General features: G+C 47.4%; 1 long non-coding RNA gene, 1 other non-coding gene and 2 pseudogenes across 2 annotated transcripts; 3 read left to right on the forward strand and 1 right to left on the reverse strand.

Moving 5' to 3' along the window:
* Positions 1-19,830: 19,830 nt before the first annotated feature.
* LOC144753854 (uncharacterized) lies at positions 19,831-51,916 on the reverse strand. Its single transcript, XR_013594567.1, has 4 exons — positions 50,150-51,916; positions 20,487-20,568; positions 20,348-20,393; positions 19,831-20,258 (listed from the first exon to the last, which is right to left on the reverse strand). It is a non-coding gene; the product is annotated as an uncharacterized LOC144753854 (long non-coding RNA).
* On the forward strand, positions 38,595-39,286 carry LOC144757169 (18S ribosomal RNA; annotated as a pseudogene).
* LOC144756855 (5.8S ribosomal RNA) lies at positions 40,180-40,333 on the forward strand. The gene has a single exon (XR_013595359.1). It is a non-coding gene; the product is annotated as a 5.8S ribosomal RNA (ribosomal RNA).
* On the forward strand, positions 45,814-46,898 carry LOC144756740 (28S ribosomal RNA; annotated as a pseudogene).
* Positions 51,917-72,089: the final 20,173 nt, after the last annotated feature.

Raw genomic sequence — 72,089 nt, forward strand, 5'->3', positions numbered from 1 at the left:
TTTCTAAGCCATAAGATGTTTTAAAATGAATAAAATATATTTACATACACATATACATTTGACTAAACGTACTCAACTGGTGTTTCTAAATACGCCTACCCCGTGTACCTGACCTAAGTCTAATACGTGGGCGGGAATAGAAAGTTACAGTTTAAGTTAAGTTTGTTTTTGCCAAGTGAATAACTAAAGAATTCTCTGTGAGGGGTTATTCAGTTCTGTACCTGGAAGTTAGGATGAATGAGGAATGGTATCTCTTTCTCTGGCCTCGATATTCCAGGCTGCCTGCGAGGGCTACCCAGAAACGCCGGGGCTGGATTCTCGGCAGGAGAAGTCAGCGCGTCTCTCAGCGCGTCAGGAAGGCGGGGCTGCTGCCAGCGGGGTCTGCTCTGCTCTCGGCTTCGGCAAGTATGGCTGCTCCGTCTCGTCACCACGCGTGTGTTTGCATATGGCAAGATCGGTAATATTTATACCTTTAAGGTGCCGAGATTGACGTAAGGATGGACATAGATACGTCAATAAAGATGTCATACGATTTGCTCGTTAGCACATTCTTTTACTAAAGTTCTCGGTGAAATCAAAACAATGGCCGCAGGGTTTTGCCCAGGTTGTCATAGGTTTGATTTGTTATGAGAACTCCGTATGCCTTATCAGGGGCTGGAGGAATATCGCTTGTCTAATTAGATCGCAAGCGTTATGACCTAATCAGATAACACGTTCCTGTGCCGTAGTGTGACTGCGTCAGATAACGGTATCTGCATCATGGGGGTTTTCTGCCTCATGGGCTGACTGCTAGTTAACTTGTTGGTTTGTTTAACTAGAATAGGGTCAGGAATAGGGGGATCGATTCAGAACCGATAGGAATACATGACAGCTCGACAACGGAGAAACAGCGGCCCTCATCCTCCTGGACCTCTCTGCGGCGTTCGACACTGTCTGCCACCGCACCCTAGTGCAGCGTCTCAGCAACGTCGGAATCCAGGAGAAGGCACTAGAATGGATCATCTCCCTCCTCGCCGGAAGAACACAGAGAGTCCGCCTACCACCGTTCAGATCAGAAGCCACCGAAGTCATCTGCGGCGTTCCTCAGGGCTCTTCGCTCAGTCCCACCCTCTTCAATGTCTACATGAGCCCCCTGGCGGCCATCGCACGCCAACACAACCTCAACATCATCTCCTACGCCGACGACACCCAGCTGATCCTCTCCCTCACCAACGACCCCGCCACCGCCAAAGCCAACCTACACGAAGGGATGAAAGACGTAGCCGAGTGGATGATGGACAGCCGTCTGAAACTGAACTCAGACAAGACGGAAGTTCTCATCCTGGGCTCCTCACCCTCCGCCTGGGACGACTCCTGGTGGCCCCCCGTCCTGGGCAGCGCACCCAAACCAACAGACCACGCACGCAACCTGGGCTTCATCTTGGACTCCTCCCTCTCCATGACCAGACAAGTCAACACCGTCTCCTCGTCATGCTTCAACATCCTGCGCATGCTACGTAAGATCTTCCGCTGGATCCCCACCGAGACCAGGAAGACGGTCACCCAGGCCCTGGTCACCAGCCGACTGGACTACGGCAACGCCCTCTACGCCGGAACCACCGCCAAGCTCCAGAAGAGACTCCAGCGGATCCAGAACGCTTCAGCAAGACTCATCCTCGACATCCCCCGTCACAGCCACATCTCCGGACACCTGAGAGACCTGCACTGGCTCCCGGTCAACAAGAGAATCACCTTCCGCCTCCTCACCCACGCACACAAAGCCCTACACAACCAAGGCCCAAGATACCTCAACAGCCGCCTCAACTTCTACACTCCCACTCGTCAGCTCCGATCGACCAGCAACGCCGTCGCCGTCCCCCGCATCCGAAGAGCCACCACAGGAGGAAGGTCCTTCTCCTACCTGGCCGCCAAGACTTGGAACTCCCTCCCGACTCACCTCCGCCTGACCCAGGACCACCTCGCCTTCAGGAAGCAGCTCAAGACCTGGCTGTTCGAGCAGTAGCGCCCCCCCCAAGCGCCTTGAGACCCTCCGGGTGAGTAGTGCGCTATATAAATGTTCTGATTGATTGATTGACTGTGATTTTACTGTTTTCTTGTTTGGCTTAAACCTACTCGTTCTTGGATACATAGCGTTGTTGACTGAAAAACCAGGGCCACCTGAAAGTCAACCCCTTGGCATGGGGATAGTTGATAACCCTGTCATTTAGCCAATTGAAGGAAAAAGGACCAGGTTATGCAAATAACTTCCATAGGATCCTAACTGTAGCATCATATGTACCCACTCTCTACAATACTCATTTCCAAGAACTGACAGGTCAAGACATTTGCCATTAGTGGACCTTACAGATGGAAGTTCACATTCTTATAGAATTGCATAGCCCCAAACACCAAACCCTACTAAAAAACTATGAGAATTTCAACCCATACTATGTTAAAAGAGAAACTGCAAGTCCCTGAATGTACTATTTTGTCTGCTAAAAAGCCAGGGCTGCCTCAAGGCGTCATCCGTTGCCCGGGGTTGATTGGCAGCTACGGATAAGGTCCAGTTAAATGGCACAGGTCATGTGCTATGTCAACTTCAACAATTGCGCATAGTTCCAATGTTTTCCTCTGATTCCTGCTACTCACGGTTAATGGTGTGTTTGCCAAAGCTGCGCCCTGCGTGCATTCGCGCGCCGTAAGCTGCTGACGTCAGCCGCGCGGCTCCTTAATTACTTCTCATTAGCAAAGAGGCGCTGCGGCTGTTCTCTGCCCTGGATTCCGCTTGCTCGGCGCGTGTGATTGTGCTGAGATATATTATCATTACCCTCCCAGCTGCGGCGCGCGCGCTGAGTATTCAACTCTTCCGGTTAAAGCTTGTGCAGAGCTAAGCACTGTTCCTCGGGGGAACTCTCTAGCAGGGCGCTGCCGTCTGTCGAGAAACCTGTTGTAGTGCATGCAGGGACCCCACTGGAGACCAGCGCTTGCTTTTCACCTCAGTGAAGGCTCGTGCTCTGGGCCCCATGGCCATGCCACCTCACACAGCGTCGCCTTCAACACTGCTTCCAGTCACCTGCAAATCACTGTCAGGTATGTTGGTGCACAACTACCCAATGCAAGAAAACCAAAACTACAACACCCAGAATGCAGTTTTGTGGATGCGATTTCATTGGAAACAAACTAAGGCTGCAATACGCACAATGCAGTTGTCATATTAATACTCAAGATGGGAAATTACGTCTGTAATGATGTGGCGTAGGTGACCAAAACCAACTACATCACTGATAGATGGAGAATAACCGAGAGCTAACTATGTCTCACTGGCTGTCTCAAATTAAATTGCTGCTCCATTGCCGCTGGCCAGTCTGTGCACAAGGAGCTCATGCGGTCCAGGATTTCTGCTCTGCCTTCTGGTACTCGTTGTTCTGTCAGTGCACCTGGATGAACATAACATTCTGGTGGCAGCCGGAGGAGTAAACCATTCCTTTCAGCCTTCTAGTATCCGAAAAAGCAAAGATGGCGGCCTTCTGAAGGAGACTCCATTGAAATCCGTGCAAATGAAAACAATCTTTGGAGGGTGAGGAAGGTTTTAGGGGTGGTGATCCCCTTGTTAGGACAGAGGATAAGTTCTAGTAGGGTGAATTTGTTCCTGTAAATCTGGAGGAGCTTATCCAGTGCCAGTTGGTGACTTTTGTAAGTGTGGGGTGTAATGTTGTTCATTACTTTGTCAGAGCGAGTGATTGAAGTAAGCTAATCCCTCTGACCCAAGGAGGGTTTGGCGGGGTAGAGGGGCAGGGTTTTTCTAGGAGAAATGTTTGATAAATAGAGGCCAAAATTAAGCATTTTACAGCTTATCTTAGTAACGAACTTGGATAATAAAACATAGGTTTAAATGGTGGATGCCATACAAAATCTTTAAGCATCAGCAACATGAAAACATGGTATTTGTAAAAGATGATCCATGGGGCTAAATAGATGCACACTTGTTTGGCACTGCTTTATTTGTTAATTTAACTTAAACAAATGGAGCAAACTGATTTCATGTTAAAGCTTGCATCCTTAAAAGCAAGTGTAGCAAAATCCATTTGTCCTGATACTTATTCCTTAAACAGGGCAACTTTTTTTGTTTTTTGTGCCGGAATAAAACCCTTCTGTGTGATATGGCACGTTCTAAGACTGGGGAGCCAAACCAGTGTGCTCTATTCCTTTTATGCAAAAATCCTCATAATTGGAGATTTTAATTTTTGGGATAATGATGTTAGGGAGAGTGCTAGCTCTGTTGAATTGGCAGATCTACTTTCTGGGATGAATTGTACCCAGCATGTGAATGCCTGAACTCCCATTAAAGGCCACATTCTTGACCAAGTCTGATTATCGAATCTGATGATTTCTAAGTTACTGATCTCTCCGTGCACTTGGTCAGACCACTATCTTATAACATTTACTCCTTCGACATCGCCACCTTCCCGGAGAGCTGGAAGCACGCCGAACTCAGCGCTCTACTCAAGAAACCATCAGCAGACCCTACCGACCTCAAGAACTACTGCCCCATCTCGCTGCTCCCGTTTCCGGCCAAAGTCATCGAGAAGACCGTCAACAAGCAACTGGCCACCTTCCTCGAGACGAACGGCTCCCTCGACCTCTCGCAGTCTGGCTTCCGGGCCAACCACAGCACCGAGACCGCCCTGATCGCAGCTACAGATGACATCCGAGCCCTGCTCGACAACGGAGATACAGCGGCCCTCATCCTCCTGGACCTCTCCGTGGCCTTCGACACGGTCTGCCACCGTACCCTAGTACAGCGCCTCAGCAACGTCGGAATCCAGGAGAAGGCACTGGAGTGGATCACCTCCTTCCTCGCCGGAAGGACACAGAGAGTCCGCCTCCCCCCGTTCAGATCGGAGGCCACCGAAGTCATCTGCGGCGTTCCTCAAGGCTCCTCGCTCAGCCCAACTCTCTTCAACGTCTACATGAGCCCCCTCGCAGCCATCGCACGCCAGCACAACCTGAACATCATCTCCTACGCCGACGACACCCAGCTGATCCTCTCCCTCACTAACGACCCCGCCACCGCCAGAGCCAACCTGCACGAAGGGATCACAGACGTAGCCAAATGGATGTCGAACAGCCGCCTGAAACTGAACTCGGACAAGACGGAAGTCCTCATCCTGGGATCCTCACCCTCCGCCTGGGACGACTCCTGGTGGGCAGCGCACCCAAACCAACTGACCACGCACGCAACCTGGGCTTCATCCTGGACTCCTCCCTCTCCATGACCAGACAAGTCAACGCCGTCTCCTCCTCGTGCTTCAACATCCTGCGAATGCTACGCAAGATCTTCCGATGGATCCCCACCGAGACCAGGAAGACGGTCACCCAGGCCCTCGTCACCAGCCGTCTGGACTACGGCAACTCCCTCTACGCCGGAACCACCGCCAAACTCCAGAAGAGACTCCAGCGGATCCTGAACACCTCAGCACGACTCATCCTGGACATCACCCGCCGCAGCCACTTCTCCGGACACCTGAGAGACCTGCACTGGCTCCCGGTCAACAAGAGAATCACCTTCTGGCTCCTCACCCACGCACACAAAGCCCTACACAACCAAGGACCAGGATACCTCAACAGCCGCCTCAACTTCTATGCTCCCATGCGCCAGCTTCGATCGACCAGCCACGCCCTCGCCGCCGTCCCCCGCATCCGAAGAGCCACCACAGGAGGAAGGTCCTTCTCCTACCTGGCCGCCAAGACTTGGAACTCCCTTCCGACCCACCTCCGCCTGACCCAGGACCACCTCGCCTTCAGGAAGCAGCTCAAGACCTGGCTGTTCGAGCAGTAGCGGACCCCCCCCCCCCCCAGCGCCTTGAGACCCTCCGGGTGAGTAGTGCGCTATACAAATGCTCTGATTGATTGATTGATTGATTGACTCTCTCCAGCGTTCACTTAACCAAGCCACCAGGTGATTGGGAGCCGTATGGCAAGAAACTGGAGACGCACTAACATAGGCGACCTCTGCACGCTGCTGGCTACCACAGCCCTATCAGAACAGGAGTCGCTAAACAACCAAGCAGAAAGTATTAAATCGTGGCTCAAATCTGCCAGTGACCACATAGCCCCCATCAAGAAAACCAAGATTATGAGACCTCATGATGCTCAACGCTGGTTTTCTGATGATCTAAAATTAAAGAAACTTGCCCTGCAACCCAGCTCAAGGAATATAAAAATAATATTTTACAAACTAAGGCGGACTATTTTTCCAACAAGACTTTAAACTCGGCTAATATGTATTTGCAAATCTTTGCTATAGTGGACAAACTAAGCCAGATCGGGTTTCAGCAAAACCTGCCCCTTCTCAAACTCTATGTGAGTCTCTTAACTCCTACTTTATTGAAAAAATTGTCAGTATTACATCTAGCATTCCTACTAATACTGCTCCTACAATTCCTCTGCCCATATGTAGAAACCCTCTTTTGTTTCTAGGGAAGTATTCTTTGGCTTGCTAAGGAAGGTCAGATCTGGCTCCCCTACTGACTGCTGTCCCCCACACATATTACGGGAAGCTTTTGTCACCTGCCCGGACCCCCTTCTTTCACTCCTGAATAACTCCCTTAAGAAGGGCATAGTACCAAACATATTTAAAGATGCGGAAATTGTTCCAGTCCTAAAGAAACCAGACTCAGACACCTAGCCCTAACTAACTATCGTCCCATCTCTCTGCTTCCCTATTTAGGCAAAATTCTAGAAGCTCATGTAGCTAGTTGCCTCAGTTCCTTTATTGAACATTCCCACAATCTTAACCCTCACCAGGCAGGCTTTTGACTGGCACACTCAACAGAGACGGTCAACCTCACGGTCATGGATGAACTTAAAAGGAGGGTTGATAAAGCCATTACTGGTACTCCTTGACCTCTCTGCGGCTTTTGACATGGTCAACTATGACCTTTTGATTGATTGTGTCAGTAGCTTTGGGATCCAGGGCGTGGCTCTTAAGTGGCTTTTATCCTTTCTTAGTAATCACTCTCAAGCGGTTCTCCTCGCCAATATCGCTTCCACCAAAATTAAATTGACCTGCGGAATACCCCAGGGTTCTTCTCTCTCACCACTTCTCTTTAATGTGTATATATTACCCCTGATCCGCTCTCCTAGAAAAAAGGATGGCACCTTCAATGCTGACGATCTCCAATTGATATTTGATATCGATCAATCGGCATCTTCTGTTCTAAACTTTCAATCCACCAAGAGATTTATCAGTGAATGGATTAACAGTAACCATCTAAAACTAAACCCTGATAAAACAGAGCTGATCCTAACGTGTGGGCCAGCTAACCCCTGGTACTCCAACTTCTGGTCACCCCAATTGGGAATCCCCCCACTCCCAGCATGCTCTATCAAAAGTCTGTGTATTATAATCAGCAATGACCTGTCTATGAAAGCCCATATTGGGACAGTGGTCTCCTCCTGTTTCTTCCAGTTGCGAAGTATCAGGAAGATCACAAGATTTCTGACAACAGAAGCCATGACGAGTCATCCTCGCTTTGTTACTCTGCCGCATTGATTATGCCAACTCACTTTATGCAGGTTTCCCGGCATAGCAATTAAAACCCCTACAGCTGGTGCAAAAGCAAGCAGCCAGATTAATTTGCCACCAATCCAAACGGCACCATGTTAGACCTCTAATGAAAAGCCTACACTGGCTCCCAGTGGCCAAGCGCTGTGCATTTAAGCTGGGGTGTATCACCTTTAAAGCTCTTCATGGCAATATTCCAGCCTTTATATCCTTTGGAATTCAGTGCTACATCCCTTCTCGGGACCTCGGGTCCTCTCATTTGAATCTGTTGGTCACCTCGTTCTTTAAACATAAGAAACATGGGGGACTAAGATGTGCGGTTTTACCCCCTCATTTCTGGAACTCTCTTCCTGTGGAGATTAGAACAGCGACCTATTAAGCGCAGTTTACAAAACAGTTGAAGACCTGGCTGTTCTTCCAGGCATATGACTAATTTAATCCTCTCACTGCTGCAGCATTCCCTGGACTCTATCGCCATGAAACCGTCTGGTTTACGTGCGCTTTACAAGTTCTTTTAAAATAACATAACAAGGAAGTAAAAATGCTGTATTTTTTTTCTCTCCGTTTTGTTTGCAGCAATGACAAAGTTCTCAAAAACATTGTAAAGTGTGGTAAATTAATTAGATAAAATTAATGAAACCTTCAGCATTCTCTGCTGTGTTGTGTTAAACATCATCCGGTAACAACTCACCAGAAACTAACATAATCAGACATAGAAGACATGTTTATTCTACATTTAATCCTAAGGGATTGCAACACAGTCACAAACGTCAATTCATTGTTTTTGCTGCAATCAGGGAGGCTTACTTTACCATGAGTTATGGGCCTAATTACGAAGTCGGTGGGCCCCCACTAACAGGCCGTTGGTGGCTGTCCCAGCGACATACAGGCCATCAGTCCAACGCCACAATTGTATGCAGGCGGTCTGACAGGAGAGGTTGGGGGAAAGACTGCTGCCTCCAACAGGATCGAAGATCCCGACAGGGCAGAGGTTGGAATCTTATCCCTTTAATGGAGGCGGTGCTGGCGCAGGCACCGCTGTAGGGATTAGGATGTATCTTTCCGACTGCCTTTTCATTGCAACCTGACCGATATGAAAAGACAGACTGAATGGACTTTGTGGGAGCCCCAAACAGGGCCACTATCCCCTGTGGACCACTAAGTGTCCCTGGGGGCACATGTAGTGTCCACCCACACATCCATTCATGGTGCCTGTCCTTGATGTGCACAAAGGGCATTTTTCTACAGCGGCTTGTGCTGCAGCCCTTTTCCTGGGCCGCAGCACAAGCTGCAGTAGGAAAAGCACTTTCTGACTGCCGTGCTGGTGGTCTCATCGTAATAGGGCAGGTGGGACCGCCAACTCATTGTCGGACGGTCTCCTGCCAGATGCGATGGCGGTTGATGGTCCGCTTAGGCCCCATTGCATAAGGGCCTAAGTTACAAACATCAAGACTACAGATCGTCCACAGGCCAACGAGTCGGCACCTAGGTCTGGGCGCCTTCTCAGCAAGTTCGGCGATGGATATTTATATCCCATGTTGACTAATTATTTTATTAGAGAGGTAAATGTATTTTGCACCTTGTTTTACAGAATCAGCTATTCAGCTCGCCATCACTGTTTATGGGACACGCTCATATTAAATATAAGTTAAAATACATAAAATCAAAATAAAACAAACTGTATTAAATTATGGTGCTACTGCCATTGCTGTTACTCTCTGTCACAATGTTAGTTGGCGGGCCAGTCATTACTGGCTGCTAGACAGGAGTGCTTTCTACTAAATTATTATAAAGATTATAGGGCTATAACAAGCTAATTCATCGATAAAATATAAATGGTACATTTTGTTGAACAATTACATTTGCTTTTAGGAACACAAAAAACGTGTGCTTATTGTGTGGCATGATAGCATGCTCATATAAAAAGATGTGAGTGCTTTTATCGGTGGAAAAGCCATTTAGACTTTCCAGAATCGAACACTGCTAAGAGCCACAGCAGGAGCACAGTGATTCTCCTTTGTAAATTCAAATATACGAGCATTTGTGTGTGACATTTAATGGGAGTATGGCCATAGACTGAGGCAGGCATGAACAGCAAAAACAATCAGACAAATAGACCCTTAGACTAGGTAGCACAGTCTGCAGTTCACATTAGCTGTATTGCTCCTTCACTAGAGGGGAGGACTATACATCTCTCTCCCACTGACATGTAGAGTGTCCTGGAACCGGCAGCGGGCATACTCTACCTAAAGAACAACCAGGGTCACTGAAGTAATGCAGCAGGTTGGCCCAAATTAGGCATCAGGGTTGACTAAATTATGTGGCAAGAAAAGGCAAACTATGCTGTATAATGCAACCCATTTTGTAATCTATTACTTCACTCTTTTGTCATTTTGACCCTTCACTATGGATAGCATGTTCTAAATTTAAAATGGAGAAACACAAAAAACAACATTTGAATGTTTGAACAGAGGCTTATACCAGCCACTTTAAGCCCAGAGCCACCCCGTCTTTAATAGAGCTCTCAACATTCCAATGTTCTAATATCACCTTATGGCCTGCTGCCGATGGCTATACCAGTTATAAAAGGCCCCGAACCTGACTAGCTCGGGCCTATTATGAGGGTGAGGTCCTTTAACAACTGGTGTATTCTGAGGCTGAAGGGCTATAAAGTGATTAGAACATTCCACCCACTAAGGGTTAGAATGTTCTAAATTAAAAAGGGAGAAACACATAGAATGTTCGGGCTTATACCAGCCATTATAAGCCTGGAGCTACTCCATTATTTTATTCAGTAGAGCGCTCAACATTCCAATGTTCTAATAAGAGATTGAGGTCTGTTGGATAGACAATCTGCTTTCAGGGTGCGATTCTCTGTATTGCGCTGCTTCAAGTAATTCAGAAGCAGCAACAATTTAAGAATTTATGAACTCCTTTATATATAGGAAAGCTTATGCTTAGGAGCAGTCTAGAGGAATGGTTTGTCGAATTAAAAATAATTTCAAAATGGCACAATAAATGCTTGGATATGGTTCAAAGAAACAAGAAAGGAAAGATAATTAGCATAAACACTGCCAGCATGGTGTAGAATGGAAAACAATATGATGGTTAAGCAATAAGCGTGAAGCAGTCTGTCATTAAAAATGTTTAAAATCATCAAAGTCCAGAGGAAGAAAGAAAAATTTGTATGAACAAAAAGCCGCTAAGAACACCTTCAGTTTGAGCTCAACACTTTTTTTTCTCCTCTGTCTTTCTTTTCTCGTACTGTCTTACCCTCCAGTTCATTGATTAAACCCAGCCTTCTTTCTTATTCACTAATCTCACCACTTTGCTGTAAACGGAGATTTTATTTTTAACCTGGATCTCCATGAGCAAATTGCAACCCTGACAAGACAGTGGCCTCATGCCTTGTCTGGGGCAACTCATTGTAAAACATCTTTGCAAATCATCAGAAGGATTTGCCACTGGCAGACCGCGCAGTCAGTGCTTTATTTTTAGAATAAGTGCTGGTGCCCAAAGCGCCATAAAATATCAGTGCGATACAAAAGGGGATGATGGACGGAGTGCTTGAGCAAATCAAACATTCACCCCAGTCAACTGATCTGGGTTTAATTGATCACCATTCTTTAGCTCACTCCGCCACCCCAGTTCAGACATGGCCATATGCAAATCAGTCTGACCCTGTGCCTCATGGGAACAGTCCAGCCCGAACTGCCAAGCCATGTCTTCCCTGGACCGGAAACCAGCATCCTGGGACCGGTTTCGGGTTCATAACCCTCATCAGCCAGGTTATCTTGAATCCAGTGGCAAAGTGAGCAAGGGACTCACGTCTGAGCATACTCTGCCAACTTAGGGCGAACAAAGCAATACAAAAGGGGATGATGGACGGAGCATTTGAGCAAATCAAATATTCACCCCCAGTCAACTGATCTGGGTTTAATCCTGTAGTGTAGTTCCTATATTCCCAATAGGCTCTGCGCATTGGAATAATATATACTATAGATTTGACGTAGGACTGAGGTCTACTAGGTCTCTATCAAATATTTTAGACTTAATTGTGAGTGCCAGCTAGCTCAGAGGTCACTAGAAACTTTCTCGAATAAACAAGAAGGGATTCGTTTCTGACAACCTCATAAACATGACAACTTTGTTTCCCAAGAATAAGAAATGTATCTCTAGAGTCGCGGAAACAATAGATAGTTATTTCACTCAGTCAATCGTGCTTCAGAGGTGCAGAGAAATAGAGAGACTGGCGTTTTCAATAAAAAGTATTATTGAACAGTCTTTTTTCTCATGCAGAGGAAATTAACTGCTACAATCGTAATACTGGTTGCAAAGTACAATGCGTACAGTACGAAGAGTATTATAAAATAATGATGTAAATGCATGATATGGTTTCTAAGCCATAAAATACATACATTAATAAACAAAGACTAAAAAGTACTCAACTGGTGTTTTAAAATATGCCTACCCCGGTGTACCTAACCGATGTCTAGTACAAGGGAAGAAGTAAGTGAGGTGTAGCTTAGTTTCAGTATTCTTTGCCAAGAATCAATCCAAGAATTCTCTAAGGGTCTAATCGGCTCCGTACCATGGTTTTAGAATGAAGGAGGTCTGGTATCTCTCTCTCAGGACTCGATTTCCCAACAACCCACAAGGGCAGCTTGGAAACACTGGAGCTGGATTTCTGGGCAAGAGAAAAGACAGTCTCTCTCAGCGCGTCTGCTGGAGGGTCGGCTTCCTTCGGCACTTGCTGCGGCGAGCTGTGTCGTGTAGGTAGATAGTCGAACTGCTCCAAACCACCGTGTGTTTGCCTGGGCAAGTGTGGGCATATTTATACCCTGAAGGTGCCGAGTTTGACGTGAGGTTGGACATAATAATGTCATCAAAGAATCAGTTCTTTGAAAACTCCATGAGTTCTTGGTTAAATCAATATTCAAGCAAGGGGAAGTCTCTGACTGCTGAAGGCAGGTTTTTCCAAGAAATCATTGTGGATTTTCAGAATTTGTTGAAGTAGCCATGCCCTATTTGGACTGCATAGGCTAAGTCTAAATATGGTTATGATTTCTATGCCTATATAATGATAGGGTGATTTATACCTATACATAGGTGGCCGTGGCCTCTGGATGATACTGTGTCCATGCGCATCGGTAGGCTGGGACTGACAGCTCCGCGCCTTCCCCCCCCTTTACCCTCCCTATCTCCCTCCCCCCCCCCTTGGCCCTTCTTCTGACCTCCCTGCCCCTCCTGCGCCCACTACTCTATCTGTCTACTACCTCAATACCAGGTCAGCAGTTAAGCACTGCCACGAACTCTTTATCTTATTGGACTTGCACAAACCGGATCTCCTATTTCTTACAGAGACTTGGTTCTGTGACAATTCTCTTCCTTCTCTGCTAGCTGCACTTCCTGCCCCATATTACGCCCTGCACGCCGATCGACCCCCCGGAAAATCAGGCGGTGGCGTCGCCCTAATCGCCCGCAGAGAAATCTCCTTTCAATCTTTAGCCTTCCCCTCCATTGGCTCATCGGACTTCTTAGTTGTCCGCTCATCTTCCTTTAGTATCCTGCTTACCTGCCTACTCATGTACCGCCCCCCCCCCAACCCTCTCAACTTTTTCTATCTGGCTTCCAAGATTTGGTGGCCACCTTAGCGGTTAACAACTTCTCCATCTTGGTTTTAGGAGACTTTAACTTTTGGCCCTTAGACCCCGCTGAATGCCCGACCTCCAAAGAATTCTCGGATACCCTTCGCTCCCTCAACTTTGACTCTCACGTTCACTCCCCCACTCACATCCATGGCCACATCCTTGACCAGATTTGGTCCCTCAATTGCCCAGTAGATTCCCTGTCCATCTCCCCCTGTACCTGGTCCGATCACTTTTTGATGTCCTTTTCCCTACACCCTAGCTCAGTTCCCAAGCCCTCTTTTCCCAAAAACACCTGGGCGTGCTCCTGGAATAAGGTGGATGTGGCCTCTCTGTCCGCCACACTCTCCGCATCCAGTCCGGACCTCCATGGTCTGTCGTCCTCCGCACAAGCCGACTCCATCAACTCCTGGCTCCAATCAGGCTGCGACTCTGTCGCTCCCCTTAGGCGGGTGTCCTCCAGGCGTGCGAACGACGCAAACCGTTGGTTCAATGAGGAATTGAAGGTCTTAAAACTCACTGTGCGTCGTGCTGAGCGGACTTGGAGGCGATATTATTGTCCCAATCTTAAAAATCAGTACATCACCCTCCTGTCTCTGTACAAAAAAACTATATTGGCGACCAAAAATGCTTATTTCTCTTCAAAAATCCTGGCCGCCGAAAATCAGCCTACTGAAATTTTCTCTATTGTGCACGATCTCGCCTACTCTGATAGAGCTACCCTCAAACCCTCCCCTTCCCAGGATTTATGTAATTCTCTCAATATTTTCTTTCTGGACAAAATTTCCAACATCAAGGCTAACATTCCTCCTCCCCCCCCCTCTTTTGTCGACCCCCAGTGTCCGTCAGTTGGGGCACGCCTTGACTCCTTCCCCCTTCTGACAGAAGAGTCCTTTCTTACCCTTCTGCCTATGGTCAAATCAGGCTCCCCTTTGGACCCCTGTACTGCCCACATTCTTAAGCACATCTATTCGGTGTGTGTGAAGCCCCCCCTCAATTTTCTCAATAGTTCACTGTCCCAGGGCATTGTTATTCCACCTCTCAAATTGGCCATCATCGTTCCTATCCTAAAAAAACCTGGCGCTGACCCCTCTGCTCCTGCTAACTACCGCCCCATCTCTTTATTGCCTTTTTTGGGGAAGGTTTTGGAGCGCCACGTGACCAGAGCACTCAGCACCTTTGTAGAGGAGAACAGGGTGTTAGCCCCCGTCAAGCTGGTTTCCGCCCCGCACACTCCACGGAGTCCATGGTGCTATCGGTCCTCGACAACCTCAGAGAGGGTATGGACACTAACCACCCCCAGGCCCTGATCCTCCTCGACCTCTCCGCCGCCTTTGACATGGTTGACCACTCCATCTTACTTTCCCGTGTCAGGGCGGCGGGGATTGGAGGCTCGGCCTTGGTTTGGCTGTCCTCCTTCCTGAGGGACCGCACCCAGGCAGTGCGCCTGGGCGACTTTTCGGCGGACTTCCGCAAAGTACAATGCGGGGTCCCCCAGGGCTCCTCCTTTTCCCCTCTTTTATTCAACCTGTACATTGCCCCTCTTATTTTTGCCCTCCAACAAATGGAGGTCTCCGTCTATAACTATGCGGATGACCTTCAGCTTATTTTTACCCTATCCCCATCCCCTGAGTCCATAATCAACTTCCAGTCTGTCATGACCTTCATTCGGGACTGGATGAATTACAACCACCTGAAGTTAAACCCAGACAAAACTGAGCTGGTTTTGACAGGTGGTTGCTCCAGTCCCTGGTCCTCTCTCTTCTGGCCCCCCTCCCTAGGCCCTCCCCCTTCTCCATCTTCCTCTGTAAAAACTCTTGGTATTAAACTGAATGACCAACTCACTTTGCACTCCCAAGTCAGCCAAGTGGTGTCCTCTTCTTTCCTCTCACTCCGTACCATCCGTAAAGTCTCTAGTTTTTTTCCACTCTCTGCCCTTAAGCTCATAGTCCTGGCGATGGTAATCTCCCGCCTAGACTATGGCAACGCTCTATACTGTGGCTTGCCCGCTTATAGTATGCGACGATTACAGCTGGTCCAAAACCAGGCTGCTCGCCTGGTTTACAACTTGGCCAAATCCCATCACGTCACTCCTCTCCTCAAGTCCTTGCACTGGCTCCCTGTCCGAGATCGAGCTCAGTTCAAGATGGGCTGCATCACTTTTCAGGCCCGGGCCGGTTCAGCTCCTGCCTTTATCTCCTTGGAAATCAAAACCTATGCCCCTGCTAGGGAACTACGTTCATCCTCCCAACAACTGTTGACAGTTCCCCGCTTCAAGCGCAAAAAGTGGGGAGGCACGAAATTCTCCACACTTGCCCCTGCCTTCTGGAACTCTCTCCCCGTCCACCTTAGATCTTCCACCCAATATTCACACTTCCGTAAAGCGCTAAAAACGCTTCTTTTCTCCCAAGCCTTCCTATCATAATGTTTTGATTCTTTTTTCCTTCTCGATCTTCTTGTCCTTTTGGGCTCAGTACTCTATAGCGCCATGGAACCGCTGGGTGAACGCGCGCTCTATAAATATTTTAAACTCAAACTCATGGGCATGAATCGGGAAAATTACACTAGTGTCCTAAATTCATATACAACAATCCATCACCATTCTTTAGCTCACTCCGCCACCCCAGTTCAGACATGGCCATATACAAATCAGTCTGACCCTGTGCCTCATGGGAACAGTCCAGCCCGAACTGCCAAGCCATGTCTTCCCTGGACCGGAAACAAGCATCCTGGGACCGGTTTCGGGTTCATCTGCCAGGCTATCGTGAATCCAGTGGCAAAGTGAGCAAGGGACTCACGTCTGATCATACCCTGCCAACTTAAGGTGAACAAAGCTATCCAAAAGGGGATGATAGACTGAGCGTTTGAGCAAATCAAACATTCACCACCAGTCAACTGATCTGGGTTTAATCCATCACCGTTCTTTAGCTCACACCACCACCCCAGTTCAGACATAGCCATATGAAAATCAGTCTAACTCTGTGCCTCATGGGAACAGTCCAGCCCAAACTGCCAAGCCATGTCTTCCCTGGACCGGAAACAGTTCGGGCTGGACTGTTAAGCTATCCTGGCTGATGACGGCTGATAGCCAGAAACCGGTCATAGGATGCTTGATTCCGGTCCAGGGAAGACATGGCTTGGCATTTCGGGCTCGACTGTTCCCATGAGGCACAGGGTCAAGGCTGATTTGCATATGGCCATGTCTGAACTAGGGTGGTGTGGTGAGCAAAACAACGATGGATTTAGGCCCAGATCTCGGTACTGGGGTGAATGTATGACATTGTTCTGCATTCTGTCCATCAACTGTGTTTTTTGCATTTGTCACCCCGAGTGGGATGGGTATGCTCAGACTTGAGTCCCGTGCTCTCCACGCCACTGGAGTCAAGCTATTCTGGCGGATGGCGGCTGATAGCCAGAAACCGGTTCTAGCATTCTTAATTCCGGTCCAGGGAAGACATGGCTTGGCAGTTCGGGCTGGACTGTTCCCATGAAGCACAGGGTCAAGGCTGATTTTCATATGGCCATGTCTGAACTGGCGTGGTGTGGTGAGCAAATAAAGGATGGATTTAGGCCCAGATCTCTGTACTGGGGTGACTGTATGAAATTGTTCTGCATTCTGTCCATGAACTGTTGTTTTTGCATAAAATATCAGTGTGCTGAATACCAAGGGTGCATTGCCCTGAATCCACCTGAGGCCTCTTTAATTGGCTGCCAGGCACTCCCTGCCCCATTATCTTACTCTTACAGGTTTATGATTTATCCCTTAGTGACAGATTTCCGTCTTTCCGTTGTGTGTGTTTTTCTCTCTTGCTCTCCCCTCCGGCTCAAACTAAGCACTGCATGCAGTACTGAAAAGTATTCCATTCCTGCTTGGTACTCAGGTTGATCTAAGTAGCCGGCCTAGGAGCCATGCCTCAGAGATCGATAGAAGCCTTATGGTCCACTGTAAACCCTGTTGATTGGCCAGTAAAAGTAGTCCCAGAGAAAGGCCTAGTGTTTAGGGCAAAAAAAAAACTAACACTGAATGCCATCCTATCCTAGTACAAGTCAGAAATTAAGTTTATAACCTTCACCGTGTGCATCAAAACTGCACACACCTTGGCAGGGGGATAGATTCAGGGGGGAAGAAGGTATCTGGTTTGTTACACCCCCTCCTAATAAATATATTCTGTAGTAAATAGTTGAGTACAGGTGCTTTAAGTCGGGTATGGTGAGGTGTTTGTCAGATTTCACTTGGAATTGTTGCGTACACACAAAGACAAAAACACACACACACACTCTTGACTGTTTTTAAATGTCTTAAAAATTGATCTTTAAAAAAATATTGTTATAAGAACCGTTCATAAATCCGCACTCCTCTCCCTTCCTGCTGCTCCTTAAGGCGCCCCTCCTGCCCGACTTCTCCTGTAATGTATTTTAACCAGCGTGATTGTTGGAAAATCTGAAGATCACTCCCCTCCCCTTCCCAATCTTACTGACCAAGCTACGCCCCTGCACCTTGGTCAGCATTTCCTATTAGTTTTCATGTCAAACTCTGGCTCAATGTACAGTGGTCCCTGACTGACATGCGTGCATGGAGGGGCATGGACTGATGAAGACATCCGCCCAAGAGCTGCCAAAGCGAGGATGGCTTGTCACGACCTTGCATTGTTTATGCATAACGTCTCGGCCTGCAGATGTGATTTAAAATTGCTGCTGCCGTCAATCAGTCAAACAAGGATGCATTGTTTCACCCAGAGATGCCCTTGAGTGGAGATTAGCTCTTCCCCAGGGATGGCCGAGCATGTTATGGGAAGGACAGATGACGTAAAGGTGCAGCACTTCAAGTACCGCCATTAGGAAAAAAATCACCAGCGGTCCCAGCAGATTTCGGTGTATTTAGCACATGTCCTGGTTTTCAGAGAGGGTTGACAATGAACTGAGAGATGCACCTTTTTCTGTGTTCCAAGACCGGGCTAGTTAGCATCAATTCCATTAACACACATGATGCTGGATTTAAAAGTTGCATTGAATGTGTTTTCTTAGTGCCTTGTCATCGTGTTTCTGTGTTGATGAGAGCTGTAGACTTACTGTTTTTGTGAAATGTCCTGTATTTTTTGGGGTGTTACAAATCTGGTCACCCTAAACAACATGGTCAGCAGTAATACTCCAATGTTCCAGGCTCCAGGGTTCCTCGCTGAGCCCCACACTTTTTAACATATATGTGGCCCCACTTGCGAGGTTGGTTAGATCTTTCGGGCTGGAAGTGCTGTCATACGCTGACGACACCCAGATTATGGTCTCCATCTCCCAGTCAGTCAGTATCTACACACTTAACTTCAGAAATTGTATGGAGGCAGTCTCTCAGTGGATGGTCCACAATTTTCTGAAGTTAAACGGTGAGAAAACCGAAGTCCTGATACTTGGGGGCAATCGGGACATTTGGTCAAGTGACTGGTGGCCTCTTTGTCTGTTCCCCGGGTCTTTAAAGCCAGGTGGGGTGGGAGGGCCTTTTCCTCCCTTGCTCCAGAACTCTGAAATGCTCTTCCTCCCGAATTAAAGGGACAATCTTCCATTCTGCTTTTTCGTAAAGCACTAAAAACATTACTCTTCACTGAGGCCTATACTACCTGTAATACCATCATTTAGGTGCCTTGATGCCCTTGGGCTAAGTTGCACGTTACAAGATGCCATTCATTCATTCAATGTAGGGCAGATGCACACACCCAGGGTGTCATCTAGTAGCACAAGAGGGGGGTAACTAGTTATTCCCCCTCTTTTTCTTTTTGCTATCAAATCCTTTGTGTGTAAGCATGAAAACTGTACGTGCGAGGATTTTCATCTCTGTGCGACCACACAAAACAAGCATTGGCAATGCCAATATGTCTCACCTCTGGGACCTATTGACTTTGCTAATTGCTTTTTGTCAGGGTTGTATAGTGTACGAATTGTGTGCTGCTTCGTCAAAAAAATAGTAAAAAAAGCGCAATGGTTGTTGCGTTAATCTACTGGCCCGCGCATGCTTCAGAACTAATGCATACACTACTAACAGAATGACGTGAGGGCCATTTGCTTAAGATGGCACACACCACTAGGGTCCGTAAAGAAAAAAATGGGGGGGAAAGGACCATCTAGGTTGGGGAGAATTTGGGAGTGGTTAACAGAAGAGCACCTGGGGGGAAAGGAAGCAGATAACCAGTCCACAGATTTTGCGAGCGGGAGAAGCGGAAGAGGTACAGAACACCACAGACAGACACAGGTGAGAGCTCAACATGGAACTTGGGGCAGGGGGGAGAGAAGCACACAGACAAAAAAGAGCAGTGTGGGAGGAGGGAAGCACGCAACAAGAGAGAATAACCGGGTGCAGGAGGGGAAGAGATGTACACAAGAGAAACAACTGGAAAACAGATGCACTCTGGTCTTAAGAATTTTTTTTTTAAAGTAGTCCTCTAAAAGTGAGCAAAGCTTCAGGGGACAGTCAAACACAAGATGGACAAGGCAAGCCTTGTAAAAGAAACCTAGTGAAATGCCAATGCTGCCACTAAATTAAACAACTTTCAAGAAGGGAAAAAGAATCAAACAGGTCCTTCTCAACCACTTTTTCCGTTTGAATGAATCAATTTTATCTATACCAATTTTGAGCTATTTCATTCAATGGAACATTATACAAATCTTTATTATCATCACTAAATCCAGACAATTACAATGACCCCCACACCGACAAATTCATCCTTGGAAACCCTTTCCGTGCTCTTCTTACAAAACCTCACAACTTCAGTCTCTCATATCATTCATACTCTCTACATATACTTCATACCCATACTCAACTAGTTGCCACACTCATACTCCCATATTTTACACATTCACAATGAACCCACCCTGGGAAGCCTAAACAAAGTCTTTTCTAAAAGACAGGCAATCTATTCTTGCAATAAACTAACAAAACCAAATTGAAAATAAGGCCATCCAAATTTTTACACAACAATCAAAAAAATAAATCGAATCTGTTGATTGTCTTAAAAATGATGTGGTCGACGCGTTTCGAATCTCTTTCCTTCGTGAGATTCTCCCAGGACCAATAGTTTCTGAAAGACATGAAACAGTCTTATCTTACTATACATCCTCAACAAATATCTCCATATTCTGCCATATGCTGCAACATTTCACCTCTTACCTTCTCAAACAGTTGAATCACAACAGAAACCACTCCCATGTATTATCTGTGGACACAAAATTAAATAAACTTGTCTTAGCTATTATGTTGTGTCAGTCATCTATTTACAAACCAAGTCCTTCAGTCTCGAGTTGCTTACTTGTGTGGTCGAAGTGCGCCAAGCCTTGAGTTGTTGGCCATATTCCAGACTCCTGGAGAGACACAGCTTGTTGAATAACTCTCTATAAAACAAGATGGACTGCCATCAATGCCCTAGCTTAATTCTGTTGCCCAAAGAAACAAAATAATGGTCTTTCTTAAAGTTACCTGTTTTTCAATTTGTGGTCTTTCTGGGGGAAACAAGTTTGCTCTGCTGTTTTTTGTAGGAACACTTAGTTTTGGAAAGTACTGGAGATATTTCTTTACTTGATATTGAACTCCACACCTGCGTCCACAAAGATTCAGATAGTGGGTTCGAGGAATGTGAATCCCAAACAGTGATAAGAATATTATTGAAGGTAGAGGTCTTGGGGCAAAGAAATTTATAAATATGGGAAACCTGATGGCCCAACTTGTTGATTTTTGTCACGAACATTGGTAAGGATGGTTGTGTGTTGATATCTTGGCTTTTGTTAATGCCGCTCTCACCTTAAAAAAATTATAAAATTCAATGTTATCTAGATTATATTTGGTTTGAAGATCTGAAAATGGATATGAAGCATGTTCCAACAGATAAGGAAAACAAATACCTTTGTGAATCCAAGCATCAAAAGCTAGACTTTTACCCTTATATACTATTGTACGGTTATACCAGAAGGATTCCATTTGAGATCCCCTAATACTCTTCTCAAGTTTCTTATCTATCCGCAGAAGTGCCATTGTTGTGTTTTTAAAGATTGATTTAGAGCTAGTCGGATAAAGCTGATTAGATGTGAGAAGTGACCGAGGACCACGGGTATCACAAATAGCCTTTTCTACCTCCAACCACACCGGAATAACATGGGCAGTGGGAAGAGATCCAATAAGAACCTTGCTTTGCTGAAAACGAGAATTAATATATCCTAAAATCAGCCAAATTCCCCCGCCCCCCCCCCAAGGATTTATCAAGTCTTAGTTTTTTAATGCCAATTCGGGCCGTCTTGCCACGCCATAAAAATTTAGTGAGAAGATTATCTAAGCTATGATGGAAGTCATCCGTCAGGAGGAGTGGTAGCATGCTTATAAGATAATTACCTGAAGGAATGATCATCATTTTTATAGTTTCTATTCTTCCCCACCATGTAATACATTTCGGAGACCAAGAGTCCAAAAGTTTAGTACACTTTTCCAGTAATAATTTCTTGTTATGATAAAGAGTGTCAATAATATTACTTCCAAATTCAATTCCCAAATATTTCATATATCTCAATTGCCACGTCAAACCCGAATCACCTAAAACATCTTTGGTACAGTGCACATTCAGTGGTTTTACTTCCGATTTGTCTCTATTAAGTTTATATCCAGAATGAGTGAAGTATTCTGCAATCGTGTACATCAAAGCTTCAATTGAAGATCTCGGCTGTTCTGACATTATCACAATATCATCTGCATAAGCAGCTAATTTAACCTGGACGCCATTGAAATTAACTCCCTTTATGTTCGTATTTAATTTAATGTCGTGGATAAGAGGTTCTAATGCCAACAAAAACAAAGATGGAGACCGGGGACAACCCTGTCTAGTACCTTGTAGAAGGGTAAAAGATTCAGAGAGAAAGCCATTATCAGCAATATGGGCCGAAGGTTTTAGATAAAGGTACATAACCATTTTTATATAGTGGCATTCTCTAAACCATGGCACAACAACCGGGTATTATCATTAGACATACAAGACCTGAGGAATCCAACTTGGGAATTACTGATTAATTGTGGGAGGACCGTATTAAGTCGTGTAGCTAGAATTTTTGCATACATTTTAAAATCTACATTGAAAAGAGATATTGGGCTATAATTCTTTTTTTTTTTGGTCCTCATTTGCCTTAACCCTCTTATAGAAAACACCGACCACCTTGCGTATCTTTTTCTGAACGAGTTCAGAGGTCTTAATGTATCTCGACCAGAGACACGATTAGTTAATGGGCGGAAGGAGTATCCATAGTTAGAGGGTAGACTGGTTCACTCCACCGAGGTAGTTTCCAACCTGTCGGACCATGTTATTTGACTGGGAGACCGGATTACGATGATCAATGGAGCAGGAAAGGCATAATCATAGGACCCGGGGGAAAAAAAAAACTCGGGCACCCTATTTCCACTGTAGCAATAAATCCCAAAATGCAAGCTTTTTCTTACTGCAGGGTCTAGCCAGGTCCACCCTTGATATTTCATACAACGAAGTCAGCCATCCTGAGTGTGTTGGGGCGGCAGGGTCTACCCAGAACTTACAGATTTGTCTTCTGGCCATGAGTATTGCATAAAAGAGGAGAGATCTGGCGCTTGCAAGATGTTATTATCGAGGCCAAAGATGATTAGAGGGATGCTGATATTCAATGAGACCTTCAAAATAGAATCCAAAGGCTTCTTCACTTCACCCCAAAAAGCCTGGATAGAGGGACAGTCTTTAAACATGTGCACATCAGATGCTTCAGGGAGACCACATTTATTGCATACTTTCCCCGGCTGGAATTTCGATAACTTTAAGGGTGAAAAGTACGCCTGATGTGCTGTAAAAATGTGGTTTTGTTTCAGCCAAGCAGGCTTCACTATTTTATGTAGCAAAGTAAATGAGGCCATCCGAACCTGCGCACACTAGATATCTAACTGGTCCCCCCATAGCTCGTCAGCGAGTTTAAAATTGCTATCTACCTCCTCCTCAATTGCCCAGTACCAGAGTGAAACTTCCTTGCTACCCCCAAGCCTCTCCACTAACAATTCTTCCAGATTGCTATCCTTCCCCATAGGGGTGCCCTGTCTAGACTGAGCCTGGACCCAACTATTCATCTGGATGTACTTGAACCTCGATAGACCAGGGCCTACTTTCCCCCGTAGATCTTGCCAGGACATCAAGGAACCCTCTACCAACAAATCTCCCCACTTTGAAATACCCGAGTCCCTCACGGGGATAATCAGATTACCCTGGAAACAGGATGGTGTCCCCGGCAATTCCCACAGCAGTGCAAAGTTTGAAAAATAGCTAATTCCGACTTTCCTTCTTATAATTGCCCAGTGTCTGGCTAATGATTGAAGAATTTTTAATTTGATTTTTTTTTTTAAGTTTTTGGTCCCCAAACTTGAAAATAAAACCTTCCGCTGGTAGGTCAGCTCCCTTTAACATGGTCTGAAACATTTCTCCTCCAGGTGTAGTAGAGGGAGATTTTAACAGCATTCTCGAGTGCGAGAGCTGAAAAGCCCATGCATATTATTGCAAGTCCGGTAATGCCAACCCTCCTTTTTCCTTCCTCCGCCTGAGCTTTTTCCAGGCCAACTAGTGGCTTTATATTTTCATATAAAAGAGTTTAGTTCCCGTTGGCATTTATCTATTTGCTTAGTGTCAAACGCCAATGGGATGGAGTTAAAAAGGAAAGTGAGTTTGGGCAGGATGGACATCTTTACTAAATTGATCCTCCCCAAGATGGATAAGGGGAGGTGAGCCCAAGACTTCAATTGCTTTTGGCACTCTTTAAACACCCGGTCCAAGTTCTATTCATGGATTCTCCTAACTCCTGTATAATTCTAACCCCCAAGTAACGCAAGGTGGAACCAAGATTGAGTTGTGAATTGCTTATGTTCCAGGCCATGATTTCAGTCGTGTTGGCATTCATTTCATAGCCCGAAACCTTGCCAAACTCCTGTGCCCTCTTGATAACCGTTGGAAAAGCCAGGTCGAGGTCAGCTGTCAATATGAGGATGTCATCTGCATATAGGGCCACCCGCCTTTCTCATCCTCCAAATTTAAAACGAAGGGATGTTAAGATGTTCTCTTAGAACCTGAGCAAAATATTCGATATAAAGGTTGAATAGGAGGGGGGAAAGCAGGTAGCCCTGTCTTGTACCCCTTGTGATCTTGAAAATCTCAGTCAGAGTGGAATTAACTAACAGTCTAACTGTTGGGGCCTTATATAGGAGTTCTATCGCTCTACAAAATCTTTCTCCTAGATTGAATTTTTTCATTACAGCAGCCAGATATGCCCAGTTTACCCTATCAAAGGCTTTGGGCGGCCTCAAGGGTTAGGACGGCCAGGGGAAGGGAGAAGGTGGATGCGATGTCAATAGCACCAACCAGATCGTATGTAAGATCCGACAGTTGGCGCCCTTTAACAAAACCCTTTTGATCTGGGTGGATGATGGTATCAACTACACTACCCAACCTTGGGGGGACATAATGGCAGCAAAGATTTTATAATCTATATTAAGGAGTGAGATTGGGCGGTAGGACCCACAGTCAGTCGGGTCTTTCCCTGGTTTAAGAATCAGCACTACCGTCTCCTCACTCCATGAGTTTGGGGGTTCATCTCCCTTCAGGAGGATGTTATTAAAGACTTTCACCAAGATTGGAGTGATAACCTCATTGAGTGAGCGATACAGCTCCCCTGGTAAGCCGTCTGGACCAGCCGCCTTCCCTCGCTTAGACTGAGAAATGGCCCTACTTACTTCCTCATCAGTAATTTCTAACTCCAATCTTAGTTTTTGCTCATCTGAGAGCTTAGGTAGGGCAACCATATCAAGCCAGGTATTCCTCTTTGCGCTGTCCTCAATAATATCTTCCTTATATATAGATTGGAAGAATCCCGAAAAGCATTCCCGATATTCAAATTGGATAGACTGGGAGATGCCTCACCCTCAACCCTGATTTCTGTTATATAATTTCGTACCTGGTCTGTTTTAATTTTCCAGGCGAGTATCTTACCTGCTGCTTCACTGAATTCAAAATGGGAGATTTTACTTGCTTCCCATCTTCGGGCGATTCTCTCTTGGAGAATGGTTTCGAGTTGTTTCTTAAGAGAGTCTAATTTTTCATGGTCTTCCCTTGAATCATTATGAGCCGTCACCTTATGCTCGATGCTATTCATTTCCACTTCTAGAGCCTTGATGATGTCCCTAAATTTCCTACTTCTATAGGAGGCTCTATTAGTGATACAGCTTCTCCAGAAGGCTTTCAGGGCATCCCAGACGATGGAGATGTTTGCAGAATTTAAATTTACCTCGAGGAAATATTTGGTCTCGGTATAGAGAAAGTTGATTTCATCTTCCTCTAATAAAATGGTACGGTCAAAAGACCATGAACCATGCCGATGTTGCTGAGTGGGACTTAAACTGAAGACAATTGCCGAGTGCTCAGAGAGGTGGGAAGGCAAATATGCAATGTCTTTGACTAAGTAGTTAAGACAGTAACTGAAAAGAGCATAATCTATTCTGGATTTGTGTTTATATTTAAGATTCTTGAAAGAGACCCCGAATTGATCTCCCGCCCGTTCCCTCCATATATCGGCCAGCCCTAACTGTGTCATCATTGACAGAAGCGCCCGCCTTGATTTTGAAGGGACACTGGCTCTGGAGTTGGGGGACTTGTCTAGCTTGGGGTTTAGGACAATGTTAAAATCCCCAACCCAAATTACTGGAATTGGGCTATAATTCTTAGGTAAAGCGGGATCCTTCCCTTCTTTTGAAATAACAATTATGTTGGCCTCTGACAGAGTCTGTTGTAGCCCCATTATTCGCTTTATGGTTGAAGACTTTCAGCATGGTCGATTTTAGTTGATCTGAAAAGGATTTATAGAAGGTGGCTGTAAAACCGTCTGGACCAGGGTCTTTATTATCTTTCAAGGATTTGATCGACTTTTCAACTTCCGAAAGGCAAATAGGTTGTCCTAATGTAATCTTGTCTGCTTCAGACAATTGGGGAAGTTTAAGCCTATATAAATATCGGGAACACTCCACAAATTTAAAGTTTTGTTCATTATTGTATAACTCCTCATAAAATGACTTAAAAGTATTAAGGATATCCTTCTTCTGATTTTTATGAATTTGGTTAATAGCATCTTTAATAGATAAGATAACATTCTGGTTCTGCTTATGTTTAAGATAAGCAAGTAATTTACCCGCTCTATTGGCTTCACATAGATTAAGGGCTTTGAATTTATTGATCCATACTCCCGCTCGTTCGCTCAAAATGTTGTTATATTCATATTTCTTTTGTCTTATCAAAGTGAGAATAGTAGTATCATGTAAAACATAGCATGAGAGGACTCCAAAGTTTTGATTTCTTGTTCTAGTTAAATCAATCCAGCATTCATATGTTTATTTATCTTTGTTTTAATCTCAATACTTATTCCCCCTAATAGTAGCACTCAAGTCATCCCAAAGAGTATTGACATTGGTTTCTGCAGAGTCATTATATGTAAGTTAACCTATGATAGCTTCCTCGATTTTCTTTTTATCCTCCGGGTCTGTCAGAACATCATCATTAAAACGCCATCTTTTAGGTGTAGGTTCATTGTGGATACCCGCCAACTTGACACTAATACACGAATGATCTGACACTAACCTGTGAAGTATATCTGAGTGTTCAATGAAATGTGTAAATGAACTAGAAATAAGAATGTAATCTATTCTAGTATAAGAGTTATAAGAGTAAAAAGTATAATCTCTGGTGTCTGGATGTTGAAGACGCCAAGCATCTTTGAGGTTAAAATTTAGAACATATAGTCTGAATTATGGCATGTGAGCCGGTAGGATGATAATGGCAAGTAGACTGTCTATTGATTATTGGATCTAATGAAATAATAAAGTCACCAGCAACTATGATAAGATCATCTTGAGGAAGATGTTCTATGGTGCCTGAGATACCTTTCCAAAAGACAGGATCATCTGTACAAGGTCCATATATGTTCACCACATGAATGAAATATTCACCTTTCTTTAAGTGGGTAACCAATAGCCTACCCTCACTATCATGAGTCTGTGAGTCCAACAAAATATTAGTTTTTTTAGATATCCGAGTAATTACACCTTTTTTTATGTTCTGCCGGAGAGCAAGCCATTCGAGAAATCCAGTTATATTTAATAAAGTTAGCATCTTCTTTAGATAGTTTTGTTTCCTGTAACAAAAAGATATCCCCTTTAGTTTTGGACCAATAATCAAATATTTGCGGCGTTCAACTGGATGATTCAGACCTTTGATGTTTAATGATATTATATTAGGATCTTCCGCTAATTTATATGACCTACTTTGAGCCATCACATAGAAAGCTGAGAGTACGGTGTATGGATCATGTAGACTGTATAGAGAATCTCGACCTATAAAATGAGTTCCATGATATTGATAAACACTTCAAAACATACAAAAAACAATCATTACATATATAGCACTTAGATATTCTTGATTAATGAAACTAAAATTCAGAAAATCTAATAGCGAAAAAAACATAGGAAAGAGAGAATAAGAAAAAAAATTAAGATAAAAGATGACAGGAAAAAGAAGAGAAGAACAATTGGGAGTGCCGGAAGAGCAAATTACTACATATTCAATGGTCAACCACAATTTCAGGTCTTTCCCCCAGTCTCCCCTCACCCCCCTCCATTCCCACCCTCTCCTCCATATCTCGAATGTAGGAGGTGCGTCGGCAGGAGCATCAAACTGCCAACAGAGCAACTCTATGATCAATTCTATTAGAAGGAAAAACGTTTCCAGAGAACTGGAATTTCACAAAATGAGGTAAATCTATTAGCAAAAGACATAGTAGGCCAAACGTTGGACTGATAGATAGCAACCTTCTCCCTCTATTAACATTATGGAGATGTGACAAGAATAGCAATAATAGACATTCTCAAATATATACTCATCGGAAAACGCAAACTTGAATAGTAGACTCGTAATATATTCAAATGGTATAAGGAAAAAGAATCTTATACAGAAGGAACTTGTATTACATGGAACCATGGATTCGCCCCTAAGGAAATCAAACATGTTAACAAAGAAAATTAAAAGCTTGTGCATATCATGACTTCCTCTTGTTGGGCAAAGATGAAGAGGAGCAGGAGGGCCCTCCAAGAAATTAGACAGATCCGCAGGTTCTGTAAAGTAATGGTGACGACCATTCACTATGATTCTGAATTTAGAAGGCCCAACAAAGGAAAACATAATGTTCTTATTGCTGAGCTTGTCCTGTAATTTGAGGAAGCCTTTCCTTGTACCCACAGGAGGCTTACAGTAGTCCTGCGTAAAAATTATTTTATGTCCATTCGATATAAGCTGTTTAGTTTTACGGGCATAGTTAAGGATGCCTTCAGTATGTTGAAACCTCAATGGCTTGAAAATGAGAGGCCGAGGCTTTTGACGTGAAGCAGAAGTGTAAGTAGGAATTCTGTCAGCACGATCAATTTCTAGAGGGTTTGATAGTTTAAAGCCAGTGAACTTAGGTAACCAATACTCCAAAACAGCTACGCAAGAGCACGTAGCATCTTCTGACCCCTCTGGATTTCCTAGAATTCTAATATTGCTGCACCTATTTCTATCTTCCAATTCAGCTGATTGTTTTAGAAGACTGGTCGTCAAGTCTCTGAGCGACTTCAATTACCTGCAGAACTTAAAAGAAACATCTTCAACCTCGCTAATCCTTTATTCTACCCGGTAGCTTAGAATTAATAATTCACATGTCAGCACAAATAGCAGTTTGTTCTAGTTGCATAGTGTCCGTGTTCTGCTTGGTGGATTAGGCAAGGTCATGAACTTCCGCTAATTTTTTAAGAAACATTTCCATGGTACTATTAATGTCCGCTTTGGCCTTGATCTGGGAATCCGACAAGGAGGGTTCCCCTTATTTTTTTTTATATTGGAGTCTAGACTCTTTCTCAGCCATTTTAAATATTCTGTACTGAAGAAGGATAGATAAGACCCAGAGAAAATTGGGCTTTATGAAACTAATGGAGGTACCAGCCCTACACCCTGAAAGAAACCTTCTAGATCAGCAAGACAGCACACCTGGATGAAACCAAATAGTAAGTGGTAAGAACTGCCTGAGATTAGGAGAAACAGATTGAGTGTGTGATAAATTGCACCTCTATACAACCAAGAGCAGCCTTAAAGCCTATCAGTGGCCGATGCTACCAAATGTCAAATCACAGCCTCAAGTGACCGTTAGGTGAGCAGCTTCTATAAATCAGGAGTAAGCAGTATGACTAGTGTATCAGGTGCTCCCCTGTTGAAATAAACACTGACTGAACCTGAAAATGACTGGTATTTCCCTAGTATGGGCTACAACAGCTGATATCTGATAAGGTGATCACCTTTAAAACCAGGTGCTGAGACAGGGGATCGGGTTAACACTCCATGGCTACATCATGCACCTTCTAGGCACTGTCACTCATCAACATGGAACCAGCATACTTGAAGCAGGAGTAGAGATAAAGGGATCCACAGGTATTAGCAAAGTGAGTCCAGAGTCACAGTACCTGGGGTCAACACATTATATTCATCTGCACGCTCAGAAGATCTCACTTGACTCCCCTTCCTTACTCTTCACAGATCAATCGGCGTATCGGTCAGCACGTGATCACAAGCGCTGCCATGACCGGGTCAGGCATCAAATAAATTTGAGCTAGCGTATGCATAACAGGAACAGAATCGACGTTCCAGTAGTTGGATGCAAGATGAGGACCAGAGATGCTAGTATCAGATAGGGCAAGGATCGTTATGACATTGCAGGAGTATATATTGTTTAATATTCCAATCGCTCCTGATCCGCCATTTTAAAGTCAGGCAGAGGTTGGCAGAAAAAGCTTTGCTTCCATAGAGGGATTGATTCCAAGTATAAATACCTTCTTGTGTGCAGGAACAAGGACCGTGCAGTCAAAATCAAGCACAAACCAGATTCCTTACTTGCCCAGCAGCGCGCTCGGAGGTCCGGTGCAGAAGCGCTCACGAACCACCATTTTGAGAAGTCCTCTTCATTCCGAAGTAAAAGTTGCTTCAAGGATTACGCCCGAACTCTCCTGCAATTTTCACCAACGTTTGCATGCATAGATGCAGTCGAACCTCATCTCTCGAATTCTTGCGCTCTGTGAGGGATTCAAGCGCTTTAGCTCTGGAACCAGTTCATATAGATTCCGTTCGAGGCAGATTGACACGATCGACCAGCCATAGGCTCTGTCGTCCAAGCCACACCCCGCTTCAAAGGTTTCTTAATAGGAGGCAGCCAAATTCCATTCTTTTTGTTTAATTCACTCGTGGAAATGCATTGCTAGTTTACAAGGATCCAGATTTTAAAATATTTTTGTCCAAATCATATGATTCACAAAACCACAGGGTTTGTGCTAGCAAAAGGGCTTTTTACGATGTAAAAAGGCCTTTTACAAATCCGCATGTCAGTACGACTCCTAAAAGGGTGTTTGCGACCCAACACAAATAGGACAAGCTGCAAAAGGGTTTTCCGCTTATATATGTGATTTGAAAAAGGATGTGTTAATCGTTTGTGATAGCACCAGCACAAACCATTGATCAGTTACCAACCCCATGAATTTGGGTGGTAACTTATTAGCAAAGGGGAAGTTGTCCCAAAGGATTTGGGAATCCTGTTGTGGCAGCAAGAGGATCACTTCCTGCCCCATGTCTTCTGAAAGACGAATGTGTTTTTTAACCCCTTCGCTGCAGCGGCAATTCCGCCACAGCGCTAGGGGGTAGGGGGGCCACACTGCGCTCCCATGCTCATGATGGAACCGCTCCGTCACGAGCCTCGGGCGCGCTGTGATTGTGACGGAGCGGTTCCGTCACGGCCCCGCCCGCTCAATAGAGCGCGCCGTGCAGCCGGGAAATCAGCGCTGCGCAGGCGGGCCGTGACGGAACCGCTCCGTCACCAGCACAGTATGACCGAGGCTGGTGACAGAGCGGTTCCGTCACCAGCATGGGATGGGTTAAAGAGTATAATCGGTGCCTTTAGTAGAAATGCACTGCTACAAAAAAAGTAATTTGCATCCTGTTGGGGAAAGCAAATGAAGGGATGAAGGTCTGCTCTGCCCATTTGCGACCAATCATAGGGGGGGTTGCAAACTGTAACCTGCATTTTGCAAACCCTTGTGATTATATTTGTTGTATTGCATTCCCATTCCACACCCCTGGTTAGTGAATATGTGTATACGTATGCTACACATAATGCACAACCTAGCCAAATCTCCCTATCCTCGCTGTCTAGGGCTGGACTGGGAACCACAACCGGCCCCGGCAAAATGCTTGGCGCCCCCCCACTCGGGGGTGTTGGAGGTGCCGCCGAGCTCTTTGCCAGGGCAGGTTTTCGGCCGATTTTGGTACAGTGCCGATTTTGCAGCAATGCTGCAAAAACTGCCCTGTAAAAAAATTGCCCACTGGGACCCAAAACCGGCCCCCACCTGTGCGGCGCACCGGGGAATTGCCCAGTGCCCGCTATGGCCAGTCCGGGCCTGCTTGCTGTCTACAGGCAAGATTGCAGCTCATAAACCAATTTTCATAGAGCAGTGAGTGAGACTTCATTCCGAAGACTAATAGCTCATCCAGGGGGGTAGCTTAGTCAGTATGGTTGGGGGGTGGGAGAGAGAGCTTCAAATTTCCCAACATTCACACTGGGACACCTTGTAAAAATCACTTTATATGAGAAACGGGGCATGAGGGGGGCTTAAAGGGAAGTGGAAAGAGAGAGGAGTGTTGATTGTTAGGGGTACTTAAAACGCTACAAAAGGATGTTTCCTTGCTACTGGAGACCGCCCCGCCTGGCCTTAACCTAACATGCCGCTACTCCCCTGCCAGTTGCCCCCGTCATGTTTGGCACCATTCAGTTGGTCCTGGCAATTTAGTTAACACTTCCGGTGCTAGCAATGGTAGCCCCATACTTTAACTAAAAAATGCAAAACTAACAGGATCCCTGATGCAAAGTGTCGTTGGCTTACAAGCCAGAACTGAATGAAAGACACAAATGAGAACAGGCTTCTTTACAATGGTAAAAAGGTAAGTTCCTACGGGTTACCGCAGTAATACTTTGAGCCCAATTCACAAAGGGCCTCCACACTCGTGGTGGAGGCCCTGCAGTCGTGACGGGGGATGCACCAATGGCAGTACCTCCACAATGAGAAACTGCAATGCGGACATGCCACCATGAGTGCGAGCCATCTGATGTGAGTGTGGCCCCCCACCATGAGTGTGGGGTCTTTGCCACAAATGCAGAGTCCCTTTGTGAATCAGGCTCTTTGTTTTAATGATAGGGTTTTGCAGAAACTGTAAAAGTACATTTTGCTTCATATCTGAGAGAAATTGAAACCGAGAACGAAAACATTTAGCTTTGCAAGCAACACATCAATTTCAATGATTAGCTAGAGACAATAAGTGATCCGACCTTTCCCTCTCATAGCAGCATAAACTTTCATCAAACTGCACTTGTCTCCAATACTCAATGCAAATCACCTAGAATTTCGTGAAGCTGGGAAAATTACAACAACTTCGATTTTTCTGATATATGACAAATAGATTGGTCAAATCTCCCAAATCCTTATCGAGATCTTTCAGCAGTGAAGGATAAAGAAGGACAATGCAGGAGGGTGTGGGCCACCCGTACAGTGAGACTGTATGTCAGAAGTTCTCAGAAGCTTAACGGTGCTTTAGAGCAATATATAACTTACCAGCATGGCACATCAGCATATGCATGGGATGCAGATGCACTTAGAGCTGGGCGTAGTTTGCGTAGCGCCACTACCCACACAATGCAGCATTTCGGAAAAAATGTGTGGAAAACAAGGGCATGTTTTGAGGGTCCGTGTGCCCGGGACAGGGGTCCCTCGTGCCTGGGCAGGCTCCCCAATCTCCCCGGCCTGGCTGGGTTGGAAAGCAGGGACCGGTCTCGGGCCTGGGTTTGGGATCCCCCGTCCTGCAGCCTGCCAATATCCATCTGACCAGGACAAGGGTCCCTGGTGCAGAGCCCCGGAGACTTGCAAGGCTCCATGGGTTCCGGGCATCCTCCCCCCAGGCAGCTGGACCGCAGGAGCGCTTAAGGGCTTCCCAATGCCTGAGGACCAGCGTGGGGTTTTGGAGCCCCCCTGAGCGATGCAGCCACCAAGTCCTGCAGCCCCTGAGCCCTGCAAGGGCAGGCGGGAGCCCTCATGCGAAGACTCGGGGCAGGCAGATTGGCGCTATTTTGGTCCCGGACATCTGGTCGCACCTTTCCCCTCGGCCACCTGGTTGCACGCAATGCTTTCCAATGGGGCGACCAGATGGCCGGGCTTTCCTGGAAGTCCCAATGAGGGGCCATTCACCTCCCCGATCCCAGCGAGGGCTCCAGGAGGTCGGGCATCTCCGCACCCTGGGTCCCCTCTATCACTCTGTGTTTGTGGGTTCCCAGAAAGAGGGGTTGCCTTCCTCCGGATTACTAGGGGCAGGGTATGCCGAGACACCCCTCCCAGGCTGGCGGTTCTCTGCCGGTGACCAGATAGGCTATGCTGGGACAACACCTCTCCACCGTCCAAGGGGGCTCCGGCCCACGACGTGGCAAAGTGCCCGGGACAGGCTCCATGGGTCCTGGGCAGTTTTCCCTCGGGTGTCAGGCCCGAGAGCTCCAGTGGTCAGACCCCGTCCCTGAGGCCCAACGTGGGGTTTCAGAGCCCCCCGGAGCCCTGCAGCCCCAGAGCCCTGCAGCCCTGGAGCCTTGTAGCCCCAGAGCCCTGTAGCCCCACAGCCCCAGAACCCTGCAGCACCGGAGCCCTGGAGCCCTGCAAGGGCAGACGGGAGCCCTCCCGTGAAGGCTCGGAGCAAGCAGATTGGTGCTATTTCGGTCCCGGCCAACTGGTCGCACCTTCCCCCTCGGCCATCTTGTCACACGCAATGCTTTCCAATGGGGCGACAAGATGGCTGGGCTTCCTTGGAAGTCCCAATGAGGTGCCATTTGCCTCCCCGATCCCAGCGAGGGCTCCAGGAGGTCGGGTGCCACCTCGCCCTGGGACCCCTCCGTCATTCGGTGCGCACGGGTTCCCAGAAAGAGGTGTAGCCTTCCTCCGGATTACTAGGGGCAGGGTATGCCAGGACACCCCTCCTGGACTGGCGGTTCTCTGCCGGTGACGAGATGGGATATGGTCGGACAACACCTCTCCTCAGTGCGGGGGATCCGGCCCACAGCATGGCAAAGTGCCCGGGATGGGCTCCATGGCTCCCGAGCAGCCACCCCCGGGCATCCGGGGCTCCCTCTTCCAGGCCAACGGCGTGGCAAAGTGCCCGGGATGGGCTCCATGAGTCCCAGGCAGTCCTCGCCCGGGCGTCCGGGTCTCCCTCCAGCCCAGCGGCATGGCAAAGTGCCTGGGATGACCAGATGGCCGTGCTTCCCTGGAAGTCCCTATGAGGTGCCATTCGCCTCCCCGATCCCAGCGAGGGCTCCAGGAGGTCGGGCGCCTCCTCGCCCTGGGTCGCCTCCGTCACGCAGCGTGCACAGGTTCCCAGAAAGAGGGGTAGCCTTCCTCCGGATTACTAGGGGCAGGGTATGCCGGGACACCCCTCCTGGGCTGGCGGTTCTCGGCCGGTGACCAGATGGGCTATGGTCAGACAACACCTCTCCTCCGTCCGGGGTGCTGCGGCCCACAGCATGGCAATTTGGCTAAGTGCACGGGATGGGCTCCATGGTTCCTGGGCTTTCCTCCCCCAGGCACCCTCCTCCAGGCCAATGGCATGGCAAAGTGCCCGGGACGGGCTCCATAGGTCGCGGGCAGTCCTTCCCCGGGCGTTCGTGGCTCCCTCCTCCAGGCCAAAGGCATGGCAAATTGCCCGGGACGGGCTCCATGGGTCCAGGGCAGTCCTCTCCCGGACGTCCGGGGCTCCCTCCTCCAGGCCAACGGCATGGCAAAGTGCCTGGGATGGGCTCCATGGTTCTCGTTCAGTCCTCCCCCAGGTGTTCGAGGCTCCCTCCTTCAGGTCAGCGGCGTGGCAATGTACCTGGGATGACCAGATGCCTGGAAGTCCCGATGAGTGGACATTTGCCTCCCCAATACCAGCGAGGGCTTCAGGAGGTTGGGCGCATCTGTGCCCTGGGCCCCCTCCATCACTCGGTGCGCACGGGTTCCCAGAAAGAGGAGTAGCCTCCTCCGGATTACTAGGGACAAGGTACTCTGGGACCCCTCTCGGCCTAGCGGCCTCAGCCAGCAGCTGGATGGGCCAAGATTCCGCCCCAGCCCTGGGTCTGTCCCTGGGCATGTCGGGCCAGCCTGGGTCCAGGGGCCCTGCTGGGCCCCAGCTCGGGTACTCCAGTCCTGGGCCCCGTTTCCCAGCCTGCTGCCCCGCCAAAGGCCCGGGACGGGGTTCCATCCTGCCCGGGGAGCCTCCCTTTGCTTGGCTAGGTGCAGGGGCTCCCTGTGGCCCTGGGAAAGGTGGCCTCCCCACCCCCGGCACTGTCCTCAGTCCTGCCGTGTGGCAGGGTGCCCGGGATGTTTTCCGGCGGGCCTGGGGATGCTTCCCCTGTGCCTCCGGGCCTGGGTACCCTGGCTGGGTCTGGGGGCCCCGCTGAGCACCGGGCTCGTTGCTCCAGTCCAGGGCCCCATTCCACCAGCCTGCTGCACTGCCAAAGGCCCAGGTTGAGGTTCCGTTGTGCCTGGGGAGCCTCCCCTTGCTTGGCTGGGTTCAGGAGCTTCGGCTGGGGCCCCTGAGGGCCCTGGGGAGGGTGGCCTTCCCCACCCCGGGCTCCGTCCTCGGTCCTACCGCGTGGCAGGGTGCCCGAGATGGTGTCCGGCAGACCTGGGGAGGCTTCTCCTGCACCTCTGGGTCTGAGAGCCCCGGCTGGGTCCAGGGACCCCGCCGGGCCTCAGGTCGGGTGCTCGGGTACTCGGGCCCTGGGCCCCATCCCCCAGCCTGCCACACTGCCAAAGGCCCAGGACGGGGTTCCATTGTGCACGGTGAGCCTCCCCTTGCTTGACTGGGTTCAGGAGCTCCAGCCGGGGTCCCTGAGGGCCCTGGGGAGGGTGGTCTCCCCACTCCGGGCTGCGTCCTCGGTATTGCCGCGTGGCAGGGTGCCCGGGATGGTGTCCGGCAGGCTCGTGGAGGCTTCTCCTGCGCCTCTGGGCCTGGGAGGCCCGGATGGGTCTAGTGGCACCGCCGGGCCCCAGGTCGGGTACTCCGGCACTGGGGCCCATTTGCCAGCCTGCTGCACTGCCAAAGGCCCAGGACAGGGTTCCGTTGTACCCGGGGAGCTTACCATTGCTTGGCTGGGTTCAGGAGCTCCATCCGGGGCCCCTGCTGGGTCCAGGGGCCCGCCGGGCCTCGGGTCTGGACGAGGGAAGGTGGCACACGGGCCCGCCACCGGGGCCCTCAGGGGCTCGGGTATGCTCCTGCCTCTCAGCCCCTTGCTGATGGTCCTTTTTCTCCCAGTTTGCTCAGGCAGGTGTCCATGAGGTCTGGCAATGCTGAGATGGGGAGGGCAGCACCCGGGCCCGCCCGCTGGGGGCCCGGGTATGCATCTGCCTCTCAGCCCCTTCCCGATGGTCCTTTTTCTCCGAGTCTGCTTGCCACGGGAGCAGGCAGGCAGGGGATGCTAAGCCAGCATGCCCCCTGCGCAGGGTGGCCTGCCAGGGGATGCCCCGGCTGTACTCTGATCCATTGGGCACTCTCGCTCAATTTAGGGATGGACTACTTGGTCAGCCTCGGCTGTTGTTTCAAGCAAAGAGCTTCCACCCCACATGGACCTTCCGACTCGAGGGCCTGCCGCCTGGTGCGAGACCCTTTAAACCCAGCAGAGCGGCCCCAGAAGCTCGTGCCCCCCAGTGGTCTGACCCGAGCAGGAGGGGTCAGGTGTTACCAGGCCCTTGGATGCTGCTGCCCAGCAGGTCTGTAGACCCCACGCACCATACCGTCACCCCTCTCTGCCCAGCACATTTCCACAGCAGCTCGGACCTCTGGTCGGGTGCTCCGGCCCTGGGCCACATCCCCCAGCCTTCCACACTGCCAAAGGCCCAGGACGGGGTTCCATTGTGCACGGGGAGCCTACCCTTGCTTGGCTGGGTTCAGGAGCTCTGGACGGGGCCGGGCTCTGTCCTCGGTCCTGCCGCTTGGCAGGGTGCCCGCGATGGTGTCCGGCGGGCCCGCGAAGGCTTCCCCTGCGCCTCTGGGCCTGGGAGCCCCGGCTGGGTCCAGGGGCCCCACCGGGCCCCAGGTCGGGTGCTCCGGCACTGGGGCCCATCCGCCAGCCTGCCGCACTGTCAAAGGCCCAGGACAGGGTTCCGTTGTGCCCGGGGAGCCTCCCCTTGCTTGGCTGGGTTCAGGAGCTCCATCCGGGGCCCCTGCTGGGTCCAGGGGCCCACCGGGCCTCGGGTCTGGATGGGGGAAGGTGGCACCCGGGCCCGCCGGGGCCTCCAGGGGCCCAGGTATGCTCCTGCCTCTCAGCCCCTTGCCGATGGTCCTTTTTCTCCCAGTTTGCTCAGGCAGATGTCCTTGAGGTCCGACAATGCTGAGACAGTGGAAGGCAGCACCCGGGCCCGCCAAATGGGGCTCCCGGGGGCCTGGGTATGCACCTGCCTCTCAGCCCCTTCCTGATGGTCCTTTTTCTCTGAGTCTGCTTGCCCTGGGAGTAGGCAGGCAGGGGATGCTAAGCCAGCATGCCCCCAGCGCAGGGTGGCCTGCCAGGGAATGCCCCGGCTATACTCTGATCGATTGGGCACTCTCGGACCATTTAGGGATGGACTACTTGGCCAGCCTTGGCTGTTGTTTCAAGCAAAGAGCTTCCACCCCACATGGACCGTCCGATTCGAGGGCCTGCCGCCTGGCGCGATTATATGTAATTCCAGCTCCAATAGCGTATATTAAAGTTGCTGCAATTAAAAAGCTCACAGTTGGAGCTTGGGATTGAGCTGGCGGTCCGCCGAGAGGGGAACTACCGCCTGTCCCAGCCCCTGCTTCACGGTGTCCCCTTGATGCTCTTGATTGAGTGTCCTGGGGGTCTGAAGCGTTTACTTTGAAAAAATTAGAGTGTTCAAAACAGGCCGGTCAACAGAATACTTCAGCTAGGAATAATGGAGTAGGACTCGGGATCTATTTTATTGGTTTTCGGAACTGGGGCCATGATTAAGAGGGACGGCCGGGGGCATTCGTGTTGTGCCGCTAGAGGTGAAATTCTTGTACCGGCGCAAGACGAACCAAAGCGAAAGCATTTGCCAAGAATGTTTTCATTAATCAAGAACGAAAGTTGGAGGTTCAAAGACGATCAGATACCATCGTAGTTCCGACCATAAACGATGCTGACTAGCGATCTGGCGGCGGTATTCCCATTACCCGCCGAGCAGCTTCCGGGAAACCAAAGTCTTTGGGTTCGGGGGGGGAGTATGGTTGCAAAGCTGAAACTTAAAGGAATTGACGGAAGGGCACCACCAGGAGTGGAGCCTGTGGCTTAATTTGACTCAATACGGGAAACCTCACCCGGCCCGGACACGAAAAGGATTGACAGATCGATAGCTCTTTCTCGATTCTGTGGGTGGTGGTGCATGGCCGTTCTTAGTTGCTGGAGCGATTTGTCTGGTTAATTCTGATCATAAACAAGACTCCTCCATGCTAACTAGTTACATGACCCCCCGCAGTCGGCTTTTACCTTCTTAGAGGGACAAGTGGCATTCAGCCACACGAGATCGAGCAATAACAGGTCTGTGATGCCCTTCGATGTCCGAGGCTGCATGCGCATTACACTGAACGGATAAGCGTGTGTCTATCCTTCTCCGACAGGTGTGTGTAACCCGCTGAACCCCGTTTGTGATAGGGATTAGGGATTGCAATGATTTCCCATGAACGTGGAATTCCCAGTAAGTGCGGGTCATAAGCTTGTGTTGATTAAGTCCCTGCCCTTTGTATATACCGCCCGTCGCTACTACCGATTGGATGGTTTAGTGAGGTCCTCTGATCGGCCCTGCCGGGGTCGACAACGGCCCTAGCGGAGCGCCGAGAAGACGATCAAACTTGACTATCTAGAGGATGTAAAAGTCATAACAAGGTTTCCGTAGGTGAACCTGCGGAAGGATCATTAATGGTGGAGGGGCTCGAGCGACCGAGGGCGCCAGCCCGAAGCCCTTGGCCGACTCCTGCAAGCACGCACCCTAGGCACTGCCCTGGCACGCCCCAGCCGGCGGAGCGGTCTGCGGCAGCATGTTGCGCTCGGGTTTAGGCCAGGGACTTTGGTGGGCCTCTTTCCCCGGGGAGGGCCCGAGCGACTCGTGAGGGACCGGGCATGGGGGGTGTCCCCCATCCCCTGTCCCTCTCCGTGACGGAACCCAAGTTCACCTGGCACAGAACCCCCACCGTGGTGGGAGTGTTAACCGAATGGCAGTGCATCCCCGGGCTAGTACCACCCCTCCCTGGAAAAGGCCCTGGTGTTGGAAGGGCCCGAGTCCCAGCCTGACTGGGGACCGGGCGGCCCTTCTCGCGTGGCAGGGCGGCCTGGAAGAAAAGGGGCCTAGGGCCTGCCAGGGGACCCGGGAAGCTGCCTGGCTCTTCCCTTCCGGCGCCTCCGACCCAGGCAAAGGGTGGGGTGGGCCGATCGCCAGCCCGCTGGCACGGCTTGGGGCTGCCCGGCGACGTGCAAGTAGAGCAACCCTCCCTCGTTGCCAGGTACCCGGTTCGACCTGGTCCCATGCGGCCGGGCCGATGGGTTTGAAGACTTGCAGCTGCGAGGCTGCCTGCTCCCATCTCACCGTGAGCCCCCTTCCTTGCCCGTGGGTGGGTGGTGGGGACTCCCGTGCCAAGCGCCTGGCAATGTTTTTCTCTCCCAACGGTGCAGTCTGACTCCCAGAGGGGAAGCCTTGAATGGGGTGCCAGGGCCGTCTGGCCCCGCGGGCAGTGGATGGACGGCGTCACCTTCCTCCCGCCTCTCCGGCGCCCGCAGGTGGGTGAACGTTTTCAAAATGTTGCCTGTGACTCTTGGCGGTGGATCACTCGGCTCACACGTCGATGAAGAACGCAGCTAGCTGCGAGAATTAGTGTGAATTGCAGGACACATTGATCATCAACACTTCGAACGCACCTTGCAGACCCGGGTTCCACCCGGGGCTACGCCGGTCTGAGGGGGCTTCCCCGGGACGTGGCTGGGGCCATTGCAGGGTTAGCTCTGCTTCCCCTCCGTCTCCCCACAAGGTCAGACCCCCCGGATCGCCCGTGGCACGGTCTCTCGCCGGGTCCTGCAGCGGAGGTACACCACCGGGGCGCCTGGCCCCCAAGAAAGGGGTCCGGCGACCGGTCCGCCACGGGACCCATCCCGGAGCGTCTGGTTGCGTGCTGCACGTAGCTGTCTGTGGTGTCCCACCAGCTGCCTGTGCGCACGCGCCTCGGTCGCCCACCTTCGCGGCCGGCTTCCCGGGGAGGGCAAAACCCCTCCAGATCCGATCCGGGGAAAGAGGGCGAGCGCTGGCGAGACGCCAGGCCCCCCTGCCTTGGCAGGGTCCTGGCCTCCCCCGGCAGCCCCCTTTGATGCTCCGGCGTCATTCTTACGACTACGACCTCAGATCAGACGTGGCGACCTGCAGAATTTAAGCATATTACTAAGCGGAGAAAAAGAAACTAACCAGGATTCCTCCAGTAACGGCGAGTGAAGAGGGAACAGCCCAGTGCCGAATCCCCGCCTGGTGGCGGGTGCGGAAAATGTGGTGTACAGAAGACCGACTCCCCGGCGTCGCTCAGGGGACCTAAGTTCTTCTGATCGAGGCTCACCCCGTGAACGGTGTTAGGCCAGTAGTGGCCCCCTGGCGCGCACTGATGGGGCAGAAGATGCCACTTGCCAAATCACTGCTGATGAAATCTTGCAATACTACAAAAACATAATTGAGAAAGAAAACAAGAACAATCCTAATTTCATGCCGATTGATCGGATACCAGAGGATTACGAAATTAGAAATCTATGTAAAGAAATAGCACTGCTCGAAATAACTTATGCCTTCGAGAACTCCAATTTAAAGAAAGCAGTGGGGCCTGATAAGATTGGTCTTAATGACTTGTATAAAGTGCACAGCAGGCAACCAAGACTGCTGCTCAGAATTCTATTGTCTTGGTTGTTGATGAGAAGAATACCAGAAATTATCGAAAAGAACCGACCAATTTTGATACCCAAGAATGTACAGATTAGTGAACTTAAAAAATCAGTAACTGACGTCCAATTACCATCAGTACTAGATTCATGAAGCTATTCACAAAAATACTAACTAAAAGACTTTCATTTTTTGTTGAATTGAATACGAGACAAAAAGGCTTCAGGAAGGTAAGAGGTTGTCTCGAGAATCTGACTCTACTGCAAAATATCATAAATGGGGCACGAAAAAACAGTCACTCATTAGCAGTTGTGTTCATAGATATATAAAAAGCCTTCGACTCTGTCAACCATGGTCACATTATAGTCTTACAAGGCAAAGAGTTCCTTCATACATCAGAGACATAATAAAGGACTTGCACACTGATTCAACAACGTCTTTCAAGGGAAAGAACAACGAAGCAACTCCTGAAATAACAATGAAATATGGGGTCAAACAAGGTGACTCTTTATCCCCACTACTATTTAACATTGCCATGGATCCTCTGATCTGTGGTCTTCAGAAAAACGGCAAGAGGGTCACATTTGGATGAGATGGTCTTATTGAGCAAATCACCGCTCTCGCCTTTGCAGATGACATCTCAGTACTCAGCAGTACCTGGGAAGGAATGAGTACAAATCTGAAAATCATTGAAAAGTTTAGTAAAACTACAGGATTAAAACTTAATGTGAAAAAGACACATTGATTTTATATCAGTCACCATAAAGATAAAATCCTGATTAACAACTGTAAACCATGGCAATTTGAAAAGAAAATAGTGAAAATATTCATCCAGGAGAAAGTGAGAGATACCTCGGATTGAACTTTGTTCTACACACTGGTCATACAAGCAACAACAAAATGAATGAGGTTCTTGTCAATTGGGCTCAAAAACTTGATAATCTACCACTAAAGCCCACGCAGAAAATAGAAATTTTGTGTCAGTACTTGGTACCTAAACTATCATTCAAATTGGAAATGACAGGAACAGAAGCAAAAACTTTAAATGTTCTGGATCAAACAATAACAAAGTATGTCAAACACTTTCTACACCTTCCTGCCTATACATGTGATAGTCTCCTATATTCAAAAAGATCATTTGGGGGCCTCGGTATACCAAAATTATGTACACAAATTGGTCTCAATAAAGTCAATAGTTTATTGTATCTCAGAGCAGCTCCAGACCTGTGCATAGCTCATTCATTCATGTATGCAGGAGAAGATATAATTGAAAAAATTGATATCATCAAAACACACAAACATTTAAGAGAGTAGGTTTCTGAGATATGATTCGAATGTGTTAGCAACATATGATTGGGGAAAAGAAGAGTTTGAGAAATGGGCAAATCTCCCTGTCCAAGGTGATGGTATAAAATACTTAGCAAGTAATGCAACTTCAAACTTTTGGATCAGCAAGCATAACAAATTGAAAGAAAACCAGTACATAACTGCGCAGATGTTAAGAGCAAATGTTTTATATACCAGAGAAACCATAACTAGGGGAAGAAATCGTGCATTTGCCTCATATAGGTATTGTAATAATGTTTGTGAAACAATTTCTAATATTTCAGGCGCATGTCCTAAAACTAAGGACATTAGGATAAAACGACATAACAAAATTCTGGAATTGCTCATTGATAGAGCAAAAAGGTTTGGTTGGATGGCATATAGGGAACCTCATGTTAAGAATAATCAAGGAGAACTACGAAAACCAGATTTAGTGTTTACCAAAAATTGTACAGCTTTAGTGATTGATGTTTCAATTCATTATGAACATTCTCAGAATTCCCTGGAATTAGCGTTTGAGAGTAAAGTGAAATACTATCAGGATCTGTCACAGCGAATCAAAGATCTCACAAAATGCAACATTGTAAAATTTCATGGCTTTATCGTTGGATGTCGTGGTACTTGGCCTCAATGTAATGATGTTGTTTTGGTTGATTTAGGTCTGCAAATTTTATTCCCATTCAAGAAAAATGTTTGCCTGACTACTTTAATGGACATTCTTAAAATGTGCCAAGTATTCATGGACAATTGAGTATCAAGCTTATACTGAGATGTACACTTTCTTGCAACATACATGTCACCCATGTAAAGCATCATGTTTTAACATATAGGTTTATAGTTGACACAAGATTTAGTATAGATGTGAATTTTATAGATGTGAATTCTTTTAGATGTTCTTTTTTCTAATTAGATGTGCAATTTGTAGATGTGTATTTTTTTTTATAAATGTGTGCTTATAACAATTTAGATATAGTTGTTTACATCATACTTATTGAAATGTATTGAATGATGAATAGGTCTCAATTATTCGCATACACATAATTATCACGCATTGATTATTGATGTCCTGCTAATCACATTTTAATTTCTCAGGACTGTTCGTAGACAATCTTAAAAATGTTGGAATAGTACTGCAGGGTGTACTATCTCTGGCCTATACGTGATCCACGTTCCAGTGAGGACAGCGTTCAGTGTGGCTGTACTCCGGAGCGAAAGAATGTTGTATTGTTAGAAGCAAAACCGAATTGATACTGATGGGCAGCATAATAACCCAGAATGAGCCACCGCGAGGTGGCACAGATAGCCAAATGCCACGTCATCCAATTAGTGACGCGTATGAATGGATAAACGAGATTCCCACTGTCCCTACCTACTATCTAGCGCAGAGCTTTCCAGCCTGTGTGTCCCGACACAATACTGTGTTGCCTCCAAGTGGTGGGTATGTCGCGGGATGACACCACCGGTATTAAGGGCGCTTATCTGCTGCTAATTAAGAGGCATTCCTTTGAAAGAGTGTCTCGGAGTCTGCCCCAGCAGAGCGGACTCCGAGACACTCTGCTCAATGGGGGCAGGCGATTCACAACAAAGCCTTATTAACAAGTAAATGGTCTTTTAAAGACCTGCGAAGTACTCGGTGCATATGTTCACGAGCATAAAGCATGTGAGTTAAGGAGCGGTCAGATGAGAGGACGTTATATTGGGTGAGGGGATGAATTAAGGATTAGTACGATATTGAACATATTTCCTTGAAAATGTGAGGGCAGCCTGTGTGTTCTGGATATTGAGTTGTCCAGTAAGATTAGAAGAATAGTGTCGTCTGTTACGATCCACGATGAAGTCACCAAACACAATATGAGGCGGATGAGAGGGGGCTGTTATAAAGTTGGAATCCAGGTCCTTGAGGAAGGTGCCATATCACTGGTGAAGCACTAAAATATGAATTTGGCGGGGGTGTTTATTTACCTAGAAATGCGCTTGAGGGATGCTTGTCGGGTCTCAGAAGAGGGTGGGGGAGTGTACGAGTCTTGAAGAGGAGAATTTGGATTCAAAGTAGTCTATGATATAGATATGTGCCCTGTAAGCTGGAGTGAGGTGACAGAGGGAGACAGGGGGAGATAGAGGGCGGAAGACAGAGAGTGAGGGAGACAGTGAGAGGGAGACAGAGAGGGAAGAGAGGGAGGGAGACAGAGGGATGGAGACAGAGGGAAGGAGAGGGAGACAGACCGAGGGAGGGAGACCGAGATAGAGGGAGACCGAGATAGAGGGAGACCGAGATAGAGGGAGACCGAGGGAGGAAGACAGAGGGAGGAAGACAGAGGGAGGAAGACAGAGGGAGGAAGACAGAGGGAGGAAGACCGAGGGAGGAAGACCGAGGGAGGAAGACCGAGGGAGGAAGACAGAGGGAGACAGACAGATACAGAAAGAGGGAGACAGAGGGGGAGAGAGAGAGAGAGAGAGGGAGGGAGGGGGACAGACAGAGGGAGGGAGACAGAGGAACAGAGACAGAGGGACGGAGACAGACTGACGGAGACAGAGGGACGGAGACAGAAGGAGACAAAGAGAGGGAGAGAAAGAGAGGGAGACAGAGCGGGAGACAGAGGGTGACAGACAGAGGGAGACGGACAGAGGGAGGGAGACGGACAGAGGGAGGGAGACGGACAGAGGGAGGGAGACGGACAGAGGGAGGGAGACAGAGGGAGGGAGACGGACAGAGGGAGGGAGACGGACAGAGGGAGGGAGACGGACAGAGGGAGGGAGACGGACAGAGGGAGGGAGACAGACAGAGGAAGGGAGACAGAGGGAGTGAGACAGACAGAGAGAGACTGAGGGAGGGAGGCAGAGGGAGGGAGGCAGAGGGAGGGAGGCAGAGGGAGGGAGACAGAGGGAGGGAGACAGAGGGAGGGAGACAGAGGGAGGGAGACAGAGAGAGGGAGACAGAGAGAGGGAGACAGAGAGAGGGAGACAGAGAGAGGGAGACAGAGAGAGGGAGACAGAGAGAGGGAGACAGAGAGAAGGAGACAGAGAGAAGGAGACAGAGAGAGGAAGAGAGAGAGAGAGAGGGGGGAGACAGACAGAGTAAGTGAGAACCCCTCGAACTTCCCTTAGGTGTTTCGGGCTCGCTACGCTATGCTCGCTCGCTACACTGCCTTACTGTCTCCCAAAATGATGCATGTCCAAAAAGTGTGCCCCCAATATGAAAAGTTTGGAAAGCTGCGATCTAGCGTAACCACAGCCAAGAGAAAGGGCTTGGCAGAATCAACGGGGAAAGAAATCCTGTTGAACTTGACTCTAGTCTGGCACTGTGAAGAGACATTAGAGGTGTAGGATAATTGGGAAGCCCTCAGTCCGCCGGTGAAATACCACTACTATTATTGTTTTTTCACTTACCCGATGAGGTGGGGGGGCGAGCCCCATGGGGCTCTCGCTTCTGGCTCCAAGCGCCCAGGGCCTGCCGGGCGCAACCCGCTCCGGGGACAGTGGTAGGTGGGGAGTTTGACTGGGGAGGTACACCTGTCAAACGATAACGCAGGTGTCCTAAGGCGAGCTCAGGGAGGACAGAAACCTCCCTTGGAGCAGAAGGTCAAAAGCTCGCTTGATCTCAATTTTCAGTATGAATACAGACCGTGAAAGTGGGCCTCATGATCCTTCTGACTTTTGGGGTTTCAAGCAGGAGGTGTCAGAAAAGTTACCACAGGGATACCTGGCTTGTGGCGGCCAAGCGTTCATAGCGACATCGCTTTTTGATCCTTCGATGTCAGCTCTTCCTATTGTTGTGAAGCAGAATTCACCAAGCGTTGAATTGTTCACGCACTAATTGGGAACGTGAGCTGGGTTTAGACCATCGTGAGACAGGTTAGTTTTACCCTACTGATGATGTGTTGTTGCAATAGTAATCCTGCTCAGTACGAGAGGAACCGCAGATTCAGACATTTGGTGTATGTGCTTGGCTGAGGAGCCAATGGGGCGAAGCTACCATCTGTGGGATTATGACTGACCGCCTCTAAGTCAGAATCCCCCCTAAACCGTAACGATACCGCAGTGCTGTGGAACCTCGGTTGGCCTAGGATAGCCGGCCTCTCTCGGAGGGCCGGTGCGTAGAGCCGCTCGCTTGGGGACCGGAGCACGGACGGAAGTAGGCCGCCTCCATCACCCTTAGTGCACCTCATGTTCGTGGGGCACCCGGTGCTAAATCATTCATAGACGACCTGATTCTGTGTCAGTGTTTCATAAGTAGCAGAGCAGCTACCTCGCTACGATCTATTGAAAGTCATCCTCGGAGCCAAGCTTTTGTCTCTATGTGCGTGGGTGACCACGGACGCCCTCTTCCACCACACCCAGGGGTGGGTCCCTCTGCCGCCGGGCGGGAGGGACACGGAGGGGGTAACACGGGCGTGCAGGAGACTGCCTCCACTACATACCCTCCCTCACGGGGGCCTCCCCCTCCCGTCCTGTCCCACTTGAGTGCGGGGATGGGGGCCACCATCCCTTGCAGGTCGGCAGGGTGACCAGATGGCCTGGGCCGGCTGGGTCTCCCCTTCCCGCTGCTCCCGGGCAATGCGAGCAGAGAGGCGAGCAGCGGCAGCCCTGGGGAAGGAGCATCCCGAGTGGCTGCCTCAGACCGCCTGGCCACCCTCGCTGGTCTGCAAGGGTGACTGGGTACAGCACCCTCCCAGGACATCTGGGTGCTGGGTCGTCCCGGGTCATCTGGTCGCCTGGCTGCGCGACCAGATGGCCCTGCGGGCCGGGCGCCCAGATGGCCCTGCGGGCCGGGCGCCCAGATGGCCCTGTGGGCCGGGCGACCAGATGGCCCTGCAGATTGGGTGACCAGTTGGCCCTGCGGGCTTGTCCTTCCCCAAATTTCTGTAAGAATAGTCGAACAAAATGGGCTCCCTGGGCAGGCTGTCGGGGAGAGGACGTGGCCTGGGCTTAAGCCTCCTTGGTTCCGGCTGATGGCCCGGATGCTGGGGACAGGGGGTCCAACGTAGCCCTTGGGAGGCTCTCCCCGGCCTGGTTAGGGTTCGGAAGCTGAGCCCAGGCCTGGGGCTTGAGCTCCTTCCTGCAAGCCAGCCGAGGTTCTGGGCGTTCATCGGAGCCAAGGGAGGCTCTCCCCAGCCTGGCTAGGGTTCAGAAGCAGAGACCGGGCCCGGGGCTTGAGCTCTGTCTGGCAGGCCAAGGGGGATGCCGGAGTATCCCCATGCTGGATAACAAGCCGAGGGGTCTGGTGTCCCGGGGACCGGGCCCCGGGAGGCTTCCTGCCGGCCTGACTAGGTGTTGGAAGCAGGGACCAGGCCCGGGGCTTGAGCCCTGTCCTGCAGCTCAACGGGAGCCCCCCATCCTGGAATCCAGCTGAGGATCCAGGCGCTGGTGACGGTGGTCTGCCAGGGCCCGAGGAAGCTCTCCCCGGCCTGGCTAGGGTTCGGAAGCTGGGAACAGGCCCGGGGCTCGTGCTGCATCCGGTGGGCCCCGGGGTGTGGGAGCTTCCCATCTTGCACGCCAGCCAAGGGTCCGGGCGCTGGGGATGGAGGTCCACTGGGGCCCGGGGAGGCTCTCCCCGGCCTGGCTGCTTTCGGAAGCAGGGATTGGGCCGGGGAGCAGGGGTGGCTGGCTTTATCCACTACGCTAGCAGAGCGGAGTTTTCTGCCCACCCCTAGTATTAGTGAATAATTCAAAGTGTAACCTAATATGGAGTCCCCATCATCCATAGCTATAAAATAGTGGCACATCAGGGGTGTGCAAGCATGGTAAATTGGCATATCTTAAAGTGCAGAGGTACCAGTCATGGAATAGAAAAGAATTATGGGGCCCATAGGACCAGACCTTCAATGGTGCACACTATCAAGGGGTGGAGGAACCCTGGGATCACATTTAAGGGGTACTTGTATATCATACAGGTAACAGAACATGGTAAAATGTTAGCACAGTAGTTTAAAAGTCACCGCTAGTTTGAGTCAGCCAAGGGGGAGGTCACTGACCAAAACACATACAGGTAAAGCATTTTGGGCCACATTTCACAGCCCTGAAACTCTTAGAAACTGAGTGAAGAAACGTCCAGCCACGTGACAGCAAACATGATAAAGGGAATTACCATGAATTCACAAATACGATTTGTACCACTGTTTCTCATTAAGACAAGGTTTGCCTGTTGTTGGGTGTAGTTACTATTGCTTCTCATGAGCTGTTTTGGCAACAACCCTAGTTCAAATGTTGTTTTGTAATCTTTTTTTGATGCCAATTGTGCCCTTATACCCCACACTCTCCATAAATTCCTCAATGTCCTAGGACTGTCCTCCAAATAATCTTCTTTGTATCTGCATAACATTGTACTTATGTGTCTCACTTCTATACACACTATGTGTTTTACATTATTAGTGTTGTTTATCAATATGAAAGCAATATCCTGTGTTTCCGAACACAATCACTGGAAAAGTGTCTGCCCCAGCGGAAACCTTCATATAAAACTTTGCTTAAGGGTGATAGGCACTGTGATGTCATAAGGGCACAAGAAAGAGGGACTCTTCATTGTTCTTACATCGTAGTGTCCACACTGTTCAAAAGTCCTCTGGAGGCCTTCATCTTGTCACTTGTTAGAAGCATAAAGAGAGGACAGGAACTCCATGGAAAGCGTCCTGAATGCTGCCACTACACCCACTTACTCTGAGAAGCTGAGAGTTCAATGATTTCTACACTCATCATTTGCATCTTGCCCCCAGAACATTGAAAGTCAATAGGCTTTTCCAGGTCTCCTTCTTATATGCCAGAGATAGCCCAGAGTGCAACACCTTTATTTGCTGCCCATTGGGGGACAAACCACGCCTTGTCCACCCATGGGAAAAATCTGGTGAATCAAAATGAGCTAGGCACCCCCCCTAGGGAGAATAATTCAACAAGTCAGGGAACAGGAGGAATAAATCAAACTATGAACAAAGTAATCCGTCTAGACCTAAATTTCTTTAAAGAAATTTAGGACTAGAGGGATTACTTTGTTCATAGTAAAAATCTAGTGAATGGCTGTGTTTTCTTTAAATCGATGCTGTAAGTAGAATGACAAAGGTGTTGGTGGGGCGGGGGAAGAGGTCTATAAATGGGGCGTGACCAAAGAAGCATAACTAGGAATCCTTTCCAAGAGGCTTTGCCTATGTAATTAAGGGATTAAGGGTGTGGCTTAAACAGGGGGCATCACATCCTGATTTTCACAAAGTGTGCCACCTAAACCTCTCTGAGTTTTCTCTTGTAGCATTGAGACATATCAACCATAGCAAACAGGCCCACTGCAAGCCATATCTGTTGGCTTGGCCAATGCTTGTTAGCAGTATTAGATATGAGTAACAAGAATGAGAGTCTATGATGAACAGTTAGAATTCACTTAAATATAAATCTGTGACTTAAACATCATTAGTGCATGTGGAAGGGGAAATGTTTGTTGGAGTGTCTGTTACTCTAGTTAAATCCTGCACACCACTTTTCTACACAATCTCTCACTCTGTTGGATACCTACATATTTTTCTCACCACGTCTTTCTGAAATCTTCCTACTGCTTACCTCACACATTCGCTGCCTGCTCGCGCTGTCCTTCTGCATGCGCTTCCTTGCATCCCCTCCCCTCCATGATGTCCTCTCTCTGTCAAGGCCTTAGTAGGGGTTAATCCTGAGTAAGAACAGGACTGGAACAGAGCTGAAGTAAGAAGAACAGAACAGTGCTGGGGTAACACTATACCTGGAGCAGAGCTGTATTTGGAGCTGGCAGGTCTGGAGCGGAGCTGGAGGAAGACTAAGATTGGAGCAGTACAACAACAATTTTGTCCAGCACTCCAAATTACAGTTTCTCAAATTACATCATATGGCTTATAAAAGACATTGATTCAGCAGGTGTTATTCCAATTTTCCTTTATTCATGAGCTCTTCTTCATAAAAAAATGAATCCGTAGCCAACGCGTTTCATCCTCTCGGACTTCTTTAGGGCAAGGAAAAGTATGTTGGCCTTTTATTATGAATGCTGTCTATGAAGTGTAATCCGTTTTCCTCAAAGTAATACTGGAAAAGCCTTGTCAAGGCAGAGTCTCTTCCTAGATGAGTCACTATTATTTTGGTAACCCGTTTTCTGTAAGGTTTTGTACCAGTAGCCAAGGTCTGGCATAAGGTAATGGGTGATATCCCATTTCAACTTTCAAAATGGCAGTATTTAGCTCACGTTATATCCACAGTTTGTCTCATAATAGAAGGCCAACATTCTTTTCCTTGACCTTAAGAAGTCAGAGAGGACGAAAAGCGTTGGACACGTTGGGAGGTGAGAGAACAGATTGTCATGAGATAATTGACTAAAGACATTTTAACTAGAAAATGTGTTAACCAATGATATGCTGTTTTCAGTTAATTAAAGGATTATCTTTGTGTCTTCTAAATTCAGGAATGTGTGGAAAGATCTAAATCCTGTGGAGCAGTGCTAATTACAAAAGTTCTACCAGGGCCTAAGACACAGTCAGAAGAAACACCTAAAGCCCAGCCCTTTCACACAACAGCGGCATGTCCAATATCCCAAACCCCACATCCCCGTGGAGAAGTTGCCAATATGCAAACTGAGGTTGGTCTTGAGAATTAACCTCTGAGGGATGGTGGACAATCATTGGTTCTGCAGAGGACCTGGTTTTCATGTGAACTGCCTTGAAACTGGTGTTCGGTGGCCACCTTTTAGTGGAGTCTAGGTTTGGTAACCATCTTAAAACGTGGTCTCACAAAATGAAAGGTAAACTTTAACTTCTTACTTACAACCATCCCTTTGCTGATGCAGAACTATACTTCTCACTCAACACACCTCACCTGCAAGCAAAGTATTTCTCATGCTCTCACACACACCAATCTCAATCTCTCCTCACCTGAAATCCTAGCAGCTTCTCTTCCCTTCGGCACTGTTAATTGTTCAACAGCTGAATATACCTCCTTCACACACTTTCACACGTACAATGTGAACATGACCTGTATTACCATGAAGGTTTTCACTATCATTGTTTAGAAGTCCGTTCAGCATTTTGCCTTTAGAGTTAAAGACAAGAATGAAGGGATGTCTTTCAAAGTCCACTTTTAATTACTACCAGGGAAGAGCTGCTTTAAAAATTGTGTAGAGGGTTTCTGGATGTCAGTCTATTGTAATGGCTTTCCATCTCTGCCATTTCCAACTGAGCTGGGGGCGGGGTTACTGCATCTTCTCCAACAAATAATTGTGCTGTATTTGATATGTTTCGCCTACCACTGCAGAGCACGGAAGTCTTAAACCTGTCTTAACCTCCCAGCTCCCCTATTGCATACTCCACACTGAAAGTTGTAGTCAACTGGCCAGCAGTGCACTCCTGGGTAGCATGAGTATATTGTCGTTTGGGTAACAATGTATATAGTTATTGCTTGCTTCTTGTGGCCAATCACTCCATAGTTTTATATATTAAAGACCTCTAGTTCTCTTTCCTTATTGTTGCCGTTGATTTCCTACAGAAGTATTTTTGTCACATTGCCAATGGATACAATATTTTCAATTTCTGCTATTGCAAGTACCTTGTCAGGCCCTCATCCTATCCTCATACCTCACTGAGGCAGTGGCATAACGAAGCCTGAGTGGGCCCCCCTGCAAAGTACATGGAGCGGGCACCCCGACCCACGACTTACCACTTTGCCCCACTGCCAAATAATCTGCCATATTTTTAAGTGAAACCTCCAACATTCAATGAAATGCCTTTATATTGCCTAGCTCAAAGTTTGAATAAGAAAGTGAGAAAAACTCTTAACGTACAAGCTACGCATTTGTAACGTTATTGTTAAGAGCAGAATATTTTTCTGGGACAGCAATCAGAACAATGCCAAGGAGCTAGCCTATTGCCTCAGGTACTGCCTATTGCTGAAGAACAAAGAACAACTGCATAGGGTCGGGAATAGAATTGACATGATGGAAAATAACTTGAAACTTTGAAAGACAATCTCAAACCTGCAATTTTACAGACTCTAATGACAATATACACGAGTAGTACACAAGATATAACTCAGTAACCTGCCAGCTCCAAGAGAAATACACTAGTGTGAATTATTTGCATGCCACACACTTGTGTCTGCCAGGGGGTGAGTATGATAATAACCACTCTATAGTATTTAAAATGAACTGAGGAAGCAATTTAAGTTTCTACCATCAGGGCTTTAATAGTTAGCATGACAAAAGCAGGCAGGCAAACAAGGCAGAAGATGGAAACTGCTTGGATCGCTTCAGAACATAAATGCAGATGTTTGTCTGTATTTATCATTTCTATAGTGTAAACAATGCTAATTACATGATTAAAGGTCCACATATTATAGACAAGTGCAAACAGCACCATAAATAACACCTCATGTAGGATAAAACCAAACCATATCAGCAAGTACCTAATGGCAGAATCTATACTATCTATAGCCGGTGAAGCAAAGGAAAAAAGTGCAAATACTATCAAAGTGCATAATAAAACAATAAGCAAGCCAGCAATAAACACAACCCTAGTAAGACAACCCTTTCTTCTTGCATCAAGGTGAAAACACTTTCAAAGTGCATGATAAAAACAAGTGCAGCAGTATGCAGACATGAAGCCAGGTTGGTCAAACAATTCCCCCTTTGGTTTGTGCATGAAGGCACAAATATTTCAGAGTGACTGGTCATACAATAACATGCACAGCAGCATACAAAAATCAAACCAGTTTAATCAAACTATGGCCCTTTGGTTTGTGCATGAAGGTGTAAATATGTCACAGTGACTTTTTAAACAATAACAAGTACAGCAAGCAGCTGCATAAAAAGATCCAAGTACTGTACCCTTCCCAGGCACATAGACATCTAGCGCAGAGTCACTACTCCTGTGCAGCACTGCCCATCTACCTGCAGTTGGGCAAGAGTGAGTCAAGCACACAGCAGCTGAGCTTTTAAAAAAAGTGAGTGAGCCTGTAGGCCTCACTGCAGTGACACAGGGCAAAAAAAGGACCTGTTCACTACTACTGATCACTACACCGTATGCTGCCACCACCTTCCTTGTGTTGCTTACCTCCTGGTGAAGGCGGTAGCCTTTCACCATTATCAGGGTAACACTTTGGGTGCCCCTTCCGGTCCAACAAGATTACATTCCGAGAGACAGGCTTATGTCATGGTACACCCACATGATCTGTGCTCGCCTACGAGAACAGAATCAGCACTAGAGATCCAGACAAAAGTACAGTAGAGCCTTCAGGGCAGGGGTACAAGTCTTTAAACATGCAGAGGACTTTTCCACTATATATATAACTGACACTGACGAAGCTTTTTACAGCAAAACGCGTCTGTCTCGGGTGAGGGGGGTTTGCAAATAAAATATTCTATATACCGGAATTCCTGAGTGCTTGCCGTTTCTCTGACGATAGAAAGTCAGACTGTGTTCCAATATATATATATATATATATATATATATATATATATATATATATATATATATATATATATATATGTACATATATATATATATTCACTGAAAAAACCATAGGTTATAGACCATATATAGTTAGGAATTAGCATTTACAAAACCTTGAAAATTCACTGAAAAAACCATAGGTTATAGACCATATATAGTTAGGAATTAGCATTTAAAAAACCTTATTTTACTCACACAAAACCATTGAAATTCCATATATAGTTAGTAGTACTAACTATATATCGCGCACCCGCAATCCACTGCTGATCATGTCACATATTACATCATTCATGACATGGTCAGTGACATCACTGATGACATCACTGATGACATCTCAAATGACATCACTGATGACATCACTGATGACATCTCAAATGACATCACTGATGACATCACTGATGACATCTCAAATGACATCACTGATGACATCTCATTTGACATTACTGATCACATCACTGATGACATCATTCATGTGATAATACGGTGAACCTCTTCAGACTCTAATATAACCTTAGATACACTCAGTGTAAACACACACTCACAGACTGTCACTCATCCATGGAGTTACTTACACACCTAGTCAGTCATGCAAAGAATCAATCACACCTCAATTTCCTCAACTATACAGTTATACACACCTTACTTATTCAAACATATACTAACACATATTTACTCTCTTTTACAATCCCTGATACAAGTTCACAATGATCCATACAGCCACTCACACATTCACTGACTCTTATGCACAGTTATTTATATATGCCAATTCTCACATGTACTGTGTTTTACATATGTACTTACTTTGACATGTAGCACTGAGATATCCATTCACTCACCAATGCACTCATGCACACAGTCAACCACCCATACAGCTGTTTCCACATGCACTTTTGAACCCATACATCTAGTGAATCAACTGCTCACACATCTATGCACAGTCATACACCTCCCAGCCACCCACACACACACTCAGTCTCCCATACAAATACTTGAGCAACCAATCAATAACCCATATACTTACTCATATAGCTACTGATCAACACATGCAGCAGTTTACAGAACAACAAACATAATGATGCACAAATTAAGACAGTTCGTCACTAACCCATGCACTCAGTGAGACACATTTAACCACTCACTCATACAGTCAGGCATGCACCTACTAAATCCTTCATCCAGACACTTCTACATCCACTCATTCTTCAATATGTAAGACATATTTTAACTTTACAGAAATACACAGTCACTGGATGTTGTCATCAGTGATGTCATTTGAGATGTCATCAGTGATGTCATCAGTGATGTCATTTGAGATGTCATCAGTGATGTCATCAGTGATGTCATTTGAGATGTCATCAGTGATGTCATCAGTGATGTCACTGACCATGTCATGAATGATGTAATATGTGACATGATCAGCAGTGGATTGCGGGTGCGTGATATATAGTTAGTACTACTAACTATATATGGAATTTCAATGGTTTTGTGTGAGTAAAATAAGGTTTTTTAAATGCTAATTCCTAACTATATATGGTCTATAACCTATGGTTTTTTCAGTGAATTTTCAAGGTTTTGTAAATGCTAATTCCTAACTATATATGGTCTATAACCTATGGTTTTTTCAGTGAATTTCAATGGTTTTTTAATAGCAAATATCATAAGCTGTCGATTGTCAAGTACGTGGTAAGAAAAAACATTTTCGTGTTTATGCACACTGATCTGCTTTTAATGCTGCCCCCCCCCCTCATTTCTATTAGGAGTACTCTCTCTTTCCAGATAGTGAAGGTTAGTTAACGCAGGCCTTTGCCCCCGTTGTAATCCGTCGTGCCTGCTTCTCTCTCCATTTGATTGATTGTTATCCAAGCATTTGCAAACAAGCACAGAATCGCCATACTCTGTTTAGTCTTTGCAGATAGTGAAGGATAGGTAAATGCAGACTTTTGTCCCCATTGTAATCCGTCATACCTATTTTTCTCCCCATTGATTGATTGATTGAATCGAGCATTGAATTGTTCGAAGTTGGTTCTCTTAACACCTTCAGCGCTACCGCGTTTACCTGCCCTGCGCTGAAAGAGGAGCAAATGGCTTGTTTGTGACAAAGCCAGCTCGTCATGAGCGCAGGGCAGGTAACGCCCATGACGAGCTGGCTTTGTCATTAGCGTCGAAGTGGTTAAGGATCTTCTCTGCCTGCAAACGGGGAAGAATAGGAATATTCTCTCTCCCTTTGCAGATAGTGAAGGGTAGGTAACGCAAACCTTTAACACATCGTGCCTATTTCGTTCCTCATTGATTGATTGTTTGCCCGAACATTGACTGTTTGGGAATTGGTTCTTTTTGGAGGTATTCCCTGTTTGCAAATAAACGTAGGAAAATCTTTGCAAGTAGTGAAAGGGTAGGTAATGCGGACCTTTGTCCCCCGTTGTAATCTGTCATGCCTATCTACTCCCCACTGATTGATGCACCTGTTTCACCCGGACCATTTACTAGAGATAGGTCATCTGGCCCGACCAGAGAGCACCCCTAGTGAAAAGGACATATGCAATAATAACGAAGTGATCACTGTATCCTGTTAACAGAAACTTTAGCATGAAACAACCTGGAAAGAAAGGAATAGGAAAACGAAAATCAGTAGGCCACTGATGAACTTTTTATTAAATAACAAACAAAGAAACGATAACAATACGTAATGATAAAACCTATTATTGTCCTGGAAACAAGAAACGTTAGAAGTAAGCCCGTAATAAGAAACCTGAAAACAGTAAGAGAAACCAAGTGTGACATTGCAACGGCCACAAGGCAACGAGGCTTCATCGCCCCTCACTGCCCCAAAACGTGTCTGTCCCACCGCCTGCCACGGCCAAATAACGGCAAACTGGGAAAGATACAAGTCAGCAGACATCTGCCCCATTCTGGAAACTTCCAAAGTGCAACAGGTTTCCGGCTACGCCCAGCCGGAAGCAACACATATAAGGCGGGTCCTGCTGCCAACCGTCGGCAGAAGATCATCACGTAGGGTGTAGCCGGAGGAAAGGCCGAAGCCAATGGCACCCGTCCAGGGGGATTGCTACGACCACCCTGGAGAGTTGCAAGGGGGGGAATGTCTGTGTCCTCGACCCTCCCCTCTCTCTCCCAGTCCGGCCACCATCAACCAGAGGCCGAGGCCGACGGGATCCGGCCGCGGTGGCGGTAACCCTGGAGAATTGCAGGTTAGACCCTCTCTCTCCCAGTCTGGGCCAGCATCCATGGAGGGCCTGGGAGTGGAGAGGCCACTGCACGAAAGGCCCAGGAGAGGCACCACACGCCAAGGCCTGCCCAACCGGATGAGCCAAGGAACCCGTTCATGGGGCCAGAGCAAAGGGCGTCCGGCCGCCATCCACCGGAGGTCCGGCCCAAAGACGGACGGGACATTTCTTCTTTCTTTTATAATGGCTGCGACAACACTGGGGGGGGATGTCTTGCACATGCCTCCGACCCCCCCCCCCCTCGTCCTCATCGCCTGGTCCGGCCATAACAAATGTCAAGCGAGACGCCGTGGGTGCACTGGGTGGGAGAGACGGTGCGAACAGGCCTCTCCCGCCTCCCCAGGTGGAGGCTTCCCAGCTGCACCCTCAGCGCTCCAGGCGCCCGGAAAAGGGTTCTTCCACTGTGGCGATGCTGCAACGTCTCGCCCGGCAGGGTGGAGCCCGTCCGCTCATTTGACCCCGCGATCGCCGGTAGCTACCGAACTCTCAAAATGGCGGTCAACCTGGCAAGAGCGGGCCCAGCACGAAGGAATGGCCCGGTCACCAGTTGACTCCACCACCATAGTTCTCCACAACCTTGAAGATTCTAGAGGAGCCGCGGGAGTCCCCGACTCCCGCAAATACCCCCGATGGGGAATGACTGCCATGACTGCCCTCGGAACGATGGAAATGTAGCCGCAGGACGTCGGCGCTCCCATGCTGACGCCAGCCTCAGTTTGAATGACTAGAATCCTGCAGACCTCAGTTCCGGTGAAAGCACAGTGTGACCCGGTAGGAAAAATTGTTGCACCCCCTCCCCTTTTTGACTGATGGTTCAAACCACCGATCCTTTCCTTTGCCCTTTTAACGGAACTTTGGACTGCCTCCCCCCCCCCCGCGGCGCCCCACGCCGTTATTTGGTGGGCGGCAACTTACTGGACATCACCTTGGTGCCATCCAGATTTCAGCGCGTTCTGCTGCCTTGGAACTATTCGCACAACAGACCGCTACTGACGACCCACCCCCCGGGACGCCCCACGCCGGATACCCAAATCAGTGCGGCACCCAGGCAACATCTTCTGAATTTTTTCATAATTTGAAAGAACTAGTAACATGTCCTCATCAGGAATTTCCTCTTCAATCATCTCATCAGGAATCTCCTCATGAAAAGTCTGCAATGATGATTCTTGTAACTCTATGGTCTCCAAACATTCGATAAATTCGCCATCAAGAGATTGATCAAAAAAATCATTCAAGTCATCTCCTCCTTGTGAGAATATTTCATTATTGGTGCTGTCAATTTCAATAAATGTAGTGGATAATTCAAAAGAAATTACCACGGTCTCTTCATTGTTTTAAATGTTTTTACTGTTTTTGTTTTGTTGTATATATTTATAAGTTATTAAAGTTTTATATTCCTACTACTTTGTTGGAGTGCTATATATTTTTAATGTGACACATAATTGTAAAAACTTTGATGTACGAAGAGTCATCCCTGGAATCTTCCGCTTCAGGCTCGGTCCCCTCCCCAATCACAATACAGGATGGTTTTCAGATAGTAGGAACGCGTGTGGTGTGACGGATCTCATCGGGTGTGGGCCTTGATCTACTATAACTCCTTTGAAGAGGGGTGATTCTTTACAGCTGGGGCCATAAACTACATCTGCAGGGCTAGCTGATAGCCTGGACAATCGGACACAGAGGAAGAGGAGTGTCAGAGGGTGCGGTAGTGAATAGGGCGAAAGGGAGGTGTCGGGCGGGCACAGGGTGTGATTCTCAGGGAAGAGCAGCGCAGATGGGGGGAGGTTTATTGCCCATGCATAAGACAGAGAGCGGGGGTGACCAGTGCCTGGGGAAGATGCTTGCGAGGGTGGGGAGCCATGCTACGGATCGACAGTGTGCAGAGAGTGGGTCTGGTCAAGGCATCTAAAATGGCTGCCGTGCACGACAAAAGTGTGGCATTTGAAAAAAGGCAAGATGGCGCAGACAATGTTTTTCAACACTTCCTCATTTCCTTCGAATCGAACGTTAACAGACGTTGGGGCATATTACCAAAGTTAAGCGATATTTATCCCTAACGATGCTTAGCAACGAATTTTTTACCGCTAAGCATCGTCAGAAATTATCGCAGATAAACCTTGCTATTATCAAGGTTTATCGCAAATGCCATAAAAAACGGCCGCAATGCATTAATATCGCTGAAAAGTCAGCGATATTCATGCATTACCGAGCTAATGCTCTTAGCCATGTTATCCACCTCCCATTGGATGACATGGCTAAGAACTGCTCAGGACAGGTGTTACTTTTTGGAGATATTCGCGCTTAGCGCGAATATCTCCAAAAGTTGGTAATAGGAGATAGCGATGTTAGCGACTGTTTCCAGTCGCTAACATCTTGGCATGCCCACTTTGCATGCCATTAGTGATAAATATCACTGACATGCAAAGTGGAGCCCAAGATGGTCGCTATCTCCTACTAGCGGTCGCTAACTGGTGTTAGCGACAGCTACGTAATACGGAGATAATTTTATCTCCACTTTCTTGGCTTTTAAAGCCAAAAAAGCGGAGATAAACCCCCTTGATAATATGCCCCGTTATCTCTCCCACACTACCGGTCCCCCTGGGCTTAAACGCCGAGATGGTAGGGACTGCATCCCGTGGAGATAGGCCGACACGTCACTCAGCAGAAAAACAAGTCTATAAACATACAATAAGTTAAAAGTCAATCATTCTTCTTTCCTTGTAGTACGCTCCCCAGTCCACTTCCCGTTACGCTAACCGGGCGCACCCCACCAAAAAAACAATTTTTTTTTTTTGCCCCTCCAAAAAGAACCAATTTTTGCACTCTATACTATAAGTCTTTTTTTATACTACAATCACTTCGCTACAACCTCATAAATTAAAAATAAAAATGAATAATGTCTCAAACAATTTTTGATTTCTAAATATAAATTTATTCTTCTGAATTTTCATAATTTGAAAGAACTAGTAACATGTCCTCATCAGGAATTTCCTCTTCAATCATCTCATCAGAAATCTCCTCATGAAAAGTCTGCAATGATGATTCTTGTAACTCTATGGTCTCCAAACATTCGATAAATTCGCCGTCAAGAGATTGATCAAAAAAATCATTCAAGTCATCTCCTCCTTGTGAGAATATTTCATTATTGGTGCTGTCAATTTCAATAAATGTAGTGGATAATTCAAAAGAAATTGCCACGGTCTCTTCATTGTGATCCATTTTATTTTGAAATTTCTTGCTGTAAATTGCAGAAAAAAATAATCACTTTCATTTATCGTTTTTAGTAATACATAATATAAAACTAACTTTATCAAGTATTTAGTATAACAGAAGGACTGAAAATGAATAACAGAAAACATTTTTCAAATTATCTTAAAGTGTACAACATAGTTCCCCTTACAAATTAACAACTCACCTTTTTGAAAGTAGGAGAAGTGTTAGTACTGTGTAAATCAAACACCAGAAATTGAGCACCAAAAATTCCTCACAAATGTACCTCAGACAGTAGTATCACAAAATGGCTGTGGTTTCCTCTCATTTTTGATATATACATAACCAATTAACTTTCATCACACACAAATACAAAACCAAAGTAACATTTTAATTGGTTCTAAATTTCAACACTTTCAAATGTGTTTTCCCCATGCAATTTTCCATAGGACATTTAGATACGTCTACAGCCTGAATGGCTGAACGGAATTACACCAAACTTGGCAAAATGGTACATCAAACCTAAGAGGTCAGTGAGGATCTACTATGCCCCCTTATGGTCATTTGCCCCTTCGCTTTGACCTCCTCTTGTCTCTCGATCCTACCGAGAGACAAGATGGCGGCCGCTACGGACTGTTTGGAATGTTTACAGATGCCGGAGAACCAATCAGCTTCGCAAAGCTACGTAACGCGAAAAGTACGCGAAGCGGAGCGCTGTTACAAATATATATCTTTTTTTGAACGTTAATTTCTCAAAATCCACTGGAGCACATATATTGAGACCTAGCAAAGGCACATCGGGCTACCAGTCCCTACAATTTTGCCAAGTTTCGTGCAAATCCATTCAGCCGTTCGATTATTATTTTTATTTTTTTTGCCCCGCGGGGCCCTTTTAAAACCTCCACATCAAACCTAGGGGGTCAGGGAGGATCTACTATGCCCCCTTATGGTCATTTGCCCCTTCGCTTTGGCCTCCTCTTGTCTCTCGATCCTACCGAGAGACAAGATGGCGGCCGCTACGGACTGTTTGGAATGTTTACAGATGCCGGAGAACCAATCAGCTTCGCTTCACAAAGCTCCGTAACGCGAAAAGTACGCGAACTGGAGCGCTGCCTGGTCCGCTGTTACAGATATATATCTTTTTTTGAACGTTAATTTCTCAAAATCCACTGGAGCACATATATTGAGACCTAGCAAAGGCACATCGGGCTACCAGTCCCTACAATTTTGCCAAGTTTCGTGCAAATCCATTCAGCCGTTCGGGTTAAAAGTGAGGCCAACCGCCCTATGGAAAACTCAATGTTAAAAACACGTTTTGGGACCCCCCTTTTTTCTCGGCCCCCCCTTGACGAAACCCCCCCAGATTTTCAGGGGCTGCTCAGAAACGAAATGTTCCATTTTCCTGAAAATTTCAGCCAATTCCGTCCACAAACGCCAAAGTTATTAGACATAGAATTTTCAAAAATCCCATAGAGAAAAAATCCTAACTATATATACCTACTGGCGACCGCCAGTAGGTAATATATATATATATATTCACTGAAAAAAACCATAGGTTTCAGACATGTTATAGTTAGGAATTAGCATTTAAAAAACCTTAGAAAGTCACTGAAAAAACCATAGGTTTTAGGGGTGTTATAGTTAGTTGGACATTTCACTCCTACAAAACCATTGACATTTCTCTGTTATAGTTAGTTGTACTAACTAAGTATGGGCGAAATCAGCGAAATCGCGAATTTTGGGTTTTTTGCGTGTTAGCGGGGATTTTTGCGTGTTCACGGGGCTTTTTGCGTGTTTGCGGGCCGCTTGCATGGCGAAGTTACCCATGCGGTTGTGTATGGGTACAGCACCCTCTGGTTCATCACTGCCACCCTCTGGTTCATCACTGCCACCCTCTGGTTCATCACAGCACCCTCTGGTTCACCACTGCCACCCTCTGGTTCACCACTGACACCCTCTGGTTCACCCCTGACACCCTCTGGTTCACCACTGACACCCTCTGGTTCACCACTGCCACCCTCTGGTTCATCACTGCCACCCTCTGGTTCACCCCTGCCACCCTCAGGTTCAGCACTCACTACTGCCACCTTCTGGTTCATCACAGCACCCTCTGGTTCACCCCTGCTGCCCCCCTCTGGTTCAGCACTCACCACTGCCACCCTCTGGTTCATCACAGCACCCTCTGGTTCACCACTGTCACCCTCTGGTTCACCACTGCCACCCTCTGGTTTACGACTGCCACCCTCTGGTTCATCACAGCACCTCTGGTTCACCCCTGCCACCCTCTGGTTCACCACTGCCACCCTCTCGTTCACCCCTGCCACCCCCTGTTTCACCACTGCCACCCTCTGGTTCATCACAGCACCCTCTGGTTCACCATGCCACCCTCTGGTACAGCACTGTCACCCTCTGGTTCACCACTGCCACCCTCTGGTTTACGACTGTCACCCTCTGGTTCATCACAGCACCTTTGGTTCACCCCTGCCACCCTCTGGTACAGCACTGTCACCCTCTGGTTCACCACTGCCACCCTCTGGTTCACGACTGCCACCCTCTGGTTCACCACTGCCACCCTCTGGTTCACCACTGCCACCCTCTGGTTCATCACAGCACCCTCTGGTTCACCACTGACACCCTCTGGTTCACCCCTGCCACTCTCAGGTTCAGCATCAGCACTCACCACTGCCACCGTCTGGTTCATCACAGCACCCTCTGGTTCCCCCCCTCTGGTACAGCACTCACCACTGCCAGCCTCTGGTTCATCACAGCACCCTCTGGTTCATTACTGCCACCCTCTGGTTCATTACTGCCACCCTCTGGTTCACCAGTGCCACCCTCTGGTTCTTCACTGCCACCCTCTGGTTCATCACAGCACCCTCTGGTTCACCAGTGCCACCCTCTGGTTCATCTCTGCCACCCTCTGGTTCATCCCTGCCACCCTCTGGTTCATCCCTGCCACCCTCTGGTTCACCAGTGCCACCCTCTGGTTCATCACAGCACCCTCTGGTTCACCAGTGCCACCCTCTGGTTCATCCCTGCCACCCTCTGGTTCACCAGTGCCACCCTCTGGTTCTTCACTGCCACCCTCGGGTTCATCACAGAACCCTCTGGTTCACCAGTGCCATCCTCTGGTTCACCCCTGCCACCCTCTGGTTCATCCCTGCCACCCTCTGGTTCATCACAGCACCCTCTGGTTCACCAGTGCCACCCTCTGGTTCATCACTGCCACCCTCTGGTTCATTACTGCCACCCTCTGGTTCACCAGTGCCACCCTCTGGTTCTTCACTGCCACCCTCTGGTTCATCACAGCACCCTCTGGTTCACCAGTGCCACCCTCTGGTTCATCCCTTCCACCCTCTGGTTCATCACTGCCACCCTCTGGTTCATCACTGCCACCCTCTGGTTCATCCCTGCCACCCTCTGGTTCATCCCTGCCACCCTCCGGTTCATCACAGCACCCTCTGGTTCATCACAGCACCCTCTGGTTCTTCACTGCCACCCTCTGGTTCATCACTAGCACCCTCTGGTTCACCAGTGCCACCCTCTGGTTCATCCCTGCCACTCTCTGGTTCATCCCTGCCACCCTCTGGTTCCTCACAGCACCCTCTGGTTCATCACAGCACCCTCTGGTTCACCAGTGCCCCTCTCTGGTTCTTCACTGCCACCCTCTGGTTCATCACAGCACCCTCTGGTTCACCAGTACCACCCTCTGGTTTATCCCTGCCACCCTCTGGTTCATCCCTGCCACCCTCTGGTTCATCCCTGCCACCCTCTGGTTCATCACTGCCACCCTCTGGTTCAGCACAGCCACCCTCTGGTTCATCACAGCACCCTCTGGTTCACTACTGTAGATTATGGGGGGAAAGCACACCTGCCCAACTGAGATGAATTAATTTGGGGCTGGTTAATGTGTCACTGAATTTGAGCTTCAAGTCTGGCACCTGCTTCCTTAGCTGTAAGTGCTTCCTGTTGCAGTTATTTTTTTTACATGAGCATTGTGCCATACTTGTAACTATTTTCTGACCCTGCTGTGAGGGTGATAGCAGGGTCAGAGAATAGTTGCAAGTAGGCAACTGAACTCTGGAGGGGCCCCTCAGGAAGCACTACAGGGAATGGTTACAAATTAGCTTGAACTTTTGCACCTGCTTAGTGCTTTCAGTTTTCCAAAATTCGTTTTCTGCCATTTCGCAAGATACGCGGGGCGCAAATTCGTGCGAAATCGAACTTGCAATCCGCAAATTCGTGCGAATTTGCTGATTTCTTTTTTTTGCGTGTTCGCGCGGTTTTCTGCTTATTCGCGGACCGCTTGCAGCGCACCGACCCCGAGGTTGCCCATGCGGTCGTGTATGGGCGCGGCCATCTTGTTTGCGTGACGTGTTTCCGTTTCCGGGTGCTTGTTGCATGCTCGCGTCGTATGCGGCACGCGATTACGTGTTCATGGGCGTTTTTGCGTGCTTGCGGGAAAAATATCGCGCGAACTTACCCACGCGGTCGTCTACGGGCGCGGCCATCTTGTTTTTCATTCACTGCTATGGTTTTGGGCATGCTACCTTTCTATCCATCTCCCATCTTCGTAATCCTATGTTTTCTGAACTTTTATGTGTCTTTTTTTGCTTATTATCTCTCTCTTCAATTTCCTACATCTATATTTTGTGTTTTTTTTTTACTTTTTGTTACTTTATTACCTACTTTATTTCTTTCGCTCTCTCTCCTATTTTTTTTCGCACCTATTCTTCTTTCCTTCTTCTTGTGCCCAGGACCATGGCTAAGGGAGGCGACAAGGGCAAGGGGAAGGGCCCAGCACCCCGTACCCGGCTCCCTTGCGGGTGTTTGAGGGGCGAGGAAGTCCAGGCCAGGGAGATCTTCTCCGCGGTGGAGGTGGCCGCCTTGATGGTGTTTGTGCAAGTCCACCTCCCTAAAACCGTGGCAGCAGGTGGGCGGATTGCTTCCGGTTACGGCCTCCGGGAGCGTCGCCAGCTGTGGGAGAAGGTGTGCCGGCGCATGTATAAGGAGTCTGGGGTCCGGCGCACCTACCAGCAAGTGACACACCGGTGGAGTGACATCTTGGACCGGGAGCATGACATGGTCGACCTGCTCGGTGTGGAGATCCCTGGCCTTGGTAAGTAGCTATTTAATAACTAGTTTTTTTCCTTCTGCTCTGTTATATTGCTAATCTATTGTTTTCCTGAAGAGTACGAATGCTGCTGATTCGATTACATTGCAGGTAAATTAATGTTTAAATAGCTTCTGTCATTGCAGGTGCTCGCCTAGTTATTGGCGTTGCTACTATGCTCATTTGTTTGCAACTTTTTAGTCATTTGAGAGCATTACTGCGTAATTCTAGAGACAGTAGACTCAAGTCTAGTCCTTCTTTGTACTCCTGCTGCTGCCACTTTGAAGAGATAGTGGTGGATTGATACGTTGAGTATATTGTTTATTACTTGTTATAGGACATTTGTTAGTGGTCTGCTATCATGATGACGGACTGTGTCTGTCACGCGACGGCTCGTGCTGCTGAGTGATGGCAGTCGTAGTAGAACCTTTTTGTTGTTGATGTAGTTAGTGAATTACATAACTTTCCTATTAGATGGTCTGCGAATCCTGCAATACTGTACTGCTATCCTCCTAGTTGACCCGATCAGATGCAATTGATGTTAATTTGTTTCCCCGACATAATTTTAGATTGAGTACAAAGAAATGAAATATTTGTAAGTGCTTTGACAATTTCCAACAACAAAATGTCATTGTTTACATCAAGTAAAAGGTAGCAGTTGCCTTTTTGATTTGAGAGGAGCACATCCCATACCGCTAGTGTTTCAGGGACTATTCTGCACACAAAGAAGTATGGACAAGATAAATAGGACATTGTTGATGATAGGTGCAGTTCGACTTTCGACATACCTCAGTCCGAACAGAAGTTGAACCCTCATTCCCCTGACCGACTATCTAGAATGTCTGACCAATGATTTTTAGACCCAGAAGAACAGAAGAAGACTACCTCCGAGTCCCGGCCTATCTGAGTCACTGAAACATGACTGCCAAGTGCAGTAGTTCAAACCTTTCCGCTCACTCACTCGTGAACAAAAACCACACAGTGTGTGTTAGTTTTAAAATTTTATTTTCAATTAAGAAATGAAAACATTATTTCTTTATTTTTAATAGCGTAGTATTCTGATGGATGAAGATGACGTTAAAGTTTAAACAACATTCCCACGAATGAAATTTGTATGACTCAAACTTAATAATAGTTAACAGACACAGGAAATTATTAGAATAACTGTGCGTGAGCCCCCACCTTCTTTAAAGTACTTAAAGTACTGATGACTCAGTAGTAGTTGGTGAATCGTCTGGCAGAAGGGCAATGGAATCTTCTTTCTGTAATGAGAAAAATGGTGCACGTTAAGCAAGCATTCATCAGTTGTCATAAGAAGAAGTGTAGCATTTAATGGAATAAGCATATAAAAGGTTAACACCCTCCCCAAAACCGTTACTTTTTTCAATCCCAGTAATAAAAAATGTGTAATGTAACATTTTCTTCCATTACGAGACAAGTTAGGGGGTTGTGTATGGCATCTGAAAATATGACATGTTTTTCCTAGACGTCACAACATCTGATGCGGCACAGATGACCACCAGTGCCGGGGCCAGCAGTGCGGAGGGGTCCACTCTGGATGCGGCACCGCCAACAGGAGGAGCTGGGGGGGAAGACTCAGCGGTGGCGGATGGTGGTAAGTTTTTATACTCCTTACTTATTGAACTTTTTTTGAGTATTCTCGTAAAGGAGTGTATGATGTACTGTACAGTAGTACACAGTACACTAGTATAAGTACACTGTACTGTCAAGATCATTTACTAATGTAGAACTACTTTTTGGGCTATCACGGAGAAGACAGTCAACCTTGACTTGTAATAGCATTAGCGGCGGTACTTCTCTGGTAACCAATGGCCCCCTCTATTTCATTTCAACTCAGCTGGAAATTTTTTATTGTGAAGCCAAGTCATATCAGATCAGATGTAGTTTAGGGATGTGAAGAACGAAAAGTTAAAGAAGGGTGAAACGAAGGACGAGCGAGTCTTAATATTTATTTATGACTGTAAAGAATGGTTTTGTTGAATGCAATTCAACATAAGAAAGAAGACGGCAGTTTCCAAAATATAATGAAAAGGGTGTTAGTTGGTTGTTGACAAAAAGAAATTTTGGTACATTTGAGACATTAAGAAGAATCATAGACGTACTTTGGAAGCCTGGATGTTATCTTTTTTATCCTCCTCCTCGTCAATAGCAGAGGTGTATGATGTAGTAGAGCAGACGCTGAGTGGATGAAGTATGGCCAGTGGCAGTGCCACCCCTATATAAAAGTAAGACATTCCTATCCCCACCTGCATGTACTGCTTAAAGTACTGCGAGTCTGCATCATCATGGCCTGTGTCTGTATTTCTTGGGTGAAAGCTGAGTGAGCTGCCATTATGGCGGCTACCACAAGTTCACGTACCAGTAACTTCTTTTGCAAAACAAGAGAAAAAAAGTAAAAAAGGCCTTTTTTTAGTACTCTCTGACTATGTATGTAGTAGTGAGTCCACCTATAGTGCTGCTAGTGGAATTCCTGAAACTCACAGTGTCACAGGCTTACAAAGACGGCGGAAAGATACATGCCAAAATGTTATACTGTGTTTGCTACTTGCTGGTGTTACTGAGTGTCAACCTTCCGTTGAATTATTTTGACTTTATGTTAAACACTATTGGCTACAGTATTTTTCTTTCTTTCTTCATAGATGCTACTCCCAAAAATCTCACCCGCAAGGAGATGGCTGTCCGGGCCAGGGCCCGTAAGCTGGAGGCTATTTGTGTCGAGTATCAGCGGTTGTGGGCTCGGGAGCATGAGGAGACATCAACATCTACATCCTCCTCCACTGTCCCCCAGGTCCACCAGCCAGAAGCCTCCAGCCAAACGGAGCCGTGGCCCGACAGCCTCCCGCCGCTGCCGCACAGCAGCAACAACATCTGCACCCCCCCCAGATCCTGGATCGTTTGTGTGCGCCGACTACGCAAAAGAGTGGACTACCTGGAGCGGTTGGCCGAAAAACATCAGCGCCAGCTCCGGGACCTCCGCAAAGAGCAGCGGGACATGAAGCAACAGCTTGCTAAACTACGCCACCGGAGGAAGTGACTGTCCCTTGCCCCTTTTTTGAAGACTGTTGGGGGGGGTGGGAATTGGGTGTTTGGGAAAGGGGACTTTTGGACATTGGTTGGGGTTAGGTAGGGGGGTGAGTTGGGTTAATTTATTTCATTTTTTGACTACCTCAATATATTTCTTAATAATTATTTTTCATACCAAAACATAGTATACACGTTCATATTATTTTGTGTGGGGGTGGGCGGTGGTTACTGGACGTTTGGTTTCTTCCAACTTACCAGCATGAATGAAACATCTAGTCCTGAAATGTACCAAAGTGCCAGTAACCGAGTTAGTGAATTCAGTAGCCCTACTAGTACTTTACTAGTAGTTGTATACCACCTCCTGAGCACACAAATATCAATGACGCCGTGGAGCAGCGAGGATAGTTGCTGCTGGATACTGGGAGAAGGTATGTGAGGTGGAGGACGAGACGATACACTAATATGGATCGGAGAAACGGGAAGAATGTAGTCCTCCAGAAGAAGCCAACGATATATACTGAGGAAATATTTTTTGGACTGATCACGATAGGAGAAGGGCGAGCTTACAAGAACCTTAGAGATAAGGAAGGACTTGAGAGGCACCAGATTCGGAGTACAGAGGACCCTTAAGTTTATAGAACAAGATATAGAGGTTTGGTGATAACTAGGGTACTAATAAAGATAGGAGTATCTTGATCACAGAATTGAAGGTTGAGAAGTTACTGTTGGATAAAGTGTTGGTGATATGAAAAGAATAGAGATATAGAGTGAATAAATTCTAAAGAGGATATTAGAGATTGAAGTACTGGTAGGAATACGTGAGGGCCATTGTCTTGGACAAATCTAGGAACATTGATATTTGTGTGCTCAGGGGGTGGTGTACAATTTTTGTTTCTGTGGCAACAGGAGCTGTGGGTGTTGGATACACACCCTCCCTCTAGAGGCACCACTTTTTTGATATAGCTTGGCAAATATACCCAGATAATTATTGTGGAGCGCTCTATAGTCTGTTAGTATCCAATTTGTAACTACTTTACTAGTAGTACTGGCAATCTCTGCTCTCCTCCCAGTCCTAGCCCATTACTCTACCTCTCCAAAATGCTTATCTTACCTGTGATTCGTGTTTGAGAATCGGGGTAGCCCCAGGGCTGGCTGCATTGCAAATGGTGATTAAGGTTGGTTGTTGACTTGAATCCTCGACGGATGCAATATCATTGTTGTGCTGGTAGCAGTAGTGGTACACACTTGCAGTATCACCATATGAAAAAAAGAGGAAGTTAAACATTGAGTGGCCTGAGCGTAGCATTAGAAACAGTACAATAGATATTACGGTACAGAACAGTGCCCTAAATTGTAGCCTAAGCAGTGCCAACGTAAGGTAAGCATTAAGCATTAGATTGTTCACGTCGTGTAGGAGGAGGATGTTCTTATTATCAATCCACGATGGCGCACATGAACTTCTGATTGCTTTGACCTTATCCTCCCCAGCAAGTGTGTGGAATTTATTGTTGTTGTCAGTTACACCTCAATGAAATACCACACAGCCCGGGGGAAGAGGGTTAGGGTTTGAAAATTGGATGGGAATGGGGGTTTTTGTGAAAGTTTGGTAGAGAGGAAAAAAAACACAGCATGGACAGTCAAACAACAAATGAAGAGAAACAAATCTTTGGATTTGAAGATATTGATAAACCTTTAAAGGGACATAAAGGAAGTGCACTACTGCATGCCAGAAGTTGTTTACTAAATGGATGGTTAGCTTACTGAAAAGTAGTACTACTACTTACTGCAACTTACTAGTAAGTAAGAAGGAACAAGTTGGCAGTACAGGGCTGCAGTCATTACGCAATTTCACTTGCCTCTCTGCCCTCAGAGAATAAACACTTAGAACATTAAATTAGTGTTAAACATAGCAAAGACGTATCAAATAGCTGGAGGGATGAATTTGAAGCAGAGATCAAACAAACGCACAGAGTCACACTCGTAGAAGTAAGTTCAAGTTCACAAGAATATCATTTAAAAGATAAGGAGAATTTTGGATACTGTTACTGTTTTTTGTAGTTGTCCTGTTGAATTTGTGAAGTTGATGCATTCAGCCATTCCTCTTATTCGCGGTACTCCTTCATTCCATCGGATGCTCCGTCGATCAGTCTTGGTGACCAGACACACTGACTGTCCACTGCCTGCCTGATGCGGATTTGCGGATCGCTAATTGTAAGCCTGAGTAGTACATCGATGGCACAGGGTAAAAGCCTGCCTTTAATTGATGATGGAAAAACACAACAGTAAGTGTTAAAGACACCTCAGAGAAAAAAATACATAAGGCACGCTTTGTAGTGCAAAAATTATACTGTCACTTTCAGAGATGACAATCCCCAAAACCTAGAACACCCCACATTACCCTCCCAAAAACGTGCAGAATACTGCGGCTACCTCGCAGAGGCCTAATTTCAAATCGTGCCAAAACGCACTCAGAAAGTATGGCCAAAACCCCCCTTTTCCACCATGGATTTTCTTCAAACCACTTGCAATCAAAATTAGACATTCCAATAAGTGTTCCAAGACCCCACGCAGTCGTAAAAATCTAGAACCCCCGCCCAAAGACATGCAATACAATACTGCTAACCCTAACGAGCCCAAAGTTAAGAATAGTGGCAAACGCTTTCTTTAACTAGGCCAAATCCCCCTTTCCCACCATGGATTTTCTTCAAACCACTTGCAACCAAAATTACACATTCCCACAAGTGCTTTAAGACCCCAGAACCCAGTTGTAAAAATCTAGAACACTCTCAAACACATGCAATACTGCTGCTAACCCTAACGAGCCCTAAGCTAAAAAAAAGTGCCAAAACGCTTTTCAGCATGGATTTTCTCTAAACCACTTTTATCCGGTAATAGACCTTCCCAGCAATGCCCCAAGACCCGCCAACCCACCCGCAAAAAAGGAAAACACCCCCAAACAGGCAAAAAGCAAAAATGGAAAATCTCATACTTAGAATCGGCCTTCTTTCAATTCTCTCCAAACGCGCTGTGCAGCTAGGCCATAACTCCCGTTTTCCACCATGGATTTCCTGAAAAACAAATGCAATCAAAATTAGACTGTGCCAGCAGTGCTCCCAGACCCCAAATCCCACCCCCAAACACCAGGAACCCCCCCAAACAGCACCCCAAAGACAAGCAAGTGAGCAAAAACGCAAAAACTTTTTCAGCTCCGATTTTCTCCAAAACACTTTTATCGGTATTAGACCTTCCCAGCATTGCCCCCATACCCGTCAACCCAGGCGGAAACAAGTAGAAGGCCCTTAAACAGCCAAAAAGCAAATATACAAAAATGGGGACTTAGAAATTTTCAGGCAAATTTCCAAAATCACTCCGTGCGCGCTCTGCAGCTAGGCCCTAACTGCCCTTTGCCACATTGGATTTGCTTCAAA

This window comes from Lissotriton helveticus, chromosome 5_1 (assembly GCF_964261635.1).
Source record: "Lissotriton helveticus chromosome 5_1, aLisHel1.1, whole genome shotgun sequence".
NCBI classification, from domain to species: Eukaryota; Metazoa; Chordata; class Amphibia; order Caudata; family Salamandridae; genus Lissotriton; species Lissotriton helveticus.